This window comes from Lonchura striata, chromosome 2, assembly GCF_046129695.1.
Source record: "Lonchura striata isolate bLonStr1 chromosome 2, bLonStr1.mat, whole genome shotgun sequence".
Taxonomy (NCBI): domain Eukaryota; kingdom Metazoa; phylum Chordata; class Aves; order Passeriformes; family Estrildidae; genus Lonchura; species Lonchura striata.
The window spans coordinates 1,301,813-1,373,901 of record NC_134604.1 but is presented as its reverse complement, the minus strand read 5'-3'; the positions used below and the strand labels follow the sequence as shown (position 1 = coordinate 1,373,901).

Here is a 72,089-nt window from a genome sequence, read left to right as displayed (position 1 = left end):
ACATTGCAACAGGTCATTCTCCTCCAGCTTTTCCTCTCTCGTGGCTGTTGCAGTTATTTCTTCATCACTTTCTGCTACAGTCAGGCTGTTTCAGTTCCTCCCACAGCAGGAAATATAAAAGCTGTCAGGGATTTCTTTGCACTGGGCCATGTCAGGGTTAATATCCCACTTCTGCTCCTTGCCCCTTTTCAATCTGGTTAAGATTTCCCTACATGCCAGGCTTGTTTTGATGAAGACAGCTCTGAAACATAAAAGGAGGGACATCAGAGTCTCCTGAAACAACCTGAGAGCTGGCTGCAAGTCTAGTGACATGACTTGAAAAGATGGCAAAGAAAAACAAACATACCTCGAATTCCCCAGCTATACAGACTCCACTTAAGCGTATTACAAAGCATTGTGTGAACTACTGCTCTCCTTCCAGTCCTGTTTTCAGCAAACATTTAATTTGCAGAGCTATAGCTCTGTGTTACTATTCAGGAGAAAATCCAAATCATAACATTTGGAACCAGCATCAGCATACAAAAACCATGTGTGCTTATAAAAGGAAAATATTAGACCAACTATTTTCCTTTATCCTAAGTTCCTTTATCCTCACCTGCATTTTAACCACAAAGTAAAACATTCTTCTGGGTTCAGAAGTGTTTGGAACTCAGAATGGAAATAAGCTCAGCAAGGGACTCTGGGCAGTGCCACAACTGTACTCTCAAAAATCAGGAGCAACAACAGTGGTTGCTCCCACTGGGGCACACCAGTGCAGCAGCAACTATTTTCTCCTTTTCACTACACACACAGCATGAGAGAGCTTTTAGTCTTGTGCAGTCACTTGCAAAGACAAACTCTTCCACCCACTGCACCACGGGCTCTGCAAGGCAGCCCCCAGCTGGAATCAGGCCCAGAGCTGGAACTAGCTAAAGTGAACTCAAAGAATGTTCATCGAGGAGGATAAGCACATAAAAAAAAAATCAAAGAAGCAAAGCATGAGAAGGGCAAGTAAGCAAACTAAAGGAAATAAGCAGTGAAATAGCCACAAGACTTGAGGTACAGGGTGGTGTTCTGTCTCCAGTGTGTGTTATTTCAAGATGATGCAATGCAAAGACATCAGGGCAGTGTTGGAGGGAAGGGGATGCTGAGGGGTAAGGAAAAGCTGTGCCCAGGTCAGGCTGGAACAGGACAGTGTTTGAAGATCTCATCAGAAGAAAACACCTGAAGCATAAGTGTTAACTCTGGCAGCTGACCATTAGTGTTTCGAACTGGGTAAAATTTTAAAAAAAGGTGAGCGTTAAATAGCAATGTATCAACTTTGAAAACTGAGTCTTCACCCCTCTTGGAAATACTAAAAGCTATATTCTCGTCTTCTCTAAAGACATGACAGAGAAAATACACTGTAACAGTCAAACACATAGACTAAGATTTATAGGCTGTCCTCAGTCATATAGTTGGGTAGCTAACAATGACCAAAAAAAACTTTATAGTGAAAAATGACTACAGTTATCTCCTGAAATTAAACAGTGTTCATATTTTGTTTTTAAAAAAATACCATACTGGTCCAATATTCAATCTTTTGGTCTAATCTTTAGCATTATCATCTCAGACAACTTTGTAATCAAAAGAAAGGAGATGCATAACTACATTTACCATACTTCTCAGACAGAGTCCAGACTATCATATTCTGGTTTTAGGATGAAGGAAGGATTTTACCTCTTTATCCCCTGATATTCCTCCTTTTGCAGCCAGGTTACCTTTCCTGACCACCAAGAGCTGCTACCTGGCTGAAGGTGTTCATGACTCAGGGACTTCAGCAGCTGCCTAACAGAATGCAAACAAGACCAAACCCTGCAAATCCACCTGCAAATTATTAGCTTCTTGCATGAGTAAATCCATTGAAATAATGGAATTCATGAGCAGCCCCATTACAGTGTTCACGGAACTGAAACATAAGCCGGGAAACATCAGGCTAAATTCACTTTTGGTTTAGGTGAGCAAAAAAAAATCTGCAAAACAAATCCCAAAGTCTTTATTGCTAACATGAACAAGAGTAACCTCACTGAAATAGCCCTGATATTTTCTACTGCATTTTCTGAATACGGAGGCCTTAGCATGGAGAGGAAGAAAGGTGTGACCACAACATAATTCATCTGATCAGTAAGAAATAAAGCAGTGGTTACAAATATAGCCTTAAAAGTTACCAGAAATATACTGATCTTCTATTCATGATAGACTTTTACTCCTCACTGGATCTACTTATGCCATCTGGTGCAAGAGGGCAATAGAGACAACATATTGAGAAGCACAGATAACACAAATGCACTTTTTGTGATGGGGAAGATGGGAATTGAGGTTGAAATGTGGGACTCTAGTTCCAGAATCTGATTACCAGTCTTTAGTATTTAAAAGTCTCATATATATGCTCTCTACATAGCGTGCTATATGCAGACAGAGGATAATTTTAAATTAGATCAAGCCTGTAAAGGCCTCCTTAAAATATAGGAAAATTCAGTTGTTCAGGGGCCACTAAAATATTATGACCCCATAAGGCTTGTGAAAACTTAATTACAGATACAAACAATATTTCCTATGGAAACCAGCTTGCACACAGGGCAGACACTTGAAAGGAGCAGAGTTAAAGCTGAATGGAAAACTTCTAGGTCAGACATTTCTAGTACTTGATTTTTCAGCCTAAATAACAATGTTCAGATGTAAGGGGTTTTATAGGATAATTAATGATGTAGGAATTACTATCATTATTGCACTCAGGATGTTGCTTCAGGAGAGGTTTTCAGAACTCAGCCTCTGAAGCGTAGTTTTTGTTTTGTAGTGTCTTTCATGCAAACTGTGCTCCCAAAATGTCAGAGTGAACTGAACTGTCACAGAGTCAACTGAGCTGTAGAGATCATAACAAAGGAAAAGAGGCAGAGGCGATGGAGGAAAATACCCAACCCCTAAGAGTTTCCATTTGAGTTAGAAAGGCAATAAAAACAACATGCAGTGACAGAGGTGAATGTTCTATCAACCTCTTTAAGTAATTGTGTTTGACCAGGATTTGAGCCATAATACTGGAAAATAATAACATGCAAGTGGGACTATAATGACCCAGAGAGAGACAAAAGGGTAAAAATGGGAAATGGGTAATTCTGACAGTGCAGTGCTGAGGCACTCTGTTGGTGACTGCTAGGCTCCAGACAATAGTTATATTAATCTCTGAATTTTTCAGCCCCACTTTGTTATTTCACACACACAGAGAGCTATTACTATCATAGTATTGATATGCTACTCTTTATTACCTTGTGTTCACAGCTGTGGAATAGCATTAAAAAACCACAAGGAAAAAATGTAAGACAGGTCAAATCACCAACAAGTCAAATAAAATTTTCCAACTCTTTCCCTCAGTACTTCTTAGAAAAAAAACAAAACAATACCAAAAAAAAAAAACCAAGAAAAAAAAATGACAAAACAAAACAAAACACAATGAAAGTTATCACCAGAATTTTGAAGGAAGACCCAGCACATACTATTTTATAAATAAAGGTGCTGAGTTATAGAGCTTATATGAAATGCACAAGTATATTTAAGAAACAACACTCTAAAACATAACAGAGGCTTCTTTTTGAGAGATACCAGACTGCAACTCTTTACTTCTGCATAAACATAAAAGAAAGGTGTAAGGGGAAGCATAATTAATGTCAAGTATGCTCTTCAGCTGTAGCAGAGAAAAGTTGCAAACACACTTGCAATCCAGCACTTTTGTGAAGCTTTCACATTTAAAGGGACTGCTTCAGAGGGACTTCTCAGGCAAAGGTTTTCCAGGATGGTCCCATCATAGTCCCTGGGGTAACTGTAGGTTCTATTTCCTCTTGGGACAATTACATTGTTATTCTGGACAGTTTTTCATTAAAAAAAAAAAAAAACAAACCAACAAAACAAAAACAAACAAACAAACAAAAAAAAGCCACCAAAACAAACAAACAAAACCAAAAACAATCAATAAAAAAAAAGAGAGAAATTTTGAATATAAGTTGACATCTTTGAAAGACTGTCATATTTATGGTTGATCACCATCAATCCCACTGAACTTGGGAGTGTAAGGGTGTCTAAAATTTGAGTTGCTAAACAGACAGAACATTTATTAGAGAAACAAAAGAATTTGTGTATAGTTAAAAATAAATATGATTTTTTGCTTGCTTGGGCAACAACCTGGAATGGTTCTTCCATAAATTGTGATGGGATTGGAACAGTTTAGTATGGGAAATAACTGTTTCTTTAGTTGCATTTTGATAGGAGGTAGACTGGTATGTCGGTGGGTCTATGACAAGTCAGGGTGAGAATGTTGCAATTTTTTTCCACAATTTCCTCATACTTTCCAGGTAGAGGTGAATACTGCACTCTGAGTAATCAGAAATACTTCATTTTAAAAAAGCCATAAAACAATAAAGACATGTACATTTTTTAAAAATGCAGTATCAGCTGACTGACTGAAAGTCTATATTTAATGCTTATTTCTAAAGCAAAGCAGCACAGACATCCAGGCTTGGTTCACTCCTCTCACTTCCCTCCAGTGAGAGATCTGCACCATGACAGGAGTTAGAAGAGCTCCCCCTTCCTCTGAACTACCCTGCTGGTGCACACACAGGAAAAATGTAGCTATTCTAAGCTATTTTGGAAGTAGCACATTTCTAAAATCATTAAACACACAGCTTTAATAGGGCTCTGTAAAGTAAACCTATATGCCTGGTCAATATGATAGTCTGTTAATTTGGTAGCTGGAAGCAAGTTTATATTCTGAACCTCAAAGTCTTCAACATTTCAGGAGCATTCTGAGGAAAACTCAGAAAAGCTGTTTCGCAAGAGCCAGACAAGCCCAACAAATTGTTTGAAATGGATCAATAGAGAGCTGTGTTCTAGAATCTACTTGCCAGAAATGTAAATTTATGTGGTAACTACCCAAAGTCAGAAATACAGAGGGCTCAGGTGCAATCAGTCCAGCTCCAAGCAGGCAGGAGTAAAACAGAACCAGTTCTGCACTGCATCCACACTGGTGTCCTGCTGGGAACAACAGCACCTGATGTCTCCCTCTTTGACCATGGCTATGGAATTCTAACAGAATCACAGGGAAAACAACTCAACAAAACTGCAATATGTCATTCAAATAGTCCCAAATAATTGTTTTCAACCTACAGGAAATTATGAGACATCCCTATCCCCTTTCTCTACACCAGCAGTATTGTTATAGGAGTTTCCATTATCAAAGAGATCCTTGGCCTCTTTTGGCAGCCTCTGTTCTGTCCTATCATTCTACTGGTGGGTCTTCCCTCATCTTTAATATCCTTAGTCTTAAACAAGGAAAGCAAAACAAACAAGCAAACAAACAAAAAACTCCAAGCAAGCACCCCAAATCACAGCATAATAATTTCATTTACTTTCTAAGTTTCTTTCATTTTTAAAAATACCTAATCCAGGAAATCCCCTCCTACCCAGTTTTAGAGGAAGGCATTACAACAGCTTTGCTGTACCTTGAAAAGTTCTGCCCATGAGGGAAATATATAGTTTCTGGGATTCTTCTGACACAGACTGATTCCCAGTCAAATTGCAGAGAAAAAGACAGCATCAGTAACTTTGAAAAAGAGGGTGAAGCAAGAGCATAAGTTCAGGCATTAACAGCTTTGCTTCATTTATAGCAGCTGAAGGATTTACACCAGCATGACTTGTGTGAACATCTCTGAGAATATATTTTTATGTTTAATCTATCTGTTGATGCTATTTTACTTTACACCACTGTGTTTTATGATTTTATCCTTCAGCCTATTCCTGCTTCCTACAAGGCAGGATTTTCTGAGCACATCATCAAAAACATGAAGGCCAGCCTCATCTGATTCCCCAGTGGCAGCTCTGGTCCAACAGAGATCTGCAGTTTTGGGGAGCATTGCCCCTACTCAGCCTGTATGGATCTTCTGTGGGGATTTCTGGTTTCCAGGTTCAGCTGCAAATGAACCCTTCCTGATAAACAGGTTAAAGAACTAAGGAATACTTTAATTTGAGAACAACAACAACATCATTCAGGGTTTTTTTTGCTTTACTTAAGATGCTTTACCAGACCAAAGCCTGCTTTAACAGGTACCACACTAGACTCTGAAGATTCAGGTCAATTCCCATTTCATCAGCAGACTCTGTATGTGACCTCTTTAATCTATTCCGCAGTACTTATTCACAGCTGTGAAATGGAAAAATTCCCTGCTTCCAAATGATGAGAGGAGAGAATGCATCAAGGATTGTGAAATAGTCAGCTATCATGGTGAGCAGGAGCTTACAAGCACATAGACAGTGATACTTCATTTGGAAGCTGACCTCTGCTTCTGGAGCATTCACAGTCCTTGCTCTTTTAGACCCATCCATTTACACCTCATGATTAATATCAGTAATTCTGCATTTCTCTTACTCCCTAGATCATTATAAGAAATACCAAAAAACAATTCAGTAGCTCAAAGAGATGGTTTTTAGCTAGGATTTTACATTGAGATTACAGCATTTGGTCCACAGGTTTTCTATGCATTTAGAAGCATTTTTTCCTTGTTTTACTATACCATAATTACAATTAAATTGCATCTGGAAAAACAAAATACTGGATATTTTATGATGCATTATTCTTGGGCTGGATTTGTTTTGCTTATTCACTGAGTAATTTGTGAAACTCAGTAATTTGCCATGGCTATCCCAGTCATTAGTACAAATTATTCTCCTTCTACTGTATTTGTTTGTAATTGCCTTTTGAAATTAATTCATTTTAATTTCTTAAAAATAATTCATTGCAGGATGTTAGCTTTCTTAAGAGGTTTTAATTCCTTGAAAGAGTTCTAGGATTGTGATTAAGATGCGTATTTAAAGGAGGTGTTCTTATATATTCACATTGGAAATTTATGCTTCATGTATTAAGAATCAGTATGTGCCACATGCTGGCCACACTTAAATTGCTTTTTTGGGGTAAAACTCACTCATATTTGACTGTCTGGTAAACTATGAGATTGTACACCATGCCTGGGTCAGCACTTCCACTGAAACCACATCACATTACTTTCTAGAGAAAAAGCATTCAGGGATGGCCAAGGTTTTCACCCTGAGTATCACACTGAAATCCTGGACATCTTTGTAAATTTACAGTTCCACAGATTTTTTTTTTTAAACCAGTGTTTCTCATATATTTATTTATTTATTGTGAGAGGTATAGAAAGTGCTTCTTCCCCCATTTGGATAATAAAGTTGTATTATGATGAGACAAATAATCTAGTGGGTATTAACACTGAACTTTGATTCTCAGCTATAATCACCTGAGCAGCACAGCCTTCTTTTGTGCAGCTTCTACATCAGTGAAATTTAGAGTATCTCTGTAGAGCCTGGAGTAACAAACCACTTAAAAGTTTAAGCGAGAAATCTCAGAATCAGAGGGAACAGAAAAGTAGCTCCATTCCACCCAAACCATTCTCTGAGCTTTCATAAAGCTCCAGTTACATTTCAGGTTGTAGGATCCACCCAGCTCCTGGTGACATTATCATATGGTGAAATACAACACTCTTTTCACAGAGGCTGAAACAATTATTTTTTCTAATGACAATTCCGGTAATTAGTTAAATATGTACTTAAGAGGGACCTGAGTACAAACTCTTACCCTGATGGCTCCAGTCACATTCAAATTTCAGCCATTAAATTTAAGGAATTAGATTTTTGGAAGGTGACACTCTGACTAATAGGGAAAAAATAATAATGATGGAAAATTTACTTTGTACAATGATTCCTTTCAGTGTAATGTGCCTTGGGCTCTTTAAACCACTGAATGTCAGTATTTGTCTTCCTTTCAAATCCACCTTTATCCAGTCTCAATGAACTGCCCAGCAGGTATCTATCCATGTCCTTTGGTTGCACAAAAGTGTCTGTGAATCTTTGAGTACCATAAGACATCTTTGTATCACTGATTTAAATTAGCATGTGTGTGCGTGCACACACAAAATACAATATCTTCATACAGCATATATATATATATACAATATCTACGTACAGAGCATAATTCTAGATTCTAGGTTCATAATTCTAGGTTCTTGCAGATGAGGTTTTTGTAGATGAGCCAAAGAAAAACCATCCTCATGACATGCACCAGTGCAATTGGGTGATACTGTACAATTGAAACCCAAGGTGAGAGAAGCCAGACATCAACAGATTCACCTTGTTTCATCTGGCAGGTGATCACAAGCAGTACCTCATTTAGGTGATTTATTAAGCACTGGGAAAGCAATCTCAAGTGTATGCAACACTGGGAAGAAAAGGAGCCTGCATTTGTAGGAATTCTTAGTCTAGGAGAGAACAAGGAGCAGCTGAGATGCAAAGCAGCAAAGCCAGTGGGATAAGCACACTTCAATGTGCATTGTTAGTGCCAACAAGGCTGCAGCAGCTGCAAAAGCCATTTGGAATAAAAGGCTGGAAAGTAAGGATAAAAAGGTACTTCTTATACTGGTCATCCTGCTTTTTCTCTTTCTTCACTTCAAGTTGGGGGCAAAGAAGAGGGTTTGATTTTGTTAACACTTAGGAGAAAATCTCCATGGGAGGAAAGCAAGCAAATGGTTCATTTCCAGGACATTTTTTTAAGAATTTTATGTTTCCTAAATAAAACAAAAAGCCTTCTGGGGAGTTGACACATTGCAATTTTTGTTTTACAGGGATTCTATTTCTAGTCCTGACTTTTCTGAGTAGGCTTTCTCACTAATGGCAAAAAAGGAAAAATATTTGTGGATGTGGAGTTCTGTACAGATTTGTGCACAGAAATGGAAAGCTTAAACACCAAAATCTAACACAGAAGGTGGAGAAAGCTATCTGGTTCTGAGCTTTTAAGACAGTTTTAATGCCATTAGGTAGAAATGGACTGACTGGAATATAACAAGACAAACCAAAAATCCAGCAAGAGCAGCATACCAAAGAACCACAAAAAAGGCAGTTGGAAGCAGTGTACCAAGTCCAGAACTATGTTTACAGATGAGCATAAAAAAAATAAAATAGAAAAGCAGAGCATTTTTACAATGTATGATTAGGAACACCAGCCAAATTAGTTCCAGGAAGAATATCCTATTTACAGAGATCTCTAGAGATTCTCTGGGTTCATTCAGCTGGCTCTATTGCACAATCACTTCAGTTTAGCTTTCTGTCTTCCACATTTGCAGTATATTTGTGGCTATTAGCAGTTCTCTGAGGATAATTATTCTCTAAGCAGCAAAGATATTTCCCCTTTTCCTTACTCACAGACTCTTAGGAGAATACATGCCCAGAAGGTAAGAGCTCAAAGCAGAATTAAGCTGGATGCCTGAAGATGGGACTCCCTGACAAAATCATAGCTCGTGTAGGAGGACAACTGCATTACTCTGTTATATGGTCACAGTGCATTTCTTCCCATCAGTTGAGTTTTCTCGTTCTTCCTGCAAGCTAGAGAACATCCCTGTATTTGCTACACTCTAACAGTAAATTAAACAATTATGGAAATGTTCATGGAAGTGCTTCATTTTGTCACAAAGATGCAGACAAAGAATCTAGAAGAAAGGAATAAATGTTTCCCTATTGCTTTATGAAGATTTTCACTTCTGACAAGTGGATGAGCAAATCTAGGAATTTACTGATGTTCCTGCAAGTTTTTAATTCCATTATTAGCAACATCTGAACTAACTGCTTTGGGAAGTGTTTTCCAGCCCCTCTTGTACTTTTGAGAATGGATGACTGCACCCATATAATAGGTTGAATGTAGTACAATCTGAAGAATTAACATTTGAATAGTGTTTGTGATTTTCAGCCTGAATAGGAGCTAATTAAGAAATCACAAATTCCAGGAGATGGCATTTCTTGTTACAATTTTATATCCTAGTTTCCAAATGCAACCAGGTAGAGCTGGATAAGGAAAACTGGAAGGTGATATATCAAAAGAGCCATTTATATTTCTTTCCCTGAATCTGTGTTTTTTATTCTAGTTTATCTTCTGTCACAAAATTGATGTCAGCTTCTAGTTCCTCCTTCTGGTTAATCCAGGGCGAGTAGAGGAAGAAGATAGGAGGTCACACACTCTTCCTTTGGTCACACACTCTTTTCCTTTGGTCACACACCCTGAGGAAGGGGAGTGGAGAGGGAGCTGCTGATCTTTTCTTCTCAATATCCAGGGATGGAATTGGGTGGGAACAACAAAAACCTCCATCAGGGGAAGTTTAAATTGAATATTAAGAAGCATTATTTGCCAAGAGGGTGGTCAAGTACCTGAACAGGCTTCTAAGAGGGGTGGCTGATAAAGCTTGAGGATTCCACAACGAAGCAATGGGGATGGCAAAAGAATCAGGCAGAACAAACTGAGTGCCCTGGTTACGTGGTGTCTTGGATCCATTCAAAGAAAATAGACTTGCTGCAGTGAAAGAAATCAATGAAGAAACATCTGGGAAGAAGAGATAGAGGCCCTGTCAGGACTGTATCATCTTAGGAGCTGTGTCCTAGAATGAAGGGAGTAAAAGAAAATTTTGTGGGTTATGTTGGATGAGCCACAGTGATCACCACACCAGGGTAAGAAATGTTGGTGCACTTCTTAAGCTTTATGTGCTAGAGCATGGAGACTGCATATGGGGAAATTATGTACCTCTGTTACATTCATGGTGCTGATATTAGAAAACTGCATGCATTTTTAATAGACACGTTTAAATATATTTTAAACACGAGAAGTGTGTGGAAGTAGGGAAATGTCAGATAAATTCCTTCATGACTGGAAAAAAATATTTTACAGTGCCAGAAGTAGGAAGTTCAGTCTGTTGATTTTATCAGAAAAATAGATTGACAGCTGACTTAATGCCAGCTTAATATCTTCATGGAAAGAAAATGAAGGTGCTAGAACAGTATCTTTCTTATTAAAGCAAGGACAGACATAGATACGATACTTGGAAAGAGAAACCAGACAATTTGAGATAAAAACCAAACTTTTTTTGACAAAAAAGTATGGTTAACTCACTAAAGAGAATGACAATGGAAAATAGTGTATGCTTTCAAAACAGGACTAGATAGCTTCTTTATATACTTGCATTTTAGTGAGCTCTGAACATGAGCTGAAACATGGGCAATAAGGTGAAAGTTATTATCTGGTAAGGGTTGGTTTGCCGGCAAACATGAGAAAATTGTTCTTGCTGACCTGAAACTGGATTCACACCTGTCCCCTTGAGCATGATGGGCATCCTTAATTCCCTCTGTATTCACATGATCTTCACAGAATCCCCAAATCACTTAGTTTGGAAAAGACTTTGAGATCATTGAGTCCTACCTATGACTTAAAACCACCTTGTCACCAGGCCATGGCACTGAGTGCCACATCCAGCCTTTCCTTGAACACCTTGAATACAGATTCCTCCTATCCTTTATGGATACATTTCAAGAGTGGAAATTCATTGTCATTTTTACACTCTTGATTTACAAGTCTGGAAAGAGTGAAGGGTGAGTCAGAAGGCCCTATTACAGTTTTGGAAATCGTGCTTCTGTTCAATAATCCAAGGAGGAACAAAAAATAAGAAATCAAAAAAAACCCTACCAGTAGGAGAAATACTAAGACAACTTTAATGAAAGTTACCAGGGAAATACTATTTCAATGGCATCTCCAGGCTTTGTAAACATGCTGTTTTCAAGCCCTCTGTTAACCAGAACAACAGCAAAAGCTGTAGCTACTTCTATTTTAGTGGCTTGAACAACAGTGATAACAAAACCAGCAGCTTTGCTTTTCCCTTCCAGAAAGCAGCAATGTCAGCTAGAATTGGCAGCCCGCTGAAAATAAAGTGAGGCCCCAAACAGCTGAGGGACAAAGTTGACATTTCCCACACTGCTGTACATCCAGGCTTCTCGCCCTATAATTCAGGCTTTTTGCTGCTATTTGGAAACAGGATTAGGGCAAGTGAAAGTGAGCTAGGAGTTCAGTAATTTGTTCCTCTGCCTTTGTTTGCCCAGTTACTTTTCCAGAATGACAGGATACATTTCAGTTGAAGCAGTTCACAGTCTTTGTATGCCCTCACTGCAACCTTTTTATAGAACATTTCTTTTCTTTTCCTCCCCCTGTAACATTTGGTATTAATGCTACATTTTACTGGTAGTAACTAGTATTTTTTAAGTGTGAACAATGCTCTTTGGGACATTTAAGATACAGGGAGAGAAATTATTAACAATATTTAGTGACAGGACATAAGGGGGAATAGCTTCAAACTGAAAGAGGGTAGGTTTAGATTAGGTATTACAAAATAATCCTTTACTGTGAGGATGCTGGAACTGGTTGCCCAGGGTGGATGTCCCACCCGTGATGTGTTTAAAGCCAGGTTGGACTGAGCAAACTGATCTAGTGAAAAGTGTCCCTGCCTCAGGCCAACCTACATTTCTGTGAAATAGGTCTCAGTTCTAGGCATTTTTTATTGAAAAAAGATAATATAGTTCAAAAAAAAGAAACCACCCACAGAACAAAACAAGTAAAACCAACCACCCTGGCTGATCCAGAGAATAATCTTCTGGCAGGCTGACTTGTTTCTAGCACAACCACATATTATAAAGAATGTTATGGAGGGTCAGATGCAGCCACCCATGTTGGAGAGAAGCTCTGCACATTTCAGTAAAAACTACTTACTGCATTAATTAATTTTACCAAGTGGGACAAAATCAGTCCTGTAAAAAGGGAATATACTTTTACAGAAATGGATTAGCATTAGCAAGTTTGCAAAACAGAAATGAGATTTTGAATACAGAGTTGGGTACAGCAACAGCTGAAAGGAATTCTGACAACAGAGGAGAAAATTTTATAAAAAGGTTTCATGACAGAGAATATAGAAGTTAGGAAGGAAAGATAAAAGTACATACATAGACAAGAGAATCTGTACAGGACACTAAAGGGAATGAGCATCGTCTTAATTTATTGAATAAACAGGGTTTGGATGAGGCCCCCTGAATTTCACATTCAGAACAACAGTCTAAGCTTGTTTGAACTCTTGCATTTCTGATAGACAAGGATAAGACTTCAGCTAGAAAGAATTAGAGTAATAAAGTAGAATCCCGTACAGGAAACTAAACCAGATTTCTGAAAAAGGAAACCAGAATCACAATTTTATCATTAGACTTTGTGTTAGGAGACAAGAGAGTAGCACCCAACGTACCTTTGAGAGGGTTTGGAAAATGATGATGGGCAGGAAGCTAAGGAAATTTGCATCAGTTGAGGAAAAAGTGAACTGGAAGAATCATCCTAAATGAGAACATTCAAATGTCCTTTAGATCAGGACTCTGCAAAAAGCTAACCAGTTTCAACACAAGGACAGTGCACAAACAGGTGAGATCACCCATAATTTAAATGAAAATACAAGCTGGCAGATTTTTTTAATACACAGATGAAAGATGCACCTAGATTGTGACTCCTTTAAAGGATTAATTCTTGTCCTCTCCAATTAAAGACCTTTTGAATCCCCTGAGGTAACACATTCATGAGTGACCAAATATTCCTTTAAAAGATGCCAGTAGGACTGAGGAATTCAAATTGAAATGGGGAAATATGAAATTGAAATATGGAAGACTCGACAACAGAACAATTTATTAGTAGTAAGAAGAAAGAAAGAAGAAAGAAGAAAGGTGCTGTAAGACAAAAAGCAGTCAAAGTCAGAGTAAAGAGAATGGAAAAAAACAATAAAAATAAAGATGATGCCTTAAGCACCATTCAGAGAGAACAATTGGAGTTTTGACAGAAATCAGTAGAAAGGGGAACTGTATCAAGGACTAGTAAAGATGAATCCAAAGAAGTAATCAAAAAAATAATGAAGACATCAAAACACTTTACATCTTTATTTTTCTAATTAATTGTTCTTAACAAAAAAATCAAGGTTTGCTTTAATTAATATTGCTTTTTCCTCCTTTTGTGATAAAGCAAGAACAAAATAGTCAATCTTTTTGGTTTTAAAACAGCTTTCTATTTCAACTCAACCCTTTTTTCTCAAGGGCAAAGTGAAAATGGAAAAGGACTTCATTTTGAAGTAAAAGTGTGATATTGATTTTTTGCAACTAGTGTATCTGGTTACTTCTTGAGCTATGCAACCTAAAAATTAGATCAAATTTTAAAATATGAAGAGATAAGAAAGATGGCATTAAAGACAAAACCCACATGTTTGGAAATTACCAAGCTTGGAAAGTGAATAAGCAAAGGCTTCATTTCTTAGGGGTGAGAGCATGAGAATGAGCAACCCTGGTGTAAGTCACAGTATGGCAAAATGCAGACTCAGTCTTTCCAGCCATACTAGCCTAATGCAGCTCTAAAATCAGCATAAGGTAGTGAAATCAGATCTTCACACAGCAGGCTTTTTAGGAAGGTAAGTCACAAAGAACTGTGTCCTGACTGGCATGTGTTTTCCCTGGCAGCCAATGAGAGGTGCTGGAAGAGAACAATTTGCTGTTTCACATACACCAGGGCTGAATCCAGGATGAATCCTGATTACCTCTGCTGTCCAAATGGATATTTGCTTCTGAGAGTGTCTGGGCTGTAACACACAAGTGTGAAATAAATGAGAAAAGCATACAAGATTTAGAGACAGGAAACTCCGTGGAGACAAACGGAAAGGTAATTGCACAGGAGAACAAAGGGATTTATGTAAATGTACCTGGGTACCTTAGGTGAACATTTCAGTGACTGCAGCTCCCCATGCAAGGGAATTCACCTTCTGAACTCTCTCTCTCAACATTTTCTTTTTAATCTTGTTTTTTTTCCCACAGATTTGTGGCTTTAATTGTGCAGATCTTAGACCTTAAGGATGTTGTTTTCCATTAATGATGATACACAAAGCTGACATGAGGTCAGAACTTAATTAATTTCAGCTCCTTGACTACTTCTAGAAGGCAGCAGGAGAGGGGAAAAGATTAATACTTTCTGTCTTTCGAAAAACCAACAACAATTATTTTAAATAAAAAGACCTTCTCTCTCCAGGAGTAACAAAAATGTAGTGTACAGAAATAGATGGCACAATTTGTGACTGTGTGAATTTTTTATGAAGATGTATTTCCACATTTGCTTCTCCTGAATCATGTGAGTTACAAGCATGGCTTCTGATAAGTATCCTATTTTTGTGGCTCTGACTGTGTACTGCTAATTCCATTTTCAAATAATGTATCCTTAAGTGGCATATGTATGTTTGTGTCCTAAGAACTCATCAGTAGAAAAGAATATTGAGTACAATTGATCCAGTTTTGACAGCCACAGAATGCAATATTTTGTTTGCATAGGCAATTGGTGCATTTGTCTATATCTCCTTAGCCTAGGAAAGAAAATATTCTGGCTTCTGTGACAAACATTATCAGTAAAATGCAACAGAGTTGTACCAATCACAGTAAAAGTTTCCCTCTGAAAAATCTTTTATGTGAGAATAGTAGTTATTTCAAATAACATAGCTGTATGTGAAACTACTTGCTTTCTTTATAATCAGAGCTTGCTTTTTAAAGTACACTAGAAAAACAGTAAACTTGTATTTTAGCAACAAACAGCTATTTTTATTCTGTCATAATATCTTTGGGTACATGAAGACAGTTTATATTCTGTTTCTGTTCAGGCCTGTGAACCCAGTTCTGTGGTGAAGTTATGTAGCTACTGTGAAGAGTCTGCAAAATAAACACCATCTTGCATCTTGGGTGCTGTAGTAATTCTGCTGGCTGTTAAAAATTACTAGGCAGATGAACTAAGGGAGAATGTAGCTTTTCCTGAAAAGTAAAAAACAAATGAACCAGCCGAATCTCAAACTTACACAGAAGAGACTGTGGAAGAAATGAGTACTCTTAAAACTTTATCTAGTGATGGGTACCAATAGATACCCATATAGACAGACAGACAGACAGACAGATAGATAGGTAGATAGATAGATAGATAGATAGATAGATAGATAGATAGATAGATAGATTGTCTTTTTCTCTCTACCAGAATGTCAGTGAAAAAATAATAATGTTCGCAAATACTTTCTCTGCAAGAGTGACATTTCATCATTAACAGTACTGGTCCCTTAGCTGCCTCCAGAAAACCCTGGGTTTATGTGCATGTCATAGAAGAATAGCCATATTTCCTCCCCTTATCTCTTCCTCTTTCCCTCTGACTGCCTTTCTTTTCTTCTCTGTCCCACTCCATCTCTTTTGCTTTGCTTTCCTTTTCCCTCTCCTCTCATATTTCCTAGTTAAAATATCAGTGGATCATTGTCTGCTTGCACACAGAGAATAAGGGCAGGACAATTACCTCTTCCAAATGCTATAGCACAGCTTCCAGTCAGGCTGGGAGGAATTGTGTCAGCCATAGAGGAGAGTGCATCTGAGCAGGTTCCAGCCGTGGCTGATGTGCTGAATGCACACACGTGGCAGTGGCTGGCAGTGGGGCTGGTGCTCAGTGGGTGACCCTGTGGCTGCAAGCCACCAAGGGCCACCTGCCAAAAATTTTGCTATTTCATGGGTTAGAAACTGCCCAGTAGTGTCCTTGGCCAAGGTGGAGGATCCTGCCTTGAATAACTAAGAATTGGAAAAGACTTTGAGATCATTGAGTCCAACCTATGACTTAACACCACCTTGTCACCAGGCCGTGGCACGGAGTGCCACCTCCAGTCTTTCCTTGAACGCCTTGTATACAGATTCCTCCTATCCTTTATGGATACCTTTCAAGAGTGGAAATTCATTGTCATTTTTACACTCTTGATTTACAAGTCTGGAAAGAGTGAAGGGTGAGTCAGAAGGCCCTATTACAGTTTTGGAAATCGTGCTTCTGTTCAATAACCCAAGGAGGAGTGGCAAGAGGAGCCAGGGCTGAGCAGGGCTGCGTTGGTCACACTCCACAGAGGTGACCTGAGAAGGATCACAGCTTAGGCACATGGCTAGCGATGCTGCTCTTCCAGTGCAAACCCAGCACACCAGGGCTGGATACTGTCAGAAAAGGAGAGAAAGAATGAGCTTCCAGCTAGTGGGATGAACACAGTCAGCCCCCTTAGCAGGAGGATTTCACTGCCCTGGCCACGCTGTGGTGTCACGTCAGGGACACGCTGCGTGTGGGCAAACTGGGACACGGGGTGACACGGAGCAGCTCCAGTGCTGGGACGGGCGCTGGGGCACTGCAGCAGCTCTGCTCAACCAGGGGGTCACTGGGAAGGCAGAAGTGCCCAGAACAATTTCTGGAAATGTTTGCAGGCCCAGAGGTTGTGCTCTCCTGGGTGACTCCATGCTGAGGGCTGCTCTGGGCTTGGCGTGGCTTTGAAGGTGACATTAGGAGCCCTGTGACAGCACCAAGCAGAGGCAGGGCATGCAAGCAGAGCAGTCAATATTCACAGGCAAGCCCACTTGTCATGTAAATGGCCAGAAGGCACAAGGGAACAAGCTTGAGTTAAATAATTCCTTGGCAATTTCCCCAGAGAGACAAGGACTGTTCTCACTGCCCCGTACAGAACAATTCATGTCCCCTCCACACCTCTGTGGCTCACAAACACAACCCAGCACACAGCCACACATGGACACAGCACTGGGCCATTATTTCAGTTTTTCCATGCACTTGCCAGCATTGCAATCTTGGCAGTCACAGAGGTCATCTCCAAAAAGAAGACAGCTCTTCTATCCAAGCTCTTCTATCCAAGCCAACACTGACCACAATCCCCTTCTCTTTACTTTCCTGTCCCTCCACAATTCAGCACCATTACAGTTACTGAGCATATACAAACTTCCTTCCCATTAGCGGAATAGGACAAAGAAATAGGAATGAATATTTTAAAATTCCATTTGGCAAATCTGCCTGGTTTTTGCTGGCCTTATCTTTCACTGGGAGCAGCCTTTTCAAATCTGAAATTATGTTTAATACTTTCATTTTTTCCAGTAAAAATAACCTCCTGCAAACTAGTTGAGTTCATCATAAAAAGGCATAGTTCCTTTTATAATTTCTTGTAGAAACACCCCATTAGCATGTTGGTGCTATTAGAGTACAATTTCCTGAATCCAAATACTGCTGTGAACAGAGCTGTGGAGATTTTTCTTTATTTTTTTTTTTTCCCTTTTTTAAATAGAACAGAATATCTGGGATTCTATATGGTCTAATTGCAAGTAAGATCATGCTTGAGAAATGAAAGCCTGTGTTCAAGCTGAGGTGACAGATAACCTTCAAGACCACCATAGCTTGCTAAGGGATTAGGAGAAAAAAACTTCAAAGTGAACTTTTTAATCAAATATTTTGAGCTGGAGCTATGAAAAGGGAATCCAGCTCAGTCTAAACACCATCTGTTTGCTGAGTGTACTTGCATATTTTCAGTTGCTTTATTCCACAAACTGCTATTTACTACCTCAAAATGCCTTTTGGTGTGAAGACAACATCTCATAATAAGATGCTTTTCCATTTGGGGCTACTGTTGGTGGGCCATGCAGTAGTATTAAGATCACCAAACCTCTTCAGGATCTGAACAAAGCAAACAAAACAATTAGTGAAACATTAAAAAACAGTAAAAATTATGCTCTCTGCTACAAAAAGTATGCCTAAAGAAAAATTGCAAAAATAAGAATAATTTAGAGATTATTTTTCTCATCATGTGTGCTTCCAACTTCAAATTTCCTCCCATACTTATACTTTCTGGTTTCTGATAATTGAAAAGAACTGGCACTGTATGTATTCTGATATGAATGCTAACATTAAAAGTTTTCTACCCCAAACAGCACTTTCTGGTTTATTCCTAACTTTTTAATGACAGTTTCTTTTTCTCTTCCCTTTTAAGATTTTACTATCAATGCAAACAGAGATGTTATAGAAAAATTACATATAGAAGCAATACTTAAAGCTGCAAACAGTAATCTGAGTTGGATTGTACTGTTGAAAGCAGGGATTCATCTGCTTTCTATAAAATACACAGTGCACAGTGTGCTCCCCTAAATTACAGCATTTAAGGATGGCCTCCTGAATGACTGTCTGTGCCAGCACAATTGTCTGTGCAGCAGAGAACCCCAGACAGGGAGCTGCTTCCACAGCAGAGCTAAAAATTACACCCTGCCTCAGCCCATTTCCACACGGATGCTGTTCCCATTTCTGGTGCAGCAGCCACAACACAGAAACATTTTGCAGACAAGATGGCATTTCTCTCTCCCTGCCAGATTAAGTTGGAACATTGCTATTCCCTAGGGTGGTGGGTAATGGAGAAGTTCCTACAGACAGCATGCTGCCTGTGAACCGTGGGTCAAGATTATCTAAGATCTACATTTGGAGACCCTTAGTCAGAAAAATGAACCTTTATTCTTTCAGGAAGACAGTTTTGAAGCCAGCTGAGGTAAGTAACTGCTACTGAGGGATATCCTCATGTTCTTGTCAAGAATCTGCTTGTTGCTGAATTAACCATAACTATTTGATTCAAAAGGATAGTTGTGATAAATGAAATGTTTCCTGTGTGAAACTCTTTTCACAGTGAAAGCACTTGCACAGCCAAAGAATGATGGAAAGCTTCCTGTCCTCAGGAAGCAAATTTATAAACGTATATCATTGCAAACATGTAATGTGGTAATTTTACTGCATATAGAACATAACTACTGATGTGTAGTGTAGTCAGTTCAAACTTACTGAACATGAATGATGATGAGGCCAGCAGATAAGCAAAATGTCTTTATGCTGCTCTATAATCAGCTTGATCACGTTGCATTAACACATCAGTGCTGTTTTGGGCTCAGTGCTATTAGCAGATAAAGCACTTAAAAAATTATCCTGACATTTATCTTCTCAGTTACATTAACCCATTCCCTGCTCCATTAGAAGTTAATTTATGAATTTAAATTTCTTTTCTTGTATCATTACACAAAAGATTGTCTGAGAGGAGGGCTGCTGAAGCACTATTTTTGGCCCCTTTGCTTAACATTTTTTCTTTAATTAAATTGTTTGAGTTATTTATGTTGTACTGGCATTTGTTTGCCATTAGGTCCAATACAGCAAGGACAGTGAAGGTCAATTAATCCAACATTTTTTGATTCCACTATGAATTAGCAAAGATATTGGCCATTTCAGTGACACCATCCCACTGTCCTTCCCAAAACAAGCCCTCTCTCCCCCTACTCATATGATTTAGGCATATAGTAACATCAACACAGAACAGCTTGGCCTTAAACAATTCCTGAAATCCTCATGGAAACATATATCCAAAAAGCTACTCTGACATTGGCTAGACACTACATCTTGGAGTCCTGGGAGAACCTAAAGCCTTGTAGCTTTTCTGTTTCAGTACTTGGGAATGCAGTGGAAATATGCTGATTTTTGGTTATCCTGTCTATTTTGGCTTTCCTCTCATGATTTTTGAGTGGACCAGAGTTTTTCAACTTTTGCACTGCTGACCAAAGTGTGCTGCACCCAAGTGCTCAACCTTCACGTTCAGTCACCTCTCACCAGAGTGCAATCTGTGGCACTCTTGGTCTGACGGGTGGGATTTCTCAGCTTTCAGCTTGTTCCCTCAGAATTTAATAAGTCTTTTACTTTCAGAGGAAATGGGCACAGAGCCAGACTAATGCTGAGAGCCTTAGAAAAATCTCATTCTTGGTGTCACCTCTCTTTCATTAGTCTTTGAGTCAGATCCTCACCTTGAGTGTACTAGAATACCTTCATTGATTTAAAGGAAGCTGCACTGATTTACACAGCCTAGGAGCTGTCTGCCTCTATTTACAAAGCAGTTCCTCTGCCCTTTAGTGGGTATAGGAGCCTTATAATGAGGGTTTAGAGAACAGTTGTCCAACCAAAGTATGATTGCTTCAAAGTAATGAAAGATTACCTTAAGTCGCCATGAACCTGCCGAGCCCGAGCTGACGCTGCTCTGCACATTGTGGGTATCTCTGAGCATCTCCACGTGCACTGCCCATGACAGAGGTCCCAGCTGGCTTCCAGGGGGTAAAGCCAGCTCTGAGCATCTCCACATCCACCTGAGTGTGGCACTCACAACAAGGTTTGATTGCTGAAACTCCTGCCTCCCCTCAGAATGAGGCAGCCCGGGAAGGCAGGCTGTGCCACTGTGCTGTGCAATACAGAATATCCTTGAGACTACGTTATTCAGACCTGACCCTCTACCACCTCTGTGTTTTTATCACTTTTAGGTAGAAAAACAGCTGCTTACCTTTGCTACCTATGTAGTCTCACACTCTTTAAATGCACTTATCATTGAACTATAACAGTGTTATTGTTGCAACATGGACAGGACAGCAACTGGAAAAAACTTTGCACTAAACTCACCTTCAGAAAATTAAAAAACAAAACAAAACAAACAAACAAAAAACAAACAAAAGCAAACAAACAAAACCCAAAAAAGCAGAGCATTCCAAACCATTGTCCAGAACTCCCATGTATAAAACTAGCGTGTATAACAGGATAATTTCTAGCACCTCATTCCCTTTCTTACTCAGGAGGCATTGAAACAAAAGAAAACTGAAAGGCTAGTCCATATGGGTGCTCAGCTACTGTGCTCTTCAGGAAGTGCCCAGCAACCACTGATAAAAAATGCTATGGTTTGGAGATCACTGCAAGCAAGAGACTGGAACTGGCTCTAAGAAAAGCAACCTTTGTGGATTTAACAAAAAGAGATTTGTTCAAGTTTTCGCAAAAAGTTTGTGGCAGAAGAAGAAATCCAGGTGGGATCTCTTGAGCTCACGTACATTTCTGTAGGACATCCTTCCTCTGTATAGCTGGAGGGAAATGTCTAGAAAAAACCACATTTTGCACTGCTCTCTAAAATGATTCTGTGCTCTTGTCAGCTGATACATCTTTCTCCATGAAAATCAGTCTCTCATCATCTAACTAGCCCTGCAGCTCTCTCTGCATAGATTGTCATTTCTGAGCCTTGACTCTGTTTTGCCTTTGAAGATAAGACAGCATGTTCTTATTGCAGTATCTGTCTAAATTTCCTAATGTGCCAAGCCAGGGGCTGGTCTGCATTTCCTTCTCCTCCTTCTCCCACTTTGTTGCTACTTCTCTTACATGAAAATGTCTGAAGGCTGGTACAAAATTTAGAGAAGTCCATGGAATGACCCATTGACTTGACTAGAAACTGGATCCAATATATAGCAACAGACAATTTCCGAAGCAATTTAATTTAAATTAATTTGGTAAAAAATTAATTTAACCTGATTTAGATTACCTAAGCAGCAGAACTAGAGGTACTTCAAGCCAGTGCACTCCATGTAGCAATATAGGATGGTTCAGAGACTTCACCCCCTCCAACCAAGCCAGCACCATTGAGTTAACTATGACACTGGGAACAAGGTACTCAAACTATGTCAAAATAGCACTGCCCTCAGCATAATGATTCCCCCAAGAGGCAAGGCTCGTTAGCTTGTGCACTGTGCCATACTAATGTGCCATTATCTGGGGTACTTCCATGCTTTCAAACCCGTCTATAGAAGCAGAAATGCCCTGTGGAGCTAACAGACATGAGTCGTTTCCCCCATTCCTAACAGAAATCAGGGTATCAGTCCATCCCTTTGTTAACTGCTGATGAAAAGGTCTGGGACCTGCTGCAGAGCTGCTCAGCTATCTCTGGTCATTATGGCAGAAAAGCAGCCAAAAACTCTTGTAGTAAAACCACTTCTGCCTAAATGCCTGATATATATTTTTTTACACCAAGGCTGGTGTGGACAAATTACTTCTTCTCTACCCAAGAAGTTCATCAATTCAGGTATAGATGATTTTGAGGTATCATTTATACATATGTGTCTGTATTTGTGCATACGTGTAGGGAAATAAATGTGTTCATATGAAATAAATGGAGGCAATTACAAACTAGCCAATTTATCCATTTTTCTTGAAGTTTCTCTTGATATTTTCAGTGAAATATCTAAATTTCATAATGAAATAGCAAAATTTTCAGCATTTAAATGTTTAAAATTATCTACCTAACAAATTTCACAGGTGTAACATACATTTAATAAACACAGGACTGCCCTGGGGTACATAAGTGGTCTACATTGCATATACATGGATTCTTTCCAGATTAGAAGTTCTCCTTTTCCTGCCATATAGCCAGCTATTAATCTTCCACTAGGAAAATTATTTATTTATTTTGTGGGAATTCAATCCACAATTTTACTGACAGTTGTGACTGATGGGGGGAAAAAATGGCAGAAGAATGCCAGCAGTGTCTTCAAAATCAGCCCAAATCACTCTCTCAGAAACATTCTGAAATTCATCAGTTGTCAGTGCTGTCCAGATTCTGGGACGAAACGACCTTACCTGAAAAGCTGAACATATGGAATTTGTCAACATTTGCTCACTGCCTCTGCTGCTGGCTGCACAGCTGATCCAATTCAAGCACATCTTCATTCCTTCAGCTGGCTGGCCCTGCTGCTTTCAAGGATGACTAGATCTTACCTCAGCGGCCCCAGTTCTCCCTTCTGAGTGACAACTTCTGACGTTTCAGACTCCAGTGAACTGCAGAATTCAGTTTAGAAAGCATCCAGTTTCCCTTCCAGTCAGTAGGGAACCTTGACATCTTAATTCATGCCTCTCTTGGGGATCTCTTCAGCTTCTAGACAATCTCCAACTTTGTCTTGTTTTGCAGGTTTCAGCAATTCACTGACAATTCACTTGTTTTGTCATTGAGTTCCAGTGCAAGATGCCTTTTCTGTTATGTATGTACAGAAAGCTTTTAAAATTTCTTTAAAGCTGATCTTCCTTCACTGTAGAAATCCTCATCTTTCTCAGCCAAAGCATTTTCCAAGTTTCCTTTGTCTGCTTCTCTAAGAGAAAAAAGGCAACTACAAAGAATATCTGGATTGCTTTTTATTTTTCTCTGCAAAAATTCCACCCCAGTCAGATATGTTTGTTTTTTTCAAATTTCCCGTTTTTTCTGCTATTCATATTGTTACTAATACGGTGAAAATATGTGACTAAATAACAACTCTGAATTCTGTTTTATTTCTGGTGTCCCTGAGCATATAAACTTCTCATTTTCGTTTGTCTTTAATTATTCTTCATCTATACCAAATGTCTATTTTCTGGAAAGTTTAGGTGCATTCCTAAACAGGCACTTTTTATCAAGCAGGAATTCTATTCAGGGGTCAGACCTTGCATTTTCTTCCTTTGTAAATATTAAATATAGAACAGTAGACATTTGAAAATCAAGGATGTTTGTTTAGCAACAGTTAGGCTTTAGTATAATTGCTTAGCTGGTAGAAGTATTTCAAAAAATCATCAGCTGATATAGATATGATAGATATATAGATATATATAGATATAGATATAGATGATATAGATATAGATATAGATATAGATGATATAGATAGATATAGATATAGATATAGATATAGATATAGATATAGATATAGATGATATAGATAGATATAGATATAGATAGATATAGATGATATAGATATAGATAGATATAGATGTATAGATCTATAACTTAATCTTATCTAATGCTACACTTCAGTAATACCAAGTTACATCTTTGGCAGGAGAAGTCTGATTGTTCTTTGTGTCTTTTAAAGTACTGCTGCTGTTTGTTTCTCATTCAAACCTGTCCCCACATATATTTTCATTTTCAGATGGTAACTCGTGGTAATTAACATCACCCTGTTCTGTACTTGCCTTAAGACAGACACTCTGAAGAGAAAGAGGGTTTGAATTAAGATGCCAGGCTGAACTGCAGGCACATGCCCTCTTCTGGGAAGTCTTCCAGAGACACAAAAATATTTGGCAGAGTAATGGGTTACACAGCTGAAAAACCACGGTAAGATTCAATAGAGACCTCATCTGCAAAAGCTCAGACTGGCTTTCCTTACAAACCATAGAGCAATGCTGCAGGGTTTCCCCAGAGATCCAAGGTGCTTTTAGCCCTCCCTTCTTCACAGGCATTCCTCATGGGTAGTTTTTTATTCATGTTTGCAAGAGTTTTCTGTATCTGCTTGTTTACACAGAATAACGTAGCAGTCTCAAAAGCCAGCTCAGAGCAAGATGATGTGGCAGACTACAGAGACACTAACCAAGCTATTTAATCCTATTTGTTAGCAAAGCTGGTCAGTGTGGGTGGAACAATGTTCTGATGTATATTCTTTGTACTTAATCCTGTAGCTTCTGAGAAAGGAGTTGAAGAGGAAAATGGCCATCATCCAGAATAAAAAGCAACCAGGGAATTACACTGACTTTTGTTACAAAGAAGAAATCAACAAACAATAAATGGGAAATATGAAGATCTGTAACATGGAGCAAAGATGCCCAAATGGAAACAGAGGGCCAGACAAAACCTGGTCTGGCAGAGACAGGACTTGCCAGGCAGCATGGTCACTTCTACCACAGCCTCATAGAGCAGCCCTCCCATCCCTCCCACCCAGCCACGGGGCTGACAATGCTGGGGACAACGTGCAGTCTGCAGGGTGAGGGCAAAATTAGCTTAGTTTTATTTTTTTTAAGATTCCTTCAGAAGGATGGTTAGAAATTTATACATGTTTATTATTATTTTGGAAGTGTGCTATTGTGGTTTATTTTTGGTATAGCTGATGCTGTCCCATGTGTAAAATTTAGTGATTGGCAATTAATGATGTCATCAATAAAACAACAAGTTACTAAAACCATTATTTGATTTAAACTGTGTGAACCACATAGGGGTTTTTTTGGGTTTTTTTTTGTCCCCAAGACATGCCTGGTCTTTAAAAATAACCAATATTGCTTGTATTTTGAGACACAGTCAAGATATTTTTGTATCATTGAGAGCTAGGGCTGGGTGAGGTCCCAGAAGACCTCTTGCTTCTGTTAAACATTGCCTGCTTCTTTTAAGCATCCCCTTTCTATCTGCTTGATGTTAGACAGGTCTCAGAAGAACTTCTTCCTTCAGAGCCCCTTTCTCTCATGGGTTTGGTCACATCCTTCTTTATTGCACCTGATGACAATCATTCCCTGCCCTGCTCTGACTGTTTCACACCTTTTTTCCAGAAACCATTTCCAACAGGACAGGCCAGATGTTTTCCCCCAGAAATCTGTTACTGAGGCCAAGTCCAGAAGCCAGGGACAGCTAAGAAAGACAGAGGAGAGATATATATATTTTTTAATTATTTCTCATGTATGTGTTAACACATAAATGAAAACAGGAAAGGAAAAACAGTAGGAAGATTACTGAGGAAAATAGGAAGATGCAGAAGGAAGAGTATTAGAAAGCAGAGGAATAGCCTGGGAGTGTAGGAGGGACACATAGGAGAACAGCACTGAGAGTCTTTGGTGGAGCTGAACAAAAATTTGGAAAGCTGGAAAAAGAAAAACAAAGCTCTGCTAAAGCAGAGAGAGTAAGGAAGGAAATGAGAAGAAATGACACAAAATACAGAAGGAAAAAATGAAAAAAAGATGAATAAAGGAAATGGGGAAAAAAGATCAAGAAAAAAGAGAGAAGCAGTGCAATACATGTTCTCCAAAACATCCATTAAAGTAATGGACAGAGGGTTTAATTTAAATCCCTTTTCTGTGTAGCATATTACTTTAAAATGACAGCCTGTGTTGCTATACAGTGCATATACATTTTTTAGATGTCTGCATATAATACTTTTATTTATTCCATTTCAACATTTTAATAAATTAATGAATTCTTCATTCAAAAAATGCTGGAGGGAAAATAAACACACTATTTATGCAGAAAAGAACAAACAAGCAAAAAATCCTACAAATGTGTGGTTCAAATTTTCTGTAAATCACACCAAGTAAATCTATTTCAAAGTATCACTTTTGCAAAACATTAAAGATCTTGATTTTTAAAGAAAGCCTCCCACATATTCTCTAAAAATCATACTGCTCTGAAGTGTCCAGCTGAGACAGGCAAAGTTAACAATCATGCCTGGAAACCAAAAATCACATTTTTGTCACCCTTTATATCCCCCTCCCTGCCCACACAGACTCCCTGCTGGACTCAGACATGGAGAGGACAAAGTCATGCTCAAGACAAAATCCATCTCAGGAATGGTGTCAGCTTCCCCCTCTGGTGGAACTCGTTGGAAGCTATTAATCTAATGCCTGTCTTCTGGCAATTTCCAATGTGGACAGACAGCTATGGATGACTGAAGTTTAATTATGTTTCTAAAGATGTAAATGAATCCAGAGGCTTAGGGAATAGGAATGTGTTTTAATAAGTACCAACATAGGTAAAATAAATAAACCTGTTATTTAGTTGGAAGGGAGAAGGAGCAAGTTTATATTAATTATCTCTTTCTTCTCGTTATAATTGAAGGGCAGCTCAACTAAAAACCCCACTCAAGCAGGACTGGAGAAAAAAGCAACTTCCACAAGGTCACTAGCTAAATCTTTTTGATGTCCTTTGCTAGAAAAACAAAATTTAAGTTAAACTGAAGAAAAAAATATAACCATTTCTTTGCAAAATACATAAATCCACCACCTCTTGCCACAACATGCACAGCACTAACCTGCTTCCAAAGTTGGTACTAATCTTGGAAAAGTATGCACTCTCTCTTCCTATTAGTAGAATTCCAGTGAACATTCATGAATTTACTATTTACGTTTCAAAAATATAGGAAGAAAGTAACATAGTCCCAAAATTTCCTAGCCCCTGAACAACTCCCCTAACAAACAGCTGTCTCCTCTACACTTGGAATTTTAATCTCTTTATTCTTCTTAATATAACTTGTTTTATTTTATTTTTAAGTACTAGAATCAAGTTTACAGGCTGTGGTGATCTACTGGTAGCACTGCTGCTAAAATAATTTTGCATTACCATAATCAGTCACGATTCTTTTCTTCTTTTCTGATATGATTCTGTGCAAAGGGAGAAAAACACCATTCCTGAGGCTGCAATGTCAAGGAAGCAGTATTTTATTAGATGAATGTGGTGGAGCACCTTCTTGGATTCTTGATCTCCAGAAGATCCAGGCTCTGCAATCCAGCCAATATGGATTCACCCAGATTTTATTGCATGCAGATTTTTCCCATCTAGAATAACAATGAGTTTACAGAAATGTCACAAATGTATCTTGCTGATGGCGCTTGCTCCCATCAGATGAGCATATATTGCTAACTTAATTCCCACAAAATGAGTAGTTTTCTTCACTATTTTTTTCTTTTTGTAAGAGTTTCCATGTGGTACTAATAAGTACTGCTATTTCTCTTCCAAGGGGATGCACTTTTGACTCCAATAATTACTCCCATTTTGTCCTCTTTGTACAGCTACTAAAATAGAACTGTTTCATTTTTTTTCCTAGATGTTCCCCAACTTTCTGATAAATTTTGCCTGTCTTTCTGTCCCTTACCTGACTGATACACCCTTAAAGTTGCAGTTCTCTCCCAAAAGTCAACCAGTTGACAGAAGGAAATGTGTTTGTGGTGTTACAAAAGAGAAATAATTTGTGTGTCATGTTCCTCACAGGCTGCTCTGGTCTCTTCTAACCCAGTTTGCAAAAACATCCCACTGCTGAGTTCCTGCACATCTTCTCTGTCACGCAGTGTCTTTTTACACCCTAGAGAATATTATGGTTAATCTTTTTCTGACAGTTTTACCACTTTTTTCCCTGTCTTTCTGTTCATCAGAGTTGCTACAGTGCACTGTATTTGAAAATACAAACCTTGAGCAAGACAAAAGCCATTCAATTGTATTTTACTGATCTGAGGTCATGGGGTGGTGTTGTATATGTCAACCCTGACCAGTGGATTGAATACCCCATATCTGTTTATAAGTCAGAGCTTTGAAAACTTTAAGGTTAAGATTCAGATTGGCTCAGATTTTCGGCTTCACTCTTGAGTCTCTAGATTTGCTTTTCAGTGTAGTTTGCAGTTAATTATCTTACAACACAAGCACTTCGGAAATTGCTACCATACTACTAAAGACACTGAAACTCTGAAAAGAGAGTCTTAATATTCCATGCTGACAGTTATTCTTCAATGCTTACTTCCACTCCACTCTTGGTTGGTTTTTTTTTTTTTTTTTTGGAGCACAGACAGAATAGCTGCCTTTGACAATGGAAGCTGTTATGATCATTTTAGTCTAATTTCAGAAACATTCAGTCCTATTCCAATAGCTCTATCAGTTTTGTTTCTGTCTGTGCAGACAACTCTGTCTGCAGTGAGTGCCATGGTGTTGGGCTTCATTCCAAATAATTCATTTCCAAATGCACTCCACTCCCAAAACAAGGCATGAGACCAAGAAAGAACTACCTTACTCCTCATGATGCAGCTGAAGGTGCATCATGCAAATAAAGAAATCCATGCATGACTCAGAGTCCTGCCACCCTTGTGAGTCAGTAACTCAAATATTTCCACTGTTATCATGGAGAAAGTCAGCATACCCAACCTCAGATGAAGCTTCTGCTAAACCTTCAAGCAGAAGCAAGCCATGTGTTTTATGTTGTAGGAATCTCATTCCTGACATAATTATCCACCAGTTTAAAACGCAGACATAATTATCCACCAGTTTAAAATGCAGTTCAGTAGGAAGTAGACACAGTGCTCCACTTAATTAGGTGTGACCTTTAGAAGCACCATCACGTGGTGGGTTGACTTTGGCTGGACACCAGATGACCACCAAAGCCGCTCTATTCACTGGATAGAATCAGCTGGATGGGGGAGGGAAAATATAAAAAAATATTTGTGGGTTGAGGTAAGGATATGGAGAGATCACTCAGCAAAACACAGACAAAATAGACTCAGCTTGGTGAAATTAAATTATTACCAATCAAATCCAAGCAGAATAATGAGAAATCAAGCCAAATCTTAAGATATCTTCCACACACCTCAGTTTTCTTCCTAAATTTAACTTCACTTGTGCTGTTTTTTTTTTTCTCCCCCACAGAGGGGGACAGAAAATAGGGACTGTGGTCAGTTCATTATGTTTTCTCTGCTAATTGTTCATCCTCAGCAGGAAGACTCCTCACATTCTTCCCCTGCCGCAGTAGTTGTCCATGGACTTCTCCAACACGAGCTCTTCCTGCAGGTTGAGATTCTTCACAGTCTGCTCCACATGGGTCCCTTCCATGGGGTGCAGTCCCTCAAGAACAGACTGCTCCAGCAAAAATCCCCCACAGCTTCACAATTCCTGCCAGCAAACCTGCCCCACTGTGGGCTCCTTTTTCCATGGGTCCACAAATCCTGCAAAAGCCTGCTCCAGTGTGGGTTCCTCTCTCCATGGGGCCAGAGGTGCTGTCAAGCCTGCTCCAGGATGGGTTTCACATGGCATCACAGCTGTGGGAATCCAGGGCTTCCCTCTGGCTGCCCTGGCAGGTCTGGGACCCTGGCAGGGGTCAAGAACCCCCCTGGACAGAGCCCCCAGAGACACTGGCTGTGATCTCTGGCCATGGAAAAGAGTTTTCAATCTTACAGCATGAATTACCAGCTCTGAGTGTTTGATATAAGTAATAATTAAGTGTGGCATGGGTGAAAAAGTAAAATTTTAGGATTCTAGATGAGGGGTCCAAAGGGGACAAGCTGGAGGAAATTGGGTGTGTTTTGTCCTTTTTCTCCTCCTTCATGCCCTCCATGTTTCACTGTGGTGTTGGCATTTTTCTGTTGGTTCAGGCTGGGGACACACTGTCCAACGTAGGTGACAGATATTGGCACGTTCTTGTAAATGCAGCCCAGGGAGTTTCTGGTATTTAATGTTTGTCACATCCCACTGAGGGCAGAGCCCCACACGCTGCCCTGCAGGACAGAGCTGGGCAGGGCAGCAGAACATGTGAGAGATCAACAGAATAAACAACCTGGAAACCAGCACAGACCAATTATGGCTTCTGCTTTGGCAGCGGGGCTGACAGACAGAGACTATTACAATCTCAGAATCATCAATAGCTCAGATTCCAACACACAGCCTCCCTCAGGTATCCAACTGCTTCCAGCATGGGGTCCCCCATGGGCTGCAGGGGAATCTCTGCTCCAGCCACTGCAGCATCTCCTCCCCTCCCTTCTCCTTTGCCCTTGGTGCTGTTTCTGTCACATATTCTCACTGCTTCTCCTGCTGAAGTTGTCTTTTCTTTCCCCCTACTTCTTAAACACATTATCCCCAAGGTGTTAGCACCTTGCTGATGGGCTCAGCCTTGGCCAGGGCTGGGGCAGTCTCGGAGCCAGGTGGCATTGGCTCCATCAGACATGGGGGACACTTCTGGCAGCTTGTCCCAGAATCCATCCCTGTATGTCCTCCCAGTACCAAAATCTTGCCATGTAAACCCATTACACAGCAACATTAGTAAATAATATTGTAACAAATAATTTTTTTTTGGCAGAATAATAATGAGAAAATTATAACAAGTACTAATATTAAATCCAGAGAAAATAATTTGATTTTGACAGCAACAAAGGAAAAGATATAGCTGAATGCCCCACAAAAGGAAATAGGAAGTTGTCTAGCACAGTAGCAATACTGGCTTTTCCTTTTTCTTACTCTGAAAAAGTAACAGTTAATTTAACATAATCTAAAAGAAAATTGAATTCCTATAAGCTACTCTCAGATAATACCTTCTAGCAAAACAGTGTATTAAAGGGCTTTTACTACTCAGTTTTTTCACAGAAGTAATCTAGGAATCAGATTTAGTCCTTCAAGTACACTACAAGACTAACCCTGAAACCTAGAATACTGCAAGCAAACTGTTCACAAATAATATTTTTCACTTCCCAAGCACATGCACCTTTCAACAGTTGCTGCTAAATATGGTTTACTTTAGTGAGGCTAGGATGTTACTTTCAGACCTCATAACAGAATAGCAAATCTACATTATAAACCTCATTGATGTCTGGAAAAAACCTACTTATTAGCAGACCTCCTTCCTACCTCTTCTTTCTCCTTTCTCTCACAGGCTTATCTTATTTGCACATCTGAAATTAAATTAATTCTAACCTTGCTAGTGTCTACAAGACTTGATCAGCAGAACACATATCCAAATAGGATTCAGAAAAACATTGATTTACAATTACATAATTACCCTTGTTAATGGTTTACTTATATGTGTTAGCAACTTTGAGTTTATTCTTGCATTCTTAGCTGGAAAAAAAGTATGAAAAACAATTTAATAGATCATGCCTTATGCTGCAAACAAAGGCACGGATGCAAAAAGTAATCATGCTTGACCTCTATATTGAAGGGATGATAAGTCACCAAATTCTTAAGGACTTCATCCAGAGGAGTCAACTTCTTTCAGAGTAAATGGTATTTATATCTATGCAAGCTCAATCCTCTTGAACAAATGGGATCACATTGCTAAGCCTTTTAAGTGTCTATCTATATGCAATGCTGACTGAAACCAATCATCCCACAACTCATTTCTCCAGGCCTTGCAAATTGGACTTGGAAAGGCTGAGAGAGGGTAAAGGGTGCACTATCATTGCCATACAATATGGTGAGGTCAGGTCTTTGGCTGCACTGGGAAAGTGTCAAGGGGCAAGGGAATCTGCTAAGCCAAGCTATGGAGGTGATAGCTGTTGGTGTGGCTCGTGACACAACTGGGACACAGTTCTCCACAGCCCTAGGCATGGCTGACCTGAGCTGGGATCATCCACAGTAAGTGCTGAATGGTGGGTTTCTAGCTGGAAACATACCCCTTCTACACTACCATGTGAATTAAATGGGCCTTGGACTATTCCATGGCACTAAGGCTAGATGCCAAAATCCAACCCGTCCTGCAAGTGATAATAAAAGGGTTTTAAAATCATGGGGATTAAGGGTTAAAAGGGAAAATCAGCTTAGTAGGCCCTGGAAAAATGAGTTGTGGGATGACTGTGGTCAGTAATCTAAGAAAGATCACGAGAAACTCATGTCAATGTATACAATAGAACAATATAAGTTTAATAATTAATATGTGAGTTATGTAACGGTAGAATAGAAAATACGTTCAGCTCGAAAGCCACGTCGGAGTCAGATTTGGGTCTGTACTCCTGATTCCCAGAGCTCTTAATAAAAGCATCTGCAGATAATCATATCCCATGATTATGTGTGTTCCTGAACGCTAACACAAGCAAGATGTTCACATCAAAATAACCTTTTGGGAATATTCTTACCACATATGAATTCCTTAAAGGTGCCTTAGGTTAATGATAGTGTACTTAGAAATGTGGAAAAGTGAATTCTATTGCCCAGGACTTTTTTTTTTTTTTTTTCTGCATAATTTCATATACAGGTAAAAACAGCCACGAAGCCCTCTAGTGAACCTCTACCCCTCATTTGTCATGCTAAAAAATGTGCTTCTATCCCTTCTCCACACAGCTGAATTTGAATCTTTCAGGTCCTGACACAGTTCAACCCCAACCAGTAAAAAAGCACCAGCCAGGTGCTCACCCAGTTTAATGGCACAGAAAGGGGTGCAAATGAGAGTGGTGATAGTAATGATAAAAGCATTAGAATATACAAAACAGGCCATGTCCAACACAATTCCTCCCCACTTTCCAACCAATACCCAGACAGTTCCCAAGCCATGGTCCCTGGACAGCTTTCAATCTAATTAATTTACTGAGTGTGGCACAAATGAATCTCCCTTTGGCCAGCTGGTGTCACCTGTGCTGGCTGTGTCCCCTCCCAGCTCCTCGTGCCCCACCAGTGAGCAGGCTGGAGGGCCTGACTTGGTGTAGACATTACTTAGCAACAACTAAGCTCATCAGTGTGTTACCAGCACTATTAACATACAAAATTCACAACACAATACCATAAGAGCAAAATGGGAATAAAATTAACTCTATGAATAGCAATAAAATTAACAGACTGCTGCCTCCAGCCCCAGTGATGATGATTCCACCTCTGATTTCACCAGACAGGGGCTTCCTACATCAAATGGCCACCACTGACCTCTGATGCTAATGTATGAAACCATGCAGCAAAATACACAGCTCTGTCATCTAGAGATGCTCACAAGCTGTCTGTATCTATGAGCTGCAATTTAGGAAAAAATTGCCTATGAAGAGAGTTGAATTGAATACAAAAGGCTGGTTTTCTTTCCCCAGTATGCTGTTTCCATCAAAATCACAGAGCTTTGGGCTAAGTCAAAACATTCAGAAAAAATGTCATAAGAGCTACTTTTTTATACTTTTCTTCCAGCATGGTAATTTTTTTACCAACAAAAACAAGGATAATGTATTTGAGATGTTTATGATGAAACTTTTTTTCCTGTGTTGTTATCTTCCTCTTTCCCAAGGATTAATTGTATTTGGAAAGCAACTTTCCCTCTTAACTGTGAAATTTATCTCACCTTAGCATAAGCACACACATAGATTTTTGGAGAGTAGGACTGAAAGCTATGAACACAGACTTTTCTCCTTCTAGAAAATTAAACCAAAATTCATTATTAAACCAATAAAGGTTGTGTTAGACAAGCACCAAACTTAGAGAGCATGGGAGACCACAGTGCTGAGTATTTAATCATCCATATTTCAGAGGCCTGCCCTTTATCAAGTTGGTAAATAAGTTTAAAACTTATGGCTTAAACCCACTAGTCACTTCCAGAGAGCTGTTGGTAGGTTAGAGCAGAAACAGTATTTTCCTGATGTACAGTTTCAAAATTCAGCATCTTTACGCCCTGAAGTCCTTTTTATTCTCCAGAAATTTTCAAACAATCTATTTTCAAACTATAAGATACCAAACTTTTGAGGAAGAGCAGGCTGAATGGGATCTAAGAACTGTCCCTCCCTTGAAGAAGAATTAGGGAAAGGTGAGATCTGCACCAGCAGTCTTTTATCTTGGAGATAATAGAAAATCCTTGGTTGATACTAATGCTTCAAAATGTTGGAAAATCTCCAGGAGGAAAATGAGTTTCCCCATTGAACTTCTTACACAATTTGCATTTTACCTGCTGATTCAGATAATTTTTGTGTTTACAGACTCCAGAGGGATTAATTCCTCTAACCAACAGCTGTCTACTCAAGCTTTGCAAAGTTGTCTTTTCCATTTAGCAGCACACCTCTAACACAGCCACTTGTCTGTGGGCCTGATTTCTTTTGTCCATTAATCTTTTTTGTTGTGGCTGTTTTGGTTTTTTTTGTTTGTTTGTTTTTGTTTTTTGGTTGGTTGGGGCTTTTTTTAATTGTTGGTGGTGGTTTTTTTTTTTGGTTTTGTTTGTTTGTGTTTATATTCTTTCATTTTTTTGTTAGGCTGATATATATGCACTGAAACTCTATGACTGATGTGGTTAAAGTCAGGTTTCCTGACTGTTTCCTCTGCTCTTTCCTTCAGACAATTTCACTACATATTAACCTTTAAATAAACTCATAATTTTCATAGTATTTTGCACAGGGAAGACTGAAACTATAGTTAACAAATTGATCTAGCAATGTCAACTTTTAGTTTCTATTTATGTGCAAACTCTATGGTTTTTATGTGGTAGGCTATTCTAACACAGTGTGTTTTTATAAGCCATTATAATGTTAACTACTAGATAATATCTGAAAAAAATAGGCAATTAGCCACAAAGTTGATGAGAATAGACAAGCTTAAATCTTGTTAAATACTTTCTGACATAAAAGAAATTGCATGGAAACAATTAGACAATGCATTAATAAGCAGATGGATTTTCTTCCCACTTTTTCCTTTAGAAGTTTAATGTGTTTGACAATATGTGGAGAAAGCCTTCTTCAGTACATGAACTCATGGGTTACTACAGAACTGACACTGAACACTTGTAAATGGGAGTGTTGTCACATTGCATGAACTGCAGAGGAATCAACCAACAGTAGAAAACATTTCCCTTTGTCCTGCACAGTCCACAAGATTGCTTTTTCTGCAAGTTTTCTATATGTAGAATTATGCAGTCCACTAAGTTCTACCCTTTTCAGAGAGCTAGCTTTGACCTGATGTAAATCTTTGTAGTTTCATTTATTGCAGTGAAACTGCCCAACTTTGTGTGCCAATGGCACCTCAGCCAACAATATATATTAATGCTGTTTTCACTGTGTTGTATCTGTTTCACAAATTGGTCCAACAGGTTAGAGAGTAAACACATTATGCAATGTAACCACAAGAAATACTACCGAACCAGGAACATAGCCCAGAAGTTCTGACATCTGCTTTTAGGTGTCCTAAAGGGGCTCTACAAGACTAATTACTTGTAGATTATCGGTATGTTGTGATAAAAAATACTGGAGAATACTCTGCATTCCATGTATTATTCTAGTAAAAGCTATCTAACTTCTTTTACTAAATCAAAATAAGTCCTCAAAAATACTGTCTTTTAACCATGTCCAGAAAATGAAATTAATATTAAAATTATCTAAAACATCATATTCAAACCAAAACTGCAAGATACTGGTAATAACTGTGGGTTTTTAAAGAAAACAAAAAAGGCCAGGAGAAAATAATCATTACATAAAAAGAATCAATACTACAAGAACAAGTTAAAAGCTAGTCATGGAAACAGCTCTGGAGTTGAGAATATACCCCTTGAGGGGGGACATTGGCTCCACTGGAAGATGCTTTTCTGTGTGAATATCTTTAGTCTTTGTTACATGAGTGGGTGAGAATGTTGGGACAGCAGTGATGCTGTTTGCCAGCTCTCAGGATGCTGATGCAACATGTGCCTACTTTTATCAACACACTGAGACACAAGAGCCTGCAATATCACCTTGTAGTTCTATTAACCAAGATGTTTAGATGGGCAACAGTTTTTCCTGAGAGTTGCTTAAAATTATAAGAACCAAATAAAGGAGAAGGAGAGAGCTCAAATACTCCAGGCATTGCTTTGAAAGCATTCAAAGAGAAGATTGCAGATTTGCCTTGATATGACACACTCTTTCACACTTTTACTTATCAGGGTGTTTAAATGTATTGTTGATGCACACAAGCCAGGTGGAGGGACAACCCTAAACCAAAGAGTTTGGTTTACTCCTCAGATGGAAATTTGTACAATTACGGTGCATTTAGTTCTCTAACTGAAACACCACAGCCTTAATTTTTTCCCATACCCAATATTTAAGCAAAGTTCAGCTTCACAAATTCATCAGACATGAGTGTGCTGGAGTAGGGGAGGGCACTCAAGAAGGGTGTTAAAAGAAAGAATCAGTTTGGGGGTTTTAGCAGGAGATCTCTAAATATAGTCCTAAATACTTGGAATTGTCTAATAAGCATAATTTCAAATAGTATAAGGGTAACATGGGTTAAAGGGTCATTTTGTGTCATTTCTCTCCATTTCATATGCACTTTAGCAAAGTGGGTAACAAGCTAAATTGTGCTGACCTTTATCAGAGACAGGGTGCAACTGCTGAAGGAGAAGTGACATTGCTACATGCCATGTTTTCATTTGCTGCTGCACTTTCCAGGCTTCCTGGTACCACATAACCACACTAATGAGCACATCAGCTCAACACACTTACAAATCCCTCTTGAGCCATTCTCTCAGTTCCAATTGCAGGGGCGAATGCAAATGCCAATCCAGGATGCATGCAGGAAATTAGACACGTTTTAATTGAGAAGCCCCTGAACTATGTATCATCAAAATAAGAAAGTCTTCACCTAATTATATTCCATGCTGTCATGACATTTAACCTTGTGAGACTGCATTGTCATGTCATGACAACATGCTCAGCAGGCTTCATAAATGTCATTGTATGAGGTACCCATAGTGGTACGTCAATATAGTTAAGCTGAAAGGTGCCCATTTAGGAGTCTTCCAATTTGCTTACAAAGAGAGGGATAAAATCGAAGCCATTCATCCCTTGATTCTTCTTAGGAGCAGTTCTACCACTTTTCAAACTCATGACAGAGTTTGCTGGGAGCAGTTACAGGAGGGGGTAGATAAAGGTGAATTCAAAGTCCATTCACAACAGCTAAGAAATATCGACTTACCCTCAGGTAAGAACTCCCTATCACAGCAGTAGATGTGACTCTCACATATTCATTTTCCTCAATAGGCCAATACAAAACTCAACAACCCTGCAATTTCCCCTTCATTTTCTCACTGACAGTCTAGGTCTCAAAGCAGGTACTGTATTCTCTTTCTTTCCTGCATAATTATCAGAGGCCATTTTAACACTGCTAAAAATGTCTTTTTCTGCTAAATTATCCTAATCTAATATTTAAATATTTACACGTAATAGAAATTATGTCTCAATCCTCTTATGTAAAAACTTCTGGTCATCTTCAGCAGCTTCACTGCTGTTTTCTGTCCCTGACACATCTTCTCTTAATCTCTCCAGAGCTTTGACTTCAGTTGTGAACAATGAGCCTGATGTAGGACTCTGCTCTGTGGAAAGACAACAGTTAGAACTGGAAAGAAGGAGCCTCTTCATCAGTTAAGCAGGAAGCTTTGTTTACCATTTTACCAAGTTTCAGGTGCAAACCCAAACCAATAGGAGTTTTTTATCCAGGTAAACATGTGAAATCTGCTTTCTCCTTCCATCTGGACCTGCATGGAGTTACAGTCAGAGGACAAACAGCACAGAGAACACATGGATTGTCAACTGAGCACCAATTCAAGTGCACAGCAAGTGACACACACAAATGCTGTTGCTGTTGGGAGGTGTTATGGATATTACTTCCCATACAATGCAATACAGCCTGTCCTCAGTATTTTCCTCATAGTTCTCATAATTTCAGGTAGCTGCAAAAGACTCAATTCACCACTCAGTTTAGTGCACACCTAACCTTTTAGCCCACAGATACTTTTATTGCCTTTGATGGAACAGCTGTTCATAAGTTGGAAGTTTAGGTATCTATTCAAAAGCCTTGCTGAGTTTCAGCCACAAAATTTTACCCTAGAATAAGCAAATAGTATAGTTGCATTGACATCTAATTAATCATCCCAGTGTATGTTCACACCTGAACCAAACAGGAAAATAAACAACAAAAAACCACATTAATCATCAGAAAAAAATAAACCAGAATAACACCAAGGGCTTGTTTTGCTGATACTTTACTAATGGCAAGATCAATTTGCCAGTAGTATGTTATTAGAAAAAGTTTTTAATTATTTGTTCACAATGCCTGTGTTGAAAGGGTTATCTCACTTTTCTCAACTCAAAGTTTAATTTTAGATATAAAAAATGTGCTGTCATTAGTCTATCTGTGAGTTATTTAATCATAGAGCTAGCAATACATAAAATACAGACAGTGATGAAATCTTTCCTACATCCACCTTCTAGAGATTCCGATTTATCTTACAGATTGCAACAGATAAGAGAGTTAGGCAGTAAGCCAAAGAACTTCCAAATCCTCTCTTTTCTCAGCTATTTGGCTGGAGCATTGAAATAGGGGCTAGAACAGCAACCCAACTCACCTTTCAGGAGAAAAAAAAGGTAGCCATTTTCCATTTTTTAAAGTTTGTTTAATGTTGAGAGCTTGCACACTTTCTAAGCCCAGAGGCCATGGTCAAAGAGGCAAGCAAAATCCCAGCACACTACTAGGGTGAATTAAGTTTAGGCTATAAATCCTAAATCAGTGGACAAAACTAGATTAAAATATAAATGCATTTTTCTAAGAGGTCAGAAGGTCAGATGTCAGGAAATTGGACAAATAAATAGAGGTGAATCTGAGTAAAGTGATAGGCAAAAACTAAGGCATTTTTCAATAAAAATGATAATGAGCAGTAGCTTATATAAGTCTAGGAATAATAAATAAAAGGGCAATATGACAATACATTTCTGTAGTTATTGAATAAAAGACTTGGGAAAAAAAACTTTCCAATAAGATGTTGAGGAAGTATCAGCTCTGGCCAGGGATAGTTGAAACAAAAGGGGGAAAGTTATTCTGAAACCAAACAAGTCTTGAAGTCAAACTTATACATCCAAAGGACATAAAGGGGGAAAATTCACTTGAGACATTGATGTTTCATGGAGATGCCACTCGTAAAGGAGGGAGTGATTTGTGTTACATACACGTGGCTGACCAGTGTGCCTGCAGTTCCCTCAGAAGCTCATACTGGACAATAAGGGCTAAACAGACCCAAAAATTTCTGTGCTACCAGAGATGATTGGCAGAATCACTGATTAGGTGAGGTTGGAAGGGATCTCTGGAGTTCATCTAGTCCAACCCCCTGCTAAGCCAGGTGACCTAGGGCCAGCTGCTCAGGATTGTGTCCAGTTGGAGTGTCTCCAGGAATGGAGGCTCCAAAAATTCTCTGGGCAATCTCCATTAGACCACATTTTTCAAAGACCGTCCAGCCCCTCATCGCCCTCTGAGTAAAGAATTTCTTCCTCATATCTAATGTAAGCCTACTCTTCCAGTTTAAAACCATTCCTGTTGTTCTTTCCTTGTGAAAAGACCCTCTCCAACTCTCTTGTAGGACCCTCAAAGTCCTGGAAGGTCACCTCTCTACTGCTATGAGGTCACCTCTCATTCTCTTTTCCAGGCCAAACAACCCCAACTCTTTCAAACTTTCCCCACAGCAGAGCAATGATGCACACATTTAAGCTGTGAATTGATTGTCCCTAAAAAAATTAAAAGACCCTTCTTAGTGACTGGCTAGTTTAAAGTGTGATCATATTGTGATCTATGCACACACTGTCACACATGATAAGGTATCACGTGGACCTCAGGGAAGTCAGGTCAATATTTAAATTATCATAAAGCTAGCCATACTTATGGCCTCCACTAGACCTGTGATATAGATTTGCACTTCCTTTTTTCTTCTTTTGTTACTTAAATGTGCTAAATCTTAATATCATAAAAGTTGAAGAGAATTTTAAAATCTTTTCTGGCTGATAAATATAATTGTCCATCAGGTAGGTTTCCGGTTATAGAAAAAAAATTATCCTTCAATTAATGAAATTAGTTTTTGTTCATCTATAGTGAAACTATATTTTGATTCCCAGAATATTTCATTCATTAGCATTTTCCATAAGCTGTTAGTAATAGAAATTTTATATGTCTATCTCTAAACTTTTAATTTGCAATGTCTTTGAAGATCTGTCATGAAAACTCAACTAGGCCTAAATCTTGGACATAAAAGGTTTTGCTTGAATTTTTGTAATTGAGTAGTGCTATAACATCAGAAAAATCTATGACTCAAGTAAAAATGGAAATATCTTTGTATTAGGCAAACGTCTTCACATATTGGAATCCAAAACAAGACTTTTCACATTTTGCAAAACATTTCTAAAATATTTCAACCAGTTGATTTTTAAGATTGCAGCAAAACTTTTCCTTGTTGCTGTAGAGATTGAAATAGGCATAGATATAAAAGCTAAACCATTTCCATAAATATTTCAAATACTAGATAAGGTAAGGACCTGTCAGCATTTCTTTAGCAAACCATAATTTTCAGAGACTGTGACTCAGAATGTGAAAAAAGCCAGACTTCCCTTTGGACTCCAAATCATCTTAAAATTAAGGGTGGCTCATTCAGTCTGACAGAAAATTGCTTCTTGCAACTCTGAAAAAATACAAAATTAAAGTAAAACTTCCTACCTCCATCCCTCCTTGCAGAAACTATGGATCTCAAATGTGGGGCTGATTTTGTAAACTATATTCCTGTACCTTAGCTGTATCATTTTACTGTAAAGTGGAAACTGTTTTTCCAAGCATCCCTAACATAGATTAGCAGTTTTGGATATGAATTAATATAGGTTAAAGGAGAGGAAATAATCATATCTGGCTTGATGTGTATTCATTCTTTATTTTTAACAAAAAAATTAACAAGCATTTGAGAAGGTGGTGTGAGCTTTTTACCTCTGCCAGCCAAGTAATTCTGCAGGAGTCTGTCTGGTTTTTTAACCCTTCTTTTAAAGAGATTTTGTTGTATTGCATGGCTTGTGCTATTACATAGCTACAGAATCTACAGAGAACATCAGATGCCCAACAAACAAGGCATCAGACCCAAGAACTCCATTCACAGCATCAGCTCACAGACCTGTAATTCTGGAAGGAGGCTCCAACCTGTTTCGCTGTTGTGATGTTGTCTACAACTCCATTGGATTTAACATCATATTTTAACATCATATCCCACTTTGCTTTGTTCCTTCTCATTTTAGGCACTGTCATGCCTAGGTAATGCTATGAAGGAGAAAACACTTCATGGCTTTAAAAAAACCTCAATATCTCAAATGTTCAGTAGGTATTGAGGATCATGAATAGACTGTGCAGAATGAGAAAAGTTTACTTTGTCATAAAAATATTTAGCACCTCTTTCTTGCACTCCCCACCCCAGATGTCTCATCAATCACCAATCTCACTCAGTAGCTGTTTAGCACAATTTCCTGCTTCAGCTAAAACATGCATTCTGTAATATATTGGCAAAAGTTCACTAAGTGGAACTGAAATATATCTTTCAATAAAGAAGTAAGCATTTGTATTAGCGATTCAAGATTTCCACATTTGATATACTGAATTTTACCTCAGTGATACCTGATCAAAAAGGCCAATGCCCAGGATCTCACTACCATTTGTCAATCTCCAAAGCACCAGAAGTTGTAAGCAACATTACCACTCTGAGCATATGCAATTGCATACATAAAACTCAGTCATCCTCTGACTTTTTACCACCTCTACTTGAGAGCTCCATTTTGTTGAACTCATTATTCCAAGTATTAACTGATAGAGCTGAACTGTATGTGAACCCCTTCAAGGCAGTCTCAAATCTCTCTGGGAGCAGCAGCACTGGCTTGGAAGCCACTAAATTCCCTCTTCTCTGTAAGTAAAAGAACCAAGAAAATTAGCACAAGGTAATAGTCTTAGCATGCTATTCCACATAAATTAATGATAAGTCTTTTAAGATGTGGTCAAAAACATCTTACGTAGCAAAAGGTTGGTACTTCAGCCTTTTATTTAGTAATAGTGATACCCAACTTCAAAAGGAAAACTAACATCTCAGCAGGAAGAAAATCATTATTTGAGATCCCCTTCAAAACTTTACAAAGCTACATGCTGTCTTGCAGAAACAAGTATCATTATTCTACATGGTGTGCCCAGCTACATATGCTATGAAAGCACAAAGTGACATTTCAGCATTTTTGTAACGTGTTTAAAAGGAACAGCACAATGCTCTGTATGGAGCTAGTAACCTTATTAATGATATTTGACACTTTTCTAGCACAAGCCTTTGTTGCAGTTGGTTATAACTTCATGTTTTAAATATTGAAGCTGAACTTTAAACTTACATTTAGAGAGAAAAATAGTGTGCCATTTTCCCACAACCAAAAGACTCATTATCTTTCTTTTATCCAAGCTGATTCTCCTTTTCTTTTAAGACAAGTTACTATCTCCAGGGTTTAGGACAATGGCTTAAGACCTGTGGATTTTATGTCTACATTTGTTAGTTGTCTTCCTTGTCATCTCTGCAGCAAGGGAAGAAAAAGCCAAATCTCTGAAAATTTATATTTCAAATCTGCAGAAGTTCCTTAATACAGGTAAGCTCTATTTTTTCAGAAGGTTTTATGCATGTTGAACTGTAGCTCTCTTTCCCTTCCCCTGAAAGGTTTTAGGATAACAGAATGTTAAGATTTTGCTAAATTGGATCTCCTCACCTCATTCAGTAAACATGATGACCATCTGAGAATGAACAAGGATTATGCATCAAAAGACTGCTGCTTGTGCAAGCCCTGGATACTTGCCAACTGCTTTAGAAGGTCTGAAGTCAAGGTCGCAGGAAGATGCTTTTTAGAAAAGGGATTATTTAGTGGATAGGCTACTTAAACAATCCAGTAAACCCTCCAACACTTCTGGTGAAAATGAATTTGTCACAGGCTACTCTCTAGTAAGCAGTCATGGTTATTTGAAGTACCTGGGAGTGCTTTTATATCAATTCTGTAATTGAAACCTTTGAAAAAGGGTTTGAATGTAAGAAGCATCCTGTGTGCTAAGTAACCTGAAGATTCTTGCCTTCAGTTGGCAGCCCAAACTTAGCAGATGCTTGGTTTTGCCTTCTTGGGCCTATAAAAACAGATATTAATAGCAGCCAGCCTCAGCTAGGAGCTAAATTCATGAATGCTTGCAGAACAAGTTCCTCAACAAATTAATAATTTTCAATTCAATACAAGGATCAAGGAGGTGGAGATGTGAAGGCAATATTAAATAAAACATTCATTGAAAAATGCTGAGGTCTTAGGGGAAAAAAATACCACAATCTATAATTACATAACTGTACATTTTATTATAACAAGCAGGCAAAGGTGGTAAATTAAGGTCACAGAAGCAAACCTAATGCTGGCACTTCCTAATTTCAATATATTTGACTTTGCAACCTCAAAGTTCTTTTACTATAGGATTTTTGGATACAGGACAGGATATTTTTGTAAGACAGCCAAAATCAGCTACGTGAATAAATGTCCCTTGCATACCACAAATATACTGAAATCTTTCTTTTTATCTCATTCAAAAAAAAGAGAGTAAGTCTGCAAGTGCTTGTTTTGGAGGTTGGAATTTATTTGTTTCCAATAATTTAGTTATTAGTGTCAAAGTGTGTCAAATCCCTCTGCTCTCTAATTTCCACTATAAAACATTACTCAGAGAAAACTCGTTCTGGACAGTGTGAAAGGGCTCCATGAGCATGAGAATCTCACTAGGGTCAGAAAAAACCTCTATGAAGTGACTGGACTGGCTGAAGTGTGGCTCATGAGTTTTTAAGGGAGATAGAGCAGGGTACTGAGTGAGGAGGAGGACTAGAAAGTCAAAGAATGAAAAGACTGTATTTGTGTGGTTAGAGCAAAAGACAAGGAACTAAAAAGGCAGCCAATTAACAGTGGAAGCACAGGCAAAATTTATCTTGGTAATTTTATTGATGATGGCTGTAATTTCTTGAAACATTCCAGCTTGCAGAGTGCATGAGACATTTCATGCTCGCAGGCTTCAGAAGCAGCTAAAAACATGAAACATTTTATAAGTCCTAGACTAAAGATCTATCCAATTTCCTGTCCAAATTGCAATATCTTACATATACAAATATGTTTAGCTATTTTCAGAGTGGAATTTTACCTCTTTAAGGACAGAATTTAACTTACCCTACTGGAGTGGTTTCAGGACTTAATGCAGTTATGCAGCAATACATTGTGCTCAATGTTTCATTTTCCTTGAATTTATGAGTCAGTTGACACTGATCTTTCCATCCAGCTCAGGATGCTTCAGTTAATGATGGGTTAAGAGGGACATGCTCAGCATGTTTTTAAAGCTGGGCAAGCTTGGTGCCAGACCAGTTCCAGAGCTAGGTAAAAAGGAGTCTGGAGGAGACCTCCTAAAAATTTACTCTGTAACAGACTATAAAGCTTTATGGGATAGCTGGCATGTTCCTATGGCACAGAGCAGGGATTTGGACATAACATAGGTGATGTAACCCCTTGAAGCCAAAAAAAATTTGGCCAAAACTACCATACACATTATGGAGACAACTTATGCCCTAGCCTACAATATAAATTCACCTACTTTACATCACCTCAGCAGTTATTTTTTAAAGTCTAGGAAATGAAATGCAAAAGCCACTCAAAGCAACCCTTAAATATGAACAACTAGGCTTTAAATTAGTTAAATATTTAAGTGCATTCACCAACACTTACATTAAAGTTGCTCAATTTATGTGTTACTTGTTGGACTAGTACCATAAATCAAGAAGATTTAGAAAATGAAAAAGTTTATGTTCTAGCAGTGACATGATTTTGGCATTCATAGAACTTTCTATTCCTGTTTCCTCATTAAAACATATCACTTAATATGTATAAAGATGCTTAGACAACACTATTACTTGTCAAACTGATAAAATCATTCACTATCACTAATGCTTTCTACACTTGCATGTAAATATTCCTTTTTATAAACATCCTTTAAATAATTGCATCTTAAGATTTCTGAATTTTCTTGCACATTGGCAAGAAACAGCACATATTCTTAGATACTAGCACATTTAGTATTCCTAAAACCTTTTTTTACTTGCAATGGATCTGCATTCTTCATTTAATTTGTCATTGGATGAGGACCACCTGCAGCACATTTTTATCCTAAAGGATCCCAAAACTAAATGGAAACTAAGTGATCTGCAAATCAGTAGGAGTATTTTGATAAACTCTGAAATGCAATCAGCTGTGGCTTGAATTGCAGTCATTGTTTAGCAGTACATGCCTACCACTTTACAGCTTGTAGCAAGTGCTGAAAAATTGTACCTTCCCTAATAACCAAAGATGCCGTTGGAAATTAAGTAGGTAATATGTCATTAAGAGATCTGGAGTTCAGCCAAGACAGAGAAGCTGATTTCATTACTTTTCTGCTGAGTCCCAAAGAATACAAAGTGACTTGAGGAGATCCTCAGTTCTATGTGTTAGTCAAAGAACGGCAACTCTAACAACACACTCCACACCAGGCTGATTTCAGTTGTGGTTTTTCTATTTTTATAAAGCCAAATTAAAAAACAATTATTCTCCAGTCCTCATTTGCATAATTCCCCAAAAATTATGGAATACAGTTTTAAAACCACCAAGTAGATATAGTTGCCCAAGTCTTAGCCTCGAATATTGAAGGTGAGCACTAAAATTCCCTGTAAGGTTATAGATTATCCCCTCCCCAGAACACCCTTGTGTCACAGAGTTTCTAAGTTTTCTTTCAAACTGAAACAAACATTAAAAATAAGTATTTGTGTCCAAATTTGTGAATAGAATAAAACAATCACCTAACAAGACTCTTTAATTCTCTACATTTCAGAGCCTCAGCATACTCAATAGCCATACTCTAAGGTTTGCTGCATCTCAGCAGTAAATAGTTGTCCCAAAATTAAAGGTAAATTCTCTTCAGCAGAGAGGACTGGTGGTCTACTTTTCTGAAGGAATAATAAATACAATAATTCCATCACAAGGGAAGTGTATAACTTCCTAGCAAGCTATTGTTGAATTCCCTCAACTACGGAAATTCAATATTTCAGGAGAGACTGGAAAAGGCTTGTACTCAATAACCATTGTATTCATATTCTTACACTCCTATTCACCTTTCTGCAGCAGTTTCCAGCACCAATGCTCTGCACAAGATCACTACCTCCAACATTTGAGATAAAAACCAGAAGAAAACAATTTGTCAAAATGCATCACAGCTGGGCAATGGATGACAAAGGAGTACAAAATGCACGTCAACAAGGAAAGAATGCTAATAACTATGGAAAACTTGATCATGGTGTCTGAAATTTTTTTTTCTGTTTGAATCACAAGATTCCTAGGGAAGACAAATACTGTTAATGGCAAATACTCCAGCCAACAAGAAAAATACAGTCATGCACATGCACAAGTCCCAGAACTAATGCACTTGTTGTATGGGCAAATGATAGCCCTGCACCACCTGAAGTTAAAGAATCTGGAGCACCCATATGCATCATCTCCTGAAAGAAACAGCAGGAATTGTCTTATTCTAGTGCTTAAAAAGAGAAAGTTTGTCTTCCAGTAGTTTCAATAACAATAGTGATAGAGGAACCATGTACAATCTTAGAGTAGCTTCATGAAATGAAGACCAAGGTCTTAACGACAGTGAACACCTTTTGCTTCTGTCTAGAAGCTAAATACAGCTTTAATTCTTTACTATTTGCATAATTAATTCTGGCAGTTGTCCTAATAGATATTATTATCACTGTTTTTCAGAGGGAAAAATGGAAGAGCTAGCTGAAGATTCTCCTATAGACACAAAATCTCCAAAGTAGATAGCTTTGAATCACTGAATTATTTTTCCTTACAGCTCCATTTGCTACAGATGCATTCCTGCAGAAGGGAACAGACACATTCCTGGCCTTCAGTGTTGCAGGACAAGCTAGAGCTGTAAACATAATGTACACATGGGCTGAAGCCAGGATTTTGGATGCAAGCTCTGATGCCAGATCTGGGTTCAAATGACACTGATCTCCAGATTAAAACCAATAAACACTCAAATCTGTAGTCATAAGTACACAGATGGTGCTGCCCATATGTTTTTGTGGCATACACAGGGGAAAATCCAATAATGTGCACTTTTTCCTCTTCGTTGGTATGATAATTAAATTCCCTGAGAACACACTCAACAGCTTATGAGAGAAGGAATCATTCGGAACTTGGTAGCATGGACTTATTTAACAAGCAAGGGAAGTGAGAACTGCTACGATTTGTAGAATTTACATGATGACAGAGCAAATCTTAAGCACAGCATGTTAACTCCTGGACACGTTGTAGAGACTAAGGAGACAGGATGAACTGTTGGATATGGCATTTCATTTCTAGATCACTGGGCTACATTATTGAATCAGCCCAAGGTGACAGAATTATTTTTGTTACTTACTTACAGAGAAGCAAAGCTTTTTGTAAGAGTTCAGACACTGAAATAAAGAGGACAGTTTTTCTTCCAGGTTTATTGCTAACACTTAAAACAATGCTTCCATTAAATAAGTATTTTAACACTTGATCAGCTCAAGGGGTTCATTATTTTCAGGCTGTGTAATTAAGTAGATTTTTAGTAAGTATTCTCTTCCTCTGAACACTAGACCCAAGTGCTACTTTTGGTATTTGCTGGATGCTCAGAATGTGGTAATGGCACTTGGAAGAAAGTTTTTTATGGAGATAGCAAAAAATTGTGGCTGACTTCCCGTGCATTTATGTGAAAAACATATTCAATAAGCATTTCTCTTCTTTTTTCCACTTCAGGTTAAGAGCTTCAAATGCAAGCTAGTCATCCTAATATATTTTAATATATGTAAAATGTCCCTATAGTTCAAATAAAATATATGTCTATGAAGAATATAGTTTTATTAACTATGTACAAAAAATAAAGGAAATTTATCTTTGTAAGACCTGCCAACTTATGAGTCATCAAAGTCATTCCATCTGATTATTGTATGATGCAAAGCCAATTTGTATATATTTATAGATTTATGTTAGCTTGCACAATAGTATATGACCATTAACATAATACACAGTAGGACATAGGGGTTGTTTATTACAGACCTAATCTTGCCTAAATGTTTTATATACTGTTTGGGAAACTCTATTTATGAATAACTCCTTCCAAATGTATTCTTCCTGTTTATTCTGTTATTGTATTCGATGGGCATTTTCTAAGGAGCTCCAGATTAGCACAATTCTAGCATTTTTGTGCATTGTTACCATTAAGAAAACAATTAAATTGCATTCCACATATGTCAGATGTCTTTTTACTTAGGTTTTTCAATTTATATGTCCACAAAAAAATCAATCAAGATTGTACTTATGTAAAATACAAGATATGTCACTGGCTAAAGCCCATAGTGAACCTTTTTTGTTGGTTTTTTTTTTTTTGTTTGTTTTTTTTTTTTTGTAAACCTAAAGCACTGTGTTTTTTCATGCCTTTTTCTTTTCTACCATCAGCTTGTTAATGAGTGTGTAAAAAATGTTAAGGTTGACTAAGATGCAGAGAGATGTACAAAAGCACATTTGAGAAGAGAACATTTGGAGTAACAAGTATGCGAGCAGTCTGCAATGCTGGCCTTAGGAGAATAACTAAAGAGTGGTAAAATCAAAGGAACTACTGCCCTGAGCTAGCAGTTCTTCTCTGGAGAGAAATACATCTTAGGGGAAATAGCCACCTTCAGAAAAAAAAAAAAAATCCTTTTAGGGCTAAAAAAAAAAATGCTTCTTAACTAGCTATTTACAAATAGCTGCCTATTTAGCATCCCTGCAAAGCCTAGAGAAAAATACACTGTTTTAAAAAGACCATTAAGACCACAATGATTGGGTATTCACAGTTAAGAAATACCGTTTTAAAGCTCCTGTACTTCCTCCAGCTCTTTTACACATGTTGCATTATGATGAAATCTTTAGTAAACACAATCAGATGACATTTTTTCCCCCCCCAGGATCCTGCCTAATGCAATGCACAGGATTCAATGCGCTCCATTAATCAGCAGCTATTCAATAACTTTATCCCCATTATCTTCCCAGCATCACCTTTTCCCCCAGTGGCCTCAACACTTCTCCAGCTCTTCCTGGAATTCAGAAGCCTGCTCCCAGCCTTCAGAAGTCATGGCAGTGCACCACATCCCACCAGATTCTGCCAAGAAGAAGAAGGATCAAAAGCCAGGGAACCTCAGGAAAACGGGAAGATGGACAGGACAAACACAGATCTGAACCAATGTGGTTAATCAAACGTTCTCCCTTTATTCGAGATAAGATGGTAGTTTATATCAGCTTCTACATAGTTTACAAAAACAAAGACACTCTGATTGGCAAGCTAACATTGTTTACCTTTTCCTTAAGGTGGTCAAACTTTTCACACTGCAGTTCTTCTCTAATTCATGCTCGGATATCTCATTACTTTGTAGTTACCTTAATATAATTTCTGTCTGCACCACAACTGAATTCTCACTGCATCAAAGGCTTCGAGGCCCCATCAAGGCAGCTCATCAGGCCTCGTCTGAGGGGTGGCTCAAACCTCATTCCAAACATAAACCATGGCCTCTGTCTCTCACAAATTCTGCAACAAGGGTCTGCTGGTCGATCTCCTTTGCTGCCCACTGTGAGGGGAGGTGTGACTAAAAGATGACAGAGCTCTTGAACGTTTCAGTCCTTTTCCTCTCAGGGAAAAGGACCAGAGTCATACTGCTAAGGGCAGGGGGAGATTTCTGCATGCGCCGAATTTCTGCCTGTGGTCCACCTCCTGACACAGAGCAAACATTCAAATGGACATCCTTCATCTCTCATGACAGCACCAGCTCCCTCCTCTGTAAGGGAATCCACTTCCAGCCACACTCAGGGAGAACTGGCGAGCCCAGCATACCCAGATATAAAATGCAAATAGAAATACAACTTCACAAAGTGCTTCTAAAACGATGGTTTCCATGAGATGCCAAGCCATAGGTGACACTTGCTAGGTTTTGGCAAGTCGTGAGATGTTTATGGCCTAATTTTTTTGAATGTTTCCCAAACACACTCCAGGGTGTTGTGTAAATTGTGACAGCATCCTGACCCATCTGCAGCATGGGCACCCAAAATGTGTGCTAAATTTGGGTTTGGGTTAAGTCATTCAGGTATCTATGGTAGAGACAAGGTGAGAACATATTTTTTTACAGAGCTTTCAGTGTCCTCTGGCCGTTTTACTGTCCCGTCTTTTCTTCACTCCTCTGCTTTTGATTCCTCACTGCATGCCTTTAAATAAATGAATCACAGGGTTTTATGCTAAGAGCTGCTGTTCCCACATTTGCAGAACAGCTGGATGGAAAACCTTGTGATGTTACTGGTTCTGGTTAGAACAGCCATAAAACAAGTTTATTTCAAGACCTAGATATTGCCTTCTATTATCAACAATTACATTTACCTAACTGGGCATTTCAGCATTTTGAGAAAAATATGATAACCCTGGCAAGTTTTGGTAGAGATTTTTATATTCTTTTAATGGTGGTTTTCTTAATGGTAAACTGATGAAGAAAGGAAGTTTCCAGACCTCTCTCTCTCTCTCCACTACCATAATATTTCCTTTATGTCTTGAGAGGAAGAGAGGGGTTGTTGGCTTTTTTTTTTTTTTTTTTTTTTTTTAATGTTCAGGGTCTTTTGTTTGTTTTGGGGGTTTTGTGGGGTTTTTAATATATATATATATATACATATATATATATATATATATATATATAACTTATCACAATTATGAGCTGCAACTCAGAGTTCTCTATTACCATCATGCAGGAATATTTCACTACTGACACAACTCCAAGTTAGTTTGATTTACTCTTACTCTTGTAATTTTAGGTGCAACTGCTCCTCCACCTCTGCAGCTTCACTGTAAGGAATGACAACAAAAGTGATCCTGTTTTGCTCACTACAAATTTGAAATTCAGAGGAGGGGGATAAGCCATGAAGAACTGTGTTAATTAGATGATGGACTGTGGATAGAAAATACACTTGGGAATTACCAACATTAAAATACTTGGGTATTGTTTTATCTTAAGTAGGCTAGCTGTGGAGAAGGAATTATGTACAAAGTTTAAGTGCCTTAATTGCTTTAGAGATCTGCTTTTGGGCATGTTTAAACTCCCTTTAGGCTTGCGAATTTCTAGAATCCTCAAATTTAAATTGAGGGGAAAAAATAAAACAAAAAATCATAATCCTCCCCCTCCTCCAGATAATATTTTCAGACTTTCTCAGATCTAATTTACATCAGTGAATTAAGCCTGTACCTTTCGAAGTGTAACCTACATGCTTGCTTAAACTGTACTAAATTGCAACACTGAATTTGCTATTTTCCTAAGAAGAACTTCCCTGTTTTTCATCATTTAAGGTACATGCTACTCTTTGCATTCTCAGTAGGATGGTGGCAGAGCTGAAAGAATGAGAAAGAATCTGTTTTAATCCCTCATAATCTCCCTAAGCATCAGGTTCTCTAGGCAGCTTCATTATTAGAAGTATCATTGCTCAAACTTCCTCTATTACTAAGTAATTATTTGAATAACCCATTTTGCTTCAGTATGTTCATAAATCATTTGTTTTGGGGATTTATTTTGGCAGCAAATTTAAGGGAATTCATCTGCTCAGACTAGAAAAAACTCATTTCTGGCTTGCTTTGCAAGCCTGGTACCCTATTAGCACTCAGTTTAACAAAATATCTAAGATAGAGGAAAACAATTTCTCTAGACACAGTGCAAGACTGAATCACATCTCATTTACACTGATGTAAATAAGAGAGACACTGAAAAGGAAGAATTTATGGCACTTTAAATTGGAACAATATTTAGACTTGAAAAGCTTTATAATGCCTCAGTGTTGTAGCTGAAAATACATGTGTTGAACAATCTGCAATGGCAAAAAATAATCAGAAATAAATTTTATCAACTTTTAAAATAAAATCTTAGAGAATTTTCAAGGGAGTCAGAACAAAAAAGCACTCTTTTGCTAAGTCTATGACAATTTGATAAAGACTAGTCACCCCTACAGAAATCATAGTGATTTTCTCTAACCATCCCTTCAGATAGGATTCAATTAGTAAAATAAATGGAATAAAGAGAAAGGAAAAAAAAAGAGAAAGAAACCCTAAGAAATCTTATTATATGCTATTAAACTCAATAAGGCTTTTCCATCAGAGAACATCAAGTCTTATTTCTGGTAATCCCTGTGCTGTTGTAAATCAGGACTACAGAATTCCAGCAGAATAAAATTGCAGTAAGAAGAAACCAGAACTTTGAGTCATAGATTGACAGTTTGGCAGCTCTGCCCCCAACAGTCTGAAACAGGAACCTAAAAGGAACACACTGAGCTGGGTTTCAGCAGATTTTGTTCCACCTAAAGGAAACAAAACACAGGCAGGGGCATGGATCATCAGCCCCACTGCCAGCAGAGCCCCTCTTATCTCCAGCACCAATTTGACTCTCTCAGTTCTATTCCCTCTCAAGTCCAAGCTGCTCCTGCTTTTTTTTGCAGTCCTTCTGATCCCTAAAGCTGCAAGGATGTGATCCCCATCCCAGATCTGTCCTGTGGTAGAGGATTTTCAAAGGGTGTGAGAGAAAGGGGCTTAAACCCTGTAGCACAGAGGTGCCACATTTATCAGTCTTTTCTCAGGCTGTGGGGCACAGAAACTCTTCCCCCCGTGCACCCTTAAAAGGCAGCCTGTCCCTGAAATTCAGCTTACCTTAGGCAGAAGATGGGCAGCAAGCTGAAGAATTTGGCAAGCCACGGTGCACGTGAACACCAGTTTTAGGTAAAAATGTCTGGGAAGGCAGGGAGAGGGTGTGTGATAAAGGGATTTGTGGATCTCTGCAGAACCAGACCTCCAGGCTGTATCTATCACAAACCCTTCCACCCTGATATCTGCCTGCAGGTTTGGAATTGAGACAGTACAGTGATAGTATCCAGAGGTCCCATGCCACACACAACTTCAAACATACCCATCCATACATTTATATTAGGATGAATAAGTAAACATAGCTACTCCTCAGAGGCTTTTTAGGACTGGAGCCTGATATTTCTGTCTTCAGGAATATGACTCCTGTCCACTAATAAGCAAGAGAGTGTAGAAGAGATATCCTGACTGAGGAAACAGCAGAATATCCAGAATCTGATCCTAAAAATTATCATCAGGTGAAAACACATGGATACCTTGGAAAATAGAGATCATAGAAGTATTATATTCTTAAAAGATATAAAATATATATAAACCATACACAGAGTCCCCTCAATGGCAACTATTTCTTGGAGTTATCTCTTGGGAGGCAGATTTCAAGTCAAACTGTGATTATAGGTATGCTAACACAGTTCAGAGTTAGCAAGATGTTCATTATAGGTAAATATTTTCTTTGTCAAATAATATATGCCATAATAAATTCTTTGTTTGTACCAAAAGAATAAACAAGGCTTCACTTTTTTGTGATTTATGCCACAGTACAATATAGTTCTTCGGAAACATTTTATAGAAAATGTAAGCTATATCTTATCTGAAAGTATATCTGGATAAAAACCACGTGTGGTGTAAAGCAATGCCAGCCTCAGAAAAGTTGGTGGCATTTGTTTGCACTTAGCCTTGAATTGAAATTGGCACAAGGTATAGAATTCTGATGATCATGTTTCATATCTTTATCATGTCTGCCCTTATCCCAAGATAAATAGACCATTTCCCAGCAATACAGTATTTCTAGATATCATTTACTGTAAAATTCTCTGTAAGCAATTTCAATTCTCATGCAGACTCTACTATATTGTATTTTCAAAAAGTTCAACAACAAGAAAATGAAAGTAGAGGATCAAAGCAAGTCTTTTTACAGTTGAAAACAAGAAAAACTTGTGAGTTTAATATTGGTACTGTCAGAACAACTAAAAAGCAATGCTATCAGAGGACTTAGTGGAACCTCAGAAAAAAGTAAAGACTTAGGGTCCAGTTCATTCTTTTATTAAGTTTCTTGATGAAAACAAATACAGTTACCTGCCCGCTAAGAAAAAAAGAAACAACCAACTGCTCTCTCCTGCCCCACAAACAAAAAACCCACATAAAAAAAGTTTTTGGCTTGGTAAAACAAATAAAAAGAAATATAAAAAATCCTAAACCAGCCAAATATTGTGACTGACTTGAATGAGTACAGGCATTCACCTCAGACATCTCACTGTCACACAAAGACAAACAGTTCCAATTCAGATGTCTACCCAAATTCAAGGAACCTGTAATTCTGCACCTTCACCCCCAAGCCAGCTGCCCTGGGCAGAGCTGTTGTCATTGCCTGCTGATGGAGAGCAGAAACACTCCTCATGCAAAGGAGCATGCTTTGTTTCCTAACAAAGCTAAGAAATGCTTAGCATATCAGTTCCCTTTGAATAACCATATTAATCCTAGAAATGGTTGCTTTATGTGCAAGGAGTGAGTGTCATTGTCCCAGCACCAGTGGCTGCTGCAGCCAGCACTGCTGCAGGTGGCCTGCAGGATTTTATGCTGCTGGAGCTGAAGCTGCTCATTGGAGCTTCCTGCTGTGGAGATGGCCATCAATCCTAGCACTGCTCAGCAACTTAAATTATGCAGAAGGCTCTTCTAAATTCTTTACACTTCCTACACTGAAGCCACAATACCAGCAGACTAATTTGTTCTGTGAATTTAACTGGCTTTAGCATAGCTCCCTTTACTAGAAGAATTTATGCCACTGATGACAGACTTAAATTTTCCCCAGGCTGTCAGCTTCAGTCCAAAATTAATATGAATCCCATCGGCAGTTTCACCCATGTGCTCTCATGTCTTAGATTTCCACATTCCCATCTGATTGTGAAATCCAGTTTTTCACATATGAAACATGATCCACATTAGATTCTAGACATGAACTGGAGATAAAGTTCTTTTCTGACTCTTACTTAAGACTTTTTTCTTTTACTATTGCTATGTTACAATACCACAGCTCCAGAACAAGGAACTCAAATCATGAGCCAATTAATAGCAACATGAAAACAAATATTTGCTGCAAAATTGTTGAGTAAAAGCTAGAGAATCATAACTCATTTGATAAAGTGCAGCATCAATAATACATATAAATATTCTTACAGTTTTATACATTTGCATAATTATATGTTCATATACCAGGGGTTAATGAGATTCTGCATTGGCATGGTTGTCTTTCAGACATTATAGATCACTGATAAACAAGCAAAACATGTGAATCCACCAATATTCACCTGAATTGTATATTTATAGCAGCTAGTCTAGGAGAGTGGGTAGATCTTTACATCTCCTTATGCATCTTCTCCAGAAGGTGTTTCTGCCTCTGCAAAGCTTCATTTACTTTGAGTGCTGTGTTCAGTGCTAGCCTCCAATTTAGAAAGGACATTGAGATGCTGGAGAATGCAATGGAGCTGGGGAAGGGTTTGGAATACAAATCCAATAAGGAGCAGCTGAGGGAGCTGGGGTTGTTTATCCTGGAGAAAAGGAGAGATCTCAAGGGAGATCTTATCATTCCTGAAAGGTGGTTGCAGTCATGTGGGGGTCAACCTCTTCTCCCAGGAAAGCAGAGACAGGACAAGAGGACACAGTCCAGGCCAGCTGTGCCAGGCGAGGTTTAGGTTGGATGTTAAGAAGGATTTCTTCACAGGAAAGCATTGGAAGAGTCTGCCCAGGGACGTGGGGGAGTCACCATCCCTGGAGGTGTTGAGGAAAGACTGGATGTGGCACTCAGTGCCATGGTTGACAGGGAGGTGTGTGGTCACAGGCTGGACTCAATGACCCCCGAGATCTTTTCCAGCCTGGCTGACTGTGTGACTCTGTGATCCTATCCCCACTGAACAGCTTCCTCATGGTGTAGTGTCCACTTAGGTCGTTCAGGTTGAGTAGGAGTTACATGAGCCCTAAACTAAAACTGTGATTCTGGAGATCAAAATACAAATCCTTATCTGAACCACAGGTTCACAGCATGCTCTTGTCAAACCATGTAATCTATCCTAAAACTTCTTGTCTTTCTTATAAAATTGAGACACCTTGCTATCTGATGGGGGAGAGCAGGAAATGAGAGATGCTCATTTCTATGCTAATGAGGGCTTTAAGAAGATAAACACCAAAGAATTCAGAAATGCTTAAACTGAATACGGCTGGCACAAAAATTACTACCATTGTGCTACTGTGGGTTTGCATTTGGTATGGTTTAATTTAACCAGCAATATGACATGCAGCATGTCAGCTACCAAATGAGAAAGAAAGTGAAAGAGAAGGAGAAAAGGAGGGAGAAGAGGGGACAGAAAAAGGAACAGAATGTAGCATTATGGATGGAAGGAAAGTAACAAGGGTACAATCTATTATAAGAAATTACTTATGAATAAATTGCAAGGCTGTAAGAGCTAAGAAAACAAGAAGGGAATAACAATTAGATAGAAAGCACAGACAGTCTAAGAGAAAAAATTTCTTCTCAAAAGAAAGGTGCGAGGTCTTGTGCTGATTGAGGATAATAGGTACATTAATTGGCATTTTAAAACATCCTGGAGAAAAGCTCAGAAAGCTATTTGTTATCCAGGACTGAAACAAATAAATGAAGCAAAATATTTAATAATAATAATAACAATACTACTACTACTACTACTACTACTACTACTACTAATAATAATAATAATAATAATAATAAAGCACTCCATTGTTGGGAAGATGCAGAAGGATGGCTACAACTTTTGGTCGGGTGGAAACAGCACATAAAGCAACCTCTTTTAGGATTAATACAGTTATTCAAAGGGAACTGATATGCTAAGCATTTCTTAGCTTTGTTAGGAAACAAATTTTCAGTTTCATACCAGGGATACGATGCAGCTGGAAGGTTTTATTATAAGAAAAGAGCTCCTACATTAAAATTCATTTTACTTGAAATGTCTCACAAAACCACTCTGTTCTACGTAACTGAGGTAGAAGTCATGTACACTCCCTTTGTAATAAAATATCTCCCATTATCTAGAAATTTATCTTTGCCAATTTGCAGTCTATCCTTGTAAGTGGAACAATATTCTCCATGTGCAATTTATAAACATTCACAGCTGTTATCTTGTGGCACTTGCTTCCATGTAAAATTGTGGGATTTCAAATGCCCCTCTAATGCTTTCTTGATTATTGTAACATGCATTTACAGCCTACAAATACCTCAAAAAGAATGTCTGTCCTTGCTACCATTGCTGTGAATCTTCAGTGAAGTCAAGTAACTTTTCCACTAATTGTAAATGGACTAGGGCTTCTGTCTTGGTGGACAGACAGCTGGACACAAGCCAGCAGTGTGGCCAAGAAGGAGCTGGTGAAGGGCCTGGGACTGATTGTGCTAGCCAATAACATTTCTAACCATGGATAATGTCAAATATCTGAATAACCCTACCAGTTAGCCAGACAACCACAAGAATCTGCACAAGATTAGAGTTTCCTACAATACAACATTAAATGGCACTAGTGCAAACCTCCAGTACAAAAGATGCATCATTTTATAAAATCCTATTCATTCACATAATTAGACAACTTGCTTAATTATATGAACAAAATGACAAAGAAATCATACTGAGATTAAAAGCCTGAGGGCTTCCTATGGCTATTTAGAGCCAGGCTGTTAAAACTGATATTAGAGTTTACAGGATTTCCTCACTGTTTACTGCGGTGTCAGAGAAACTACCTCACCCTCAGAAGATATTTGAGGTGTCTTCAAAGAGCTGAGCCTTAGAGACACCACGGGCAAAAGGAAAAGGCAGTTTCCAAAGTCATGGAGACTAGCTTGACTTACAACAGGTTTTGATGCCACACGGACAGTCCTGAGGACCTCACAGGGCTCTTAAAAAAATCTTCATTTCCTCTTTCCAGACTAACTACCAATACAACCCTGTGTTGTACCTCATGCGTGGCTCCCTGGGGAAGACTTTGCAGCTTTCATCAACAATATTTGCTCAGAAGAATATAGTCCACAGCTGGGCGTGAGCCCCTTTAAGTAAGAAAAAAATGTTAGTTAGGGGCAGCATAAGGGATTTTATATCAGAAGAAAGTGCAGTTCCTTCGTGACAGACTTGCCTGAATACCTCTACCAGATTCTTCTCCAGATAATGTGTGTGTCCTACCAGCCCTGCTGAAGAAGGCAGAGCGACACGGCAGCAGCAAGCTGAAGCAGGCTTTGACCCAACTGACATTAGCAGGACTTTTTCTAATTTCTGTGCAAGCACACAAAAGTAGTAGAAAGAAAAATTAAACAAATCTTCCCACCATGCCTCCTACATCCTTCCAGGTCTTCCTTGTTTGCCCACTGATACACAGAAGAAATGAAGAGAGCTTGGAGAAGCAGTGCCAGGGGCAGGGATCCTGCCCTTCCTCCCCTCTCTGAGAGGAACAATGTGGTTATCCAGAGCTCAGTGGCAGAGCAGTCAGAGCTGCTTTTGGTCACCTCTGACTCCCATTAGAGACTTGAACAGGACTTTGAAGTCGCCTGCCCTGGCAGATGAGGCACAGGTGAGCATCACTCGTGCTGGCCGCGCCGCGGGGCCGCGCGAGGTCGTGACCCAGCCGCTCGCCAGCGGGGCAGGGTTTTGTTATAAATGAAAAGTTGTCCAGCCAAATTTAAATGAAAAAATAAAATATTTATTTTACGATCCAATTCTATTTAGCCAGCTATAAGGAAAGAATAGTGCTGAGCCTGGGGTCAGCCCTAGGTGTGTAATAAAATAAGTCAGCTTTAGCAGAGGCTTTCCTCTATGCCCACACACTTCTATCTTGGCACAAGTGTTTTTAATAGGAAAAATTCTGCCTGAGACCAAGATTTTGGCAGTTAGTTTTTTTTTATTTAGAGTTTATAATAGTTTATATATAAGATTTTCTTTTTTGGCAATGAGGAAGAGCAAATCAGTGTCTGGAGCTGTTGAATCTTCTGATTAAATTTATGGGAACGCTGTATTTATACGTATTTGTTTGAGGATTTCTATGATATTTATCTCAGGTCTTTTATGTGATGAATAGTGCTTAGGCATCCTCCTATTTCTTTAGACATGGCCCATCCTCAGGTTGAGCCACATTCTTTATGTGTAAATTGGGTTTCAACATACACCAGGTTTCACTTGTGAGGGTGGGGGGAACTCCTAATACAAACATGTATATTTCAATAAATATTTAATATTAATATGTAATATATGTTTATTACATATTAATATGTATATAACATATTAATATATGTAATATTAACATTTAATATTACATATATCATACTAGAAATGGCGTGAATTATATCTATTACACATTATATATATATATTGTATCTATACTAGTTTGGAACGCTTCGCCTGTCATAGGAACTGAGTTCAGGAAACAACAGTGCAAAATTCTGATCCAGAGCCATTTGGAATCATTAGGAACCTGCTTTAAGGATGCTCTTATTGTTGGTTCAAGTAAAGCTTCAGCAGAGGCTAATAAAGAAAAAACCCAAACTGTTCTCCCAAGCCTCCACCCGCTCTCCTTCACCCCAAATGTGTGGCAGCACCAGAGTCTGCCCTGCCTCTCTTCAAACACTTCCAATAAAAAAAGAAAACCGAGGCCAAATCCATAAACCTCTTCAGCTACAAGATTAAAAAAAAATTGTTTCATTTCCCTTCCTCTCAACTTCCTGCCCCCAAGAAATATAATCTTGAATCAATCTTTAGCTCAACCAAATAAAATCATGAAATAATGCAAAGAAAATGAACATTATTTGTGATTTCAGGGGCCAGAAAACATAGCAGCAGGAAGAATTTATTGCTGACCTTCATGCCAAGTGTCTGCTGAAGAATATACGATGGTTGCAACTGGATAAAAAATTATTTTCATTTCAACAAACAAAAGAAATGAATATTTCAGAAGTGATTTTTGCCTGTTTTTCAAGACAAGGCAACTATATATGCTGTCTGTGGATTTGTTTTAGCTAAAAAGCTCAATTTCTCATAAGCCCCTCACAGAGAAAAGAAGGGTTAAATGCATACTTAATTGACTTCACACATTAGTAATCATAGCATGTGTAGAAATCAGATGTGTTTGAAATATTCATGATGAATTGCAAAACCACTATCACACTTCTACATTTCGGTCAAGCTTGAAAATGGGTTTGTTTCTGTGAAAAATGTCACTAAGATACTTGCTTTTCTTTTTACTCTCTCATTATTTAATTTTTTTTCTTTTTGCATGAAAAGTACTTTGCAGCTAGCTTACATGAATTCGTATTAACTTTAGCTTCCTAGGGGTGAGATTCATATTTCATGTTGATATTTCAATGCAATGACAGCCATATTCTCAACTACTACATAAAGAGATGTTTGGGTGTGGGGATAGTTGACAAAGTTGTATGAATGAAAAAACTTTAAGAAATAAAATTAGTAAGACATTAAGAACATGTTTAATGTTTGTAGAAAATTTAGTGTTAGAAAGAAAATTAGTAAGACATTAAGAACACATTTTAGCTTCAGCTCTTTTCTCACAGGGAAAGAAATTTCAAACAGTTCAGAATTGGGTAGTGGTCAAGTTTAATTTGAGGGCAAACTTTCAGGTGTCATATGCTTGATAAAAGTTTATTTAAAGGATTAAAAAAAGTTTGAAGCATTCTATTTGAGGAAATGCTAATTGAAAATTTATCATCAATACACTTCCAAAATGCATTGCTTTTACCTGCATAGTTTATGTCCAGAAAATAGGCCATCAGAGGACATTCTTCAATACTTTTACACACAAACTGTTTTTAATTGTAATTCAAACCAAGCACTCTTCTATACTTTGATGGCTATCAGAGCTGTTTGGAAAGCAAAGCTCTTCTTGTAGAAAGAATTCACTTCTTTAGGAAAAAAATAAGTTCAGTGCAAACCAAAAAGTTTGGCCTCAGAATCAAAGGGTTTCAATGTAAACTCGTATTATTTCTTGAGAAAAACAGAAATTAGTTCACCAAGACATTTGAAACAGTCATTTGAAATTCTCTGTCTCTGTTGGCAGGTAGGCAAGTTGCTTCATGACCATCTTTAACCAGCTCCCTGTTCAGCCTGACCTCCTGGTGCCAGACATCAGGTTCTCAAGTCTACTTGGTGCATGAAGAGCCAAGGGCTCAGGTGGGGATGTTTCCTGACAATGCCCTCCTCTCCTCTCACATCTCTCTGAAGAGAAGAAGCCAGAAAGGGAGGTCGTGTCAAGGGTGTCTGGTACAAACCACCCCTTTTGCTTTGTTGTACCCAATTGAGCTGTGAGAATTTGTTTTACTTTTGTTTATCATTGTGTGGAACAGCCACTGTTTCATACAGACAGCAGGAACAAGGAGTTATGCTAAAAAAATTGAAATATTTATGACTGGCACAGTAACGCAGCATAAAGAAATGGTACAAGAGAAGATCTGGAAAGTGAAGAGACAGGATGTGGCATGAAGTATCACTGGCACTAGAAGACAAGACAGGGGGCCTGGCTTGGCACTGGATATCCTATAACTCAGCCAGGCTCAGTTAAAGGCATGAAGATCTTGAGCTGCATAAACCTGCTTTCAGCAGTCATAAAGGAATAGTATCTTACACACATCAATTATATAGTAGATTTAGACATAACCTGAAGCTGTAGACCAGTGAAGAAGAGAGAAAAATGCAAAAGTTTGTTAACAAAGACATAAAAGTGATCCCTTCGTCAATCCAAGAGAGATGAAGAAGAAAACACCAACTCCATATTCAGCAGCACATTCCTCCTGGCAAAGGATTCCAGATACTGACAACTCTTCATCACCCTTTAGAACACTCACCACACAGACTGAAATCACTGATTAAGATCCAGAGTAGTAGCAACACTGCAAGTGTAATGCCAGAAAAGGAGAGGAAACTCTGTGTGTCTCTGTGTGTGTGTGTGTGTGTGTGTGTGTGTGTGTGTTTGCAGCAATGTTAACTGCATTATTATTTTTTCTTCTCCTGCAGCAATTAGATGTGGACTAATAATGATCAAACTCTCAGAACTTCAGATTTACTAACAAGAAAGTCTTGGCATTACTTATACATAATATGTGCTTTCTCCTTGTCCCAAAAACATTGGAATTTAACGTAACATTGGCTGGGCTGACTATTGGAGAAAATGCCACACAACTACAAAATCTGTTAGTCTGGACAGAAGGTAAAATGCAGGAAGCACACACTGAAATAGAAACTTATTCAGCATGGATTTTTAAAATAGAAATATTTTCAGGATGGATTTTTAATCTACCATGTCAACACTTTTAGTCACTCAGTCTTTCAATTTGGCACCATCTGTGCATTACAGTTATTACTTGGGACATCACTCGATTATATTAGTTTTCAATCAGAAATCTATTTGAGAGGAAATCATTGTTTCCAATCCAATTAGACTTTGCCATATTTCTCTGATCTTGCAACACTTTGCTGTTAAAAACAATGAGATATTTACTGTCGACATTCTGCTGATTACTGAGGATTTTCACAAACTGGAGCACACACATTGATGCAGCTCATTGGTATGCTCTGTGGCATCCCTGTGATCAGCCAGTCACTTCCCTTAAAGTCCCAGTCCTTGCAGCTCCTGGTACTGTGAAGACTCACAATTAGGCTTTACTTTACCCATAAATAGAAAGTCATCTATTTGCAAACCAAATCTTCATGGGAAACTACAGGCTGGGGATACATCTGCTGGCTTGGCATTAACATTTTAGCTTCCAGCCAATTAGGACAGAACAGTACCTTACATTATTCTAGGGCATAAAGTATTGATTCCAAATTACAATTGCTGTTTTCAACTTTAAAATGTCACCTCACCTACCTTTTTACAAAGTGAAATTCATCAGATTTTACAGCAACAACCCTTCCTGCTACAAGAAAAGTATCACTTTATACCAATTGGAGATGAATCTATTAAATTACAGTGGAATTTTTTTAGCTACAAATTATAGCCATATTAATACCTGCACAGTTCCCTATGAGCATTAAATGCAAAAGGATTTTTTCTCCAATGATTAGCCATTTTAAAGAATAGCCATTTAGTGCATGCAAATTTCCTGCCTTGCAGACCAAGTATGAATTAGAACCTTAGGAGGCTGACTTATATGAATAAGCTTAGATAGTGCTAATTATAAAACCAACATAGTGCAGTCACACTTAAACTGTACAACTCTTATTGCAACGTGGGTGACCCCTGTAAATTTGGTAGGCAAAACCAGAACTCTTTGTCGCCACATTTTGATGTAGGACAAGAGTTATCATAAAATAGGAATTAGAAATGTTAGAAAATTTCTAACCTGTGGGTAAAATCTACTCAAGGCTTTGAATACATGAGAGCTTAAGCCCTGCAATATCTATGCATTAGGTACATGGCCACTAAATTAAAATTCAAACCCAGAGTTGTCAATATCCCTCCAAAATAATTGTGTTGTCACCTTCTTTCCTCATACTTTCCTCCAACACTTCAAAGGAAGGACAAGCAGGAATCCAAACACAACTGCCAGCCCCACAGGCAGTTTAGGGTATGGCTTAACAGTGAACTTGAAAGCCCTGAGGCCAAGAAAGAATCTGAATTCATCAAAATTGTGTAAACAGTTCTAATCAATATATTTCTACCAGAGCGCACACACTGAAATTTCTGCATTAAAAACTGAATATTTCTTCTACCCATCACAACTGAATATTTCTTGTAATACCCACCACAACCCCCTACAAAACAACAAGTTTTTGTAGCTTTACAGCATGTTCCTTGCTCTTCTCCTGACCCACATGGGAGCTGTGGAAAATCTGTGTTTCACTTCAGCTTTTCTGTACCTTAGCATTCCCAGGTTCCAGAGATTCTCTGCTGCAAGAAGAGATCAGAAAAATGGCAGTGGACAGAGGAGCAGCAGCACAAAATGGAAGATGCCAAGTCTGGAATATAATTTCCATAGATAATGTGATGAAAAGAGACATACACCCCAGAAATATAAAAGTTCAGTCAGAGATATTGTCTCTAATTGTGGCTGCTGACTCTCTCTGCTTCAAAATTGCAAAAAAATCTTATCAGACTGAGAGAGCAAAGAAGCCCTGGAAAGCAAATAAAAACAAAGCACCATGGAAGAGCAAGAACCATTAGAATTTAATCTTAACAACACAATTTCCTCCCTTTTTATAAAGACTTCTAAAAGTTCTGTAGCTAGAAATACCCTACCTTGCAGGGCAAGGACAGGGACAAATGTTCTATTCTTCATTTTTTCATGGTACATGTTTTTGTCCTTGCATTTCAGGGTCAGTAAAGCAATTCACCCAGGCAGAAACTTGTTTTGTGCATTAAGCATTTACTAAATTAATTCTTCTATTTCTATTTAGCACTTTCATAAATCTGCATGCCAATAGAACTTTATCATGCTAGTGTTTTGTTTTTTTTCCTGCTTTTTACCAAAAATCAAAGCTCCATCAATACTTCTGTTGTCAATATATGCAGTTACAGAAAGAAACTGAAATCTGTAGAATTGCTACAAGGATGAAGCTAACACATGCAATGCACAGATAAAACAGTCTATATTTTACCATACCTAAACACCACACATTGTTAGAATCAATTTAATGTAACAGCAACACCACTGGTGCTGAACTATGTGCAACATTAATTCCCGCAACATAGGGGAAATTTGAGAAATCCAGATAGCAGACAGAAAGCTGTCATTTCTTTCCCATCAAGTTCTGTGATTTATGCTCTAATTGTCAAACCTTGTAAGGCAGAGATGCAAAACCCACAGAGATCAAAGATTTTGCATTCCAAAGACCTTGCTTTACATTTAGCAAAATATTTCTTGTTCATTGTCAATTTTACTCTGCAGCAGAGGCTTTCTTACGCTTTTCATTTTGGCTGCCAAAAACCCAGCCTCATCTATGAAGACCTGTGTGTCTCTACTTTCCACTTGATAAAAAATAAAACAAACAGAAAACAACAGATGATCCTGTTTATTGCTGGAGTGTTTTTCTCATCCAAAATTAATCTGTTTTATTTCATTCCCTTTCTAAGCTAGGCTTTTGGTAAAGTTGATTTGGAAGTGGGGGAAGATCAGTTATTTGGAAGAATGCAGGGTAAGGTAGGGGAGGAGACTGATATTTTGGATGAACAGCTAATGCATGAGGAACAGATTAGTATGATTTGCAGGGATTAAAAGGGTTATATAATAAATTGATTATGAGAAAGAATTAATCATTGAGTTAGTGGTGCTACTCAGTTTTAAAATGCTTACCATGCTAAAAAGAAGATTCAATTTTCCACAGTGAGGAGTTAGTTTTTATGGATAAACTCTTTCAAGGTGCCATGCCACATAATTGACATACTGAGAAGTTTGCTATTACATTACTTCATTATTTTGATTTGAAATTTGAAGACTGAAAGCTTTAATTTGGGCCCAGTCTCAAGGGAGAAAAATCCTAATCTGGGGACATTACAGCAGAAGAACACAAAGTGAAATTTTCCTACTGTCCCCTTGCTAGTCCAATAAAATTTCTCTTCTGGTCTCAAAATTGTGTTGTTTGTTTATATAAGTGGCCTCAAATTCTGCAGCTCAGCCTAAAACACTGTAAAAGCTATCAGAGATGCACCATTAGGAAGGAAAAGAGGAAAGCCCATGCAACCAGAGAACTAAAACAGTTCAACAACAATGCTCTTAAGAGAGTTTTGCGTCTGTCTGAGTTCCTCTGAAATTACCACTAAGTCTGCTGATATTTTAATTCCATTAGTAAAACTATGTTACTAAATAGGAATGTATATTCCTTGTCTTCCTCTTCCCCAAAGGCAGCAAAAAAAGATGAGGTCTAGTTTCAGAGACAGTGCCTGAATGAGAAAGCAAGAAAATTATAAGCCCCTTCTATTGAGCAGGAAAATTCCACTACTACAGTAAAGATTTCCCTAGAACATCCCCAGCAATGTTTCCCACCTATCAGATATTTCTATACACTGGGGTCATCTGCTCAAAAACTGTTACAATAGTTAAAATCTACGGTAGCCATAGAGACATAATAAAGTATCAAAAATAGCATTGTGAAACGTATTTAAAAGGATTTAGAAAAGGATATGAAGAGAAGAGCATGCCTTGCACAGCCAAGTAAAGGCACATGGTTTCTTCTGCTGTATATGCATTCCTCTCTGCACTCAAATACAAATACATCTCAGTAAGAGAGCAGCTCGAGCATTTCTTCATTACAACCAAACCCCTTGATGTGTCTGCAGCCCCACAGAGATAAGTGAATATTTAGGAGCAGGAAGAAGATGCAGTTCCTGTTTCAGAGAAGTTGAATAGGAGACATTGAGGCTGCTATTTTGGTAGCCTCCCCAGATTATTGCCATAGGTGTGGGAGAAAGAACAGAACACAGAGAGATGACAAAAACAGATCAAACACAGCAATGAAGGCAGGAATTGTGCAGAAGAACAAATGCAGACATAGCCACTCACTTTTCTCTACAGAACACAATAGCGTGCAGCTGAAACACACAGCAATATCTAAGCATTGCTTGCAGAAATAAGCAGCTTCCACTGCTGTTAAATAAAGGTGCACTACAATGAAGACAAAGACAACAGGAAGGAGAAGATGGCCAACACAATTCCAATACAATTTCCAACACATTATTATCTATATTAAGCTGAAATGCCCCTTAAGAGGCATTTTAGGCAGAGTAATATATAGGTGCAATTCTGATACTGAGCATCTCAGCAAAAAGAATATTTAGGCTTGGGTCTTGCTATGACGGTCTCTGCAAACATTTTTTAAAGGAACTGATTGTCTTGTATTATTTGAGTAGAAGGGAGATAAGTAAGGCACAGTCCCCTTAGTTTTTATAAATCTCAATAATTAATACTGTTGCCTCATGCATTGTATGAGCGGGGCATAAAAAAACCCCACTCAGAATTCCTAAAAAAATTATTATAAATGGAAATGTCCCTACTTTTAACATGTGAGACTTTTATTCAAGTCCTCCTGACAATGTAGAGAACTCAGAATTATTCCAATTTTTATTGATTATTTTTTCCTAAAAATAAACAGAAATGTTTTCAGTACTATGGGAATTTAAAGTATATTTATGTGATTATGTTATGTTATGTTATGCTATGTTATGTTATGTTATATTAATTATTATGTTATGTTATGTTATGTTAATTATTATATTATATTATATTATATTAATTATAATATTTTGTCTATGGAGAAGTAAAACTGAGATTACAGTTTCTTTGTTAATGATTATTTTAAAAAAGAAGAAAATACAAATTAAAAAACCAACCAAACAAACAACCAAACCAACAAAAAAAAGTTTAAAAATAAAAACAAACCAAAACACCCCCCCATGAAATGCAAGAAATTAAAACATTAGTCTATAAAAACTGTAGACAATTTTTGACATATTCTGTTCTGCATATACTATCTAGCGTTGGGCAGAAATTTTTTTAGTACTGATAAAAAGAAAATTCAGCAGAGAAAAGGACCAAAAATCAATTTGAGTATGGCGTTCCAGATTTTCTGAGTTTGTCTGCTAAATGTGCTTTTTGCAGAACACCTGCTCTGCAAAACAGATCCAGGGATGGCTCACCTGCAGGGCCACCAAGCTGGTACCCTCAGCTCCCAGCAGGGAACTTGAAGCTGGGTGTCCAAGCTTTCTGCACTCTCAGAGGAAGGGGTTGGGCTCCTTGAGGATGGGATTTGCCAGAACAAGCCAACTGAAGAGAAAAATTTGCCAGTCCAAGCCAACTGAAGAGAAAAATTTGCCAGGGCAAGCCTTGCTGAGGATGGAGCTGTCTGCAGGTCAGAGTAGAGCTCTCTGATCAAAGGGCAAATGGAGCCTTTCAGCCTGGAACCCCCAGTCTGAAGTCAGCCCTCCACTCAAATCACAAACTGTACTAACAGCTTGATCAAAAATCAGCATTTTCCAAAGTTTGCCAGTAGTTCTGGGCTTTGCCATTCTAATGCTGCAGAGTAAGTGCCAAGGACCAGCACTACTTCAAAAGTCTTGCCCTTCACCACTCCAAAATAGAAGGTTGCCAAGAGGAAAAGGAAAGTGACTGAAACCTCCCTTGACTGCTTGAACACTCGGGACATTAATAATTCTGTTCAAAACCTCATGCTTGGGTTTTTTTCCTCCATTAACAAACAAGAGTTTTATAGTTTTCCCAAAAGAGGCTGTGTGAGCATCTTTCCTCTAAACAGAAAGCCTTCAGTTGCTGACAGAGGGACAGAAGGTATTTTTATAATTTTAAAACACATTTTTGTGATAGATTCAAGAGCTTTAATCAGTTAAACAGGAAAATACTTTGTACAAATGTTAAATTCCCCAATCAGGCCCCGTTTCTTTTTTTTTTTTTTTCTGTGAAAATGGAACAGGAATTGTACTTGAGGAAATAAATAGCCCTCAACTAGTGTCCCAAAACATGCTGCAAAATGACCCAAACTCATTATTTGTTCATTGTCTTTAAAAGTAAACTAATACCCAGCATTCTCTTTTGAACAGTGTGTTTCAGCAATCAGGTGAAAGATCCAGGACACCCCTTTCTGGATGAACAGGGTTGTAATGTATATTTTATCAGCAGATGGAATTTGTCAGAAACACACAAATGAGTCATTCTATTAGAGTTTCTCTCAAAAACATACATACATGCTTATTGCTGCTTTGTTCTAAAGAAAGAAAACAGCCTTGTATCAAACTGCTCTTCTCCAAGGGCTTTTCCTTTAATATGACTTTCAAACAGCTCCTTCCCAACATGCAGAGTGTTACCAAGGAAACCAGGAATGGTGGAAAGCCACAACATCTTTTATTTGTCCCAGGCAAAGGCAGCAAAAAACCCATTAAAGCAAAATTTAAATAACTTTACTCACTCCAGGTCCAGCCTTTCTCTTTCATTCAGGGAATGGGTTTGGCAGCACATTTGACTTCTGTCCCTGTTTTTCCTAGAGGACCCTAACCCAATAAGTACCAGGTACCAATAAGTTTCACACCCTGTTAACATTGCAGGATTCATTTGCCACCTGATGCTGCCTGTCCTAGCATAAGGAACTTGCTGAATGTTGCAGTAGTTCAAACCCCTGACAGATATTTGGCTAAATTACACTAATCCATGTCACAAGCAGGAAGACGATTCTTGGTTTCACTCTCTGAGTCAGCTTTAGGTTTGTTCTGAAGCTGTTTGGTTTCTCATTAAAATATAAATATGCATTTGGGAAAAAAAAAATTGACAAGCTTCTAAGCAAACAAGTCAGAAAGCGTAAAATGACATTTTTCTTGAAAGACAGGTGAGATCCAGCTTTCAAGGCTCAGCTAAGTCACAGTTATGTAAATTGCACAATAAAACTCAGTGGTAAAAGCTAATCTGTTGTGGAGATAAATGCCTAAGGCAATAGTAATAAAATGTCCTCAATAACAAACATGTCTACTCTTCTAAATTTTGTAAAAGTTTGCACTTTAGCAAAAAAAACCCAAATAAGCCACCAAAACAAACCAAAAAACAAACCCTGAACAAACAATAAAAGATGGCTTATTGTTGATGTTATGGTATTAATTAAAACTCTCATTTTGCAATCAATGCATTGTAAATTCTCTAAACTCTGCTTTCTGTGGAAGTAGGAATAGTCTCAATCCAGATCTCTGGCAGTGCTCTTGCACTTTTACATGGATTGTTTAACACTATATTTGAACAACTGATCCTTATCAAAGCCTCTGCTTGTGCAAAAATACCAGAAGAAATTTGTGTTAGTAGGATTGACACTGTTTCCATCTATGCCCTGTCAGGCAGCTATAACTTATTTTAGCTTGACTGAAGCTCCAGACTGATAGCTGAAGCTGTGAAAAGTGTATGGGCCTGACTGAAAGTCCTGTGTGCTAGGATGGAGTTTCTTCTGCAAGAATCTCACCACAAATTGGATGAGAGCATATAAATGTTTAATACTATGCAAGCCTAAATAGGAGGGTCCCTGCATGCTACTTATAATGAAGCTTATAAAATCCCTCTCCTTCCTTAAGGCTTCTGAAAGATGAAGGGATAAGAAGTCTGTAAAAACACGCCACATTTCAGTTCTAAAGGACTGATAGTCTAATTGATGGCTTTAAAATCTGCTAAGATTTCATAACGATCTTTCTCTGAAGTGAATCTATTAAAAAAGTGAAATTTGAGATGAAATTGGAAAATGAGCTTTTCATGTCGAAGAAATAAAGCTGATTTGTTGAATTTGTATCACTTGAAAATATCAGTTCCCCTGTTAAGTCTTAAAAGAAAAGGCAAATGAAAGAGAAAACCCATCTCTAAAAATCCTGTTAGAGGATAAAACCTTGTAAATCTACTTCTTCCCTGTTCTCGATCAAGTGCACAGCAACATTATTCCTGGTGTCACAAGGTGGTGCTCTTCCTTTCAAGGAATGCCTTTCACCTTTAAAACGACCTCATTAACTTGGAGAGAAAAGCACATGTTTTGAGACTTAGGCACATACACTAACACGGTTACTGAGAAGGAAAAACATCTAATCTGGCATAAAAATGGACAAAAGACAAGCTTTTTTTTTTATAGGTGGGTTGTATAACTTGGGCATGCTAATGCATGATCTGTACCAAGTTTTTTTACAGTCTTAAGAGCCCTTGATTAGCTGAGTGCTTAAACCTGATGTTATGTGGTTGTTTTGCAGGAAGTTCAATTTACCTAAAAGTTTCAACTCTGCAAGTAATGTTCTAATGATTAAAGCACCAAACTTATTTGTGCAACCAAGAATGCAATCCCTATACGGTTTAATTTATACTAAATCTATTTTATTTTATACTACTTCCACGTGTTCCACCTTTGGTACAACAAATCTTTTTGCACTGAACATTTATAATTCCATCAAAGATATCATGGAAGAGCTATAAGGTTTGACAGCTAGACATGAAGAGTTGTGATTTTTGGTGCCCACTGATGTACTTGGAACCTGGGGGTTTTAATTTTTCCCAGTTAATCCTGAAAAAAATTACTAGCAGCACAGATGTTTGCCTCCATTTCCTGATTTATCAGTTGCTTGAGATCAATAAGATAGATTATGTTTCCATAAAATCATCTTTCCAGCTGCTAATAAATTCAAAAGCTAATACTGTATCAAGATTCACAGCATGGTGGTTTCTTCAGATGCATTGTTCCAGAGAAAATTCCATGCCCACAGCAACACAGGGTGCCTGTGGTACTGCTTATCATCATAGGATCATTGAGGCTGGAAGGGATCTCATCATGGAATCTAGCCTCTGGCTGAGATTGATGATTGCTGAACCTCTGAGCTAAAACTGCAACTCCAGCTGATGTTTCACAAAGCACAACCAAGACAGCAAGCTATATAGGCAGAGAAACAGCCTCATGCAATAAAATTGATATATTAACTGATGAGACATCTAAGCTGTATGTCTGATCCCAATGGTTGCAA

General features: G+C 38.3%; 1 long non-coding RNA gene across 1 annotated transcript; it reads right to left on the bottom strand.

Annotated features, from left to right (window-relative positions):
* Nucleotides 1-27,798: 27,798 nt before the first annotated feature.
* LOC116184163 (uncharacterized) lies at nucleotides 27,799-68,477 on the bottom strand. The gene is made up of 3 exons (XR_004148909.2): nucleotides 68,250-68,477; nucleotides 64,478-64,576; nucleotides 27,799-27,931 (listed from the first exon to the last, which is right to left on the bottom strand). It is a non-coding gene; the product is annotated as an uncharacterized LOC116184163 (long non-coding RNA).
* Between the last annotated feature and the right edge of the window lie 3,612 nt (nucleotides 68,478-72,089).